The sequence below is a fragment of the Benincasa hispida genome, chromosome 11 (genome assembly GCF_027475165.1).
Source record: "Benincasa hispida cultivar pf3 chromosome 11, pf3_genome.v1.1, whole genome shotgun sequence".
Taxonomy (NCBI): Eukaryota; Viridiplantae; Streptophyta; class Magnoliopsida; order Cucurbitales; family Cucurbitaceae; genus Benincasa; species Benincasa hispida.
In genome coordinates, this window is record NC_143488.1 from 44,025,368 (window position 1) to 44,093,833 (window position 68,466).

Here is a 68,466-nt window from a genome sequence, read left to right on the forward strand (position 1 = left end):
ATTCATAGAGGGATCAGTGGTATTTAAAGAATTAAATATAACTACAGGGGTAAAACGACAATTTGACTCAACTGTAGTTACGAGCAATTTGTGAAGGGTCAACTTACTGTTGATTGGTTATATCCATGGACACGTGCGAATAGTGCAGTTTTCAATCTGTAGTGGAATGACCGACAATTAATAAATGTTGATTAATTTAATTAATTAGTTTTGTATCATTGAAACTTCTAATCTGTGGGTCCATAAGGTCCCATTGCTAGCTCACTAAGAATAAAACAAAGGATAATTATTTTTGGAATGATTTGAATTGTTCAAATTATTTGAAAGAATTAAAGGTGTTAATTATATTAATATGATCGGTATAAAGTATGTATGTTGATACATTATAGTATAAAGTTAATTATAAATATGATTTATAATTAAAACTATATAATATGTGAGAGATAAATATTTGAATAAGATTCAAATATTATTTATATGAATAAGATTTATACAAACACTATATGTTAAAATTAGGAGAGTTTCATTTTACTATGATTAATATGCATAATATATAGTTTATTTATTAATGGTTAATCTATCAACCATATGTTATATCATTAATATTATATTATCAATATAATATTAATTTAATAATATAACTCCCCACTACAGGGATTATATTCGGCACGTACGAGAGAGAGTTACAGAACTCCTCTCTCTGTTCTACTATTAGTCTGTTGTGAACAGAAAGAGAAAACACATCATGAAAATTCTCCAAAAATTCTCTCAAGAAAGTCTCTCACTCTCTCTCAATCCTTCTGCCTTTCCATTCTCCCAAAAACAAGTTCAAGGAGACCACACTTCCTTATTCTCTTGTACTGAGAATGACAGAGGCTCCAAGTGGTGGTTAAAGAAGTTGTTGTGTACGGCACTGTTGTGTTCGAACTTAAGAGATGATTTTCGTGAAGAAGGGTAATTCTACAAGGTTAAGTCTACTTTTTCCCTTCCTCTTTAGAGCAACATGCTTACAAGTTTTATAATGTTTATCCTCTGTAATTCTGTATGAATTTCTCTGAATTTCCATTGCTTCAACTTGAACTTCAATTACACAGTGTTCACGCGCTTCCTCAAAGAAATTCGATTCCTTTAGAGAGTATAGATTATGCTCAAGAAGAATATGAATAGTTGTATGCTATGGCCTTTTGCAAAAAGCTCAATAGAGTAAGGTCGTTTAACTTGAGGCATATCATGGTTGAATCAGATTGTCTGGAGATTATTAATATATTTAAGAAATTGGCTATCATTGGACCTTCAAGTATCATTCTTCATTGATGAGACTAAGCTTTGGATGCAAGATGTCACAATATTCTGGCGCACTCTATTCCATATAAGGTGTTCAAGAATAAGTTTCTTTTCTCTAATTTCACCTTATCCTAAGTGGTTTTCTTCTAATTTTTGATGTAATCCTTTAGTTTGGTCTTCTTGGGTGTCTTGTTAAAAAAAAAAAAAAGGATATGAATAGCATATTTGGGGACATATTTAATATATACATATTAATTGAAATTAGGGAAAAAAATATTAGAAAAGGTCAAAAAAAAAAAAAAAAAAAAAAAACCCTCCACGTACACATATAGACGCCATTTTTTAAAATGATACATGCCCAATTTGTCCCTTCGGCATAGGCTATAGCATAATTAAGCATGCGTTTTTGTCCTCTCTATTTTATTTTATTTATTTATTTATTTTTGTTTTACTATTTTAAATTCTTTTTTTCCCCTTTTTATTCGTTCCCAATTTTTTAAGAAATGTCATAAAATAATTCAACAACTTTGCTTGTTTGGTGATTTAAGCCAAACCCACGGGAATATGACGGAACTCTAAAATCATAATAAAATATAAATAGTATTTACTATATATCCAATTTGGTTTAAATATTGTTTTAGTTTCAATAATTTCCATTTTACTTAATTTCTGTTTCAATAATTTTGGTTTTTTCCCGACTTTTGTTCAATTTAGTTAGTGTATTTTCAAAACGTTTGGTTTTGATCTATATATTTGTAAAAAGTATGCATCGTAGTCTTTTTTTCGTTTGTTAGATATTATATTAAATTTGTCTTCCCCACTTTTAGATCTAAAAAATGGTATGAGAAGTATTGGTCTAAGAAGGTCATCCACTAAGGCAGCGTTTACTCACTAGTCAACGTAATAAATCACTAGTAATCTAAAAAATGGGTCTCCTTTGATTACGTAACCTGTATTTGAAATTTATGTAAAACTCACTATTCATTATAGTTATCATTACAACTATTACAGTATTAAAATTATAAATCTGTCATATTTATTTTACTATTATTGTTATCGTTAACGTTACCGTTACTGCTAAGGTCTAGTAGTAAATGTAACGATGATGATAATAGTAAACCTGACAGATTTATAATTTTAAGTAAATGCGATAAAAAACAATTCAATTACGCAATTGACCTATTAATGAAATTTCATTACGATTATACCACTTTTTATTATGGTTTGATAAACGTGGCCAAAATTTCTTAAATTATAGACATCAATTTGTATTAAAACGTTACATGGTATATTTGAAAATTATTCACCATACTACTTTTTTTCCCAATATATAAAATTTAAAAGTTTCACCATACTTTTACGAGAATCAAACCAATAAAAAATCATATTGTTGGTTGAAAGTTAGATCAGAGTTTTTGACTAAAGAAACGGATTGAAACATTCCAATCTAATAAGAAAGTGACGGGAGAGTTTTTACATTTTTTTTTGAGTATTTATATTTAATTGAATTCAAACCAAGTAACAGATTTTATAATTCTTAGGGTGGCTAGAAGCGCTGAACATAATTGGTAAAAATAAATGTGCATCAACTTAATATGGGAAAATTTTTAAAAATTTTGCAAATTGATATTCCAAAAGTTTCAATATTACTATTGTAGAAAAAAAGTGTTTGCACAATGGCAAATGCTCACTCGTGTCAAAATAGATATAATTCAACAATAATTGACATGTACATGTATTATTTCTTTTGAGATCATAGATTTAAACCTACATATTGTTGGAAAAAACGATATACATAAGAATTAAATAGTACTAGAAACCGATACAACCTTTATAATTGAATATTGTAATTACGTGTAAATGTATAAACACTGCATTTAATGATAATTTCAAACTCAAAAGTACGTTAAATGGAATAACAAGGTTTAAAATTTGGAGTAACAAACAAAAAAAACCTTCAAATTAAAATATCTTGTAGAAATTCAATAAGTAGATAGATAGTCGAGACATGCTTATAATGCATTGTCTTGAAAATAATTATTATTTTTTACATATTGCAAGCAATCTACTATAGTGATTATTTCAGTGGGATAAAACGACTAATTTCGATAAAATATCAACTTCAAATGAAGAAACAAATTGTTATTCATCACCCAATAATTTTGTAATCTTCAAAATATGAAACAAAAATCAAATAAATACAAAATTTAAACCTACATCAAATATAATTAATTGAATTATTGTTTGACCAAATTCAAACATAACTCAGGATAGGAATAACTAAACATTGACCAATTTAAATGTTTTAACAATGCAATTTTATCGCTACACATTAAATTCATATATTTTTCACTACTTTCATAATATATAAAATCCAACACATATCCCCACTTACTGCACAAAAAAAAAAAAAAAAAAGTATATTCCATAAATTCTATTTAAGCATATCAAGCCAACGAGTCACAATCGAACATGTGCACCACACCGAATCTCCAATACTTTTTAGTACATTGATTTATTGCTTAAATAACTTAAGTTACACATTGTTTTCATCATCATTCAATATATATCAGTTGACTATTGAATTAAATATATTTACATGCCTTCGTCAAATTAAGACAGACAATAGCTAATGGAATTTTATTTCCAATTATATGTCGTTGTTCTTAGTTTTATTTGATATATCAAGTCTTAAGTATCTAGATGATTCTATCCTTGAAACTATATTACATTCATAACAATTTTGATCTTCGATGTCACTTCTAAACTATAAATGCTAAATCCTAAATCAGTTCTAAATTGACATCATTGATATATGATGACAAATTACAAACTACCATCTTTTTTGTTCATTATAGTTTACCACTAGACTATGATGACAGTTTAAAATTGTCGTAAAAATTGTCATCATACTGTAATGATTTGCTATGATGTCAGTTCTGAATCGATATGATACCCATGTTGTCACATTTGTATGTTGACGAATTAAAATGATCAGTTGCTATTAATAGAATACCCTGGGAATATAACTTCATCAGATTTAGAGTCTCATTTTCTTTTGGCCTCCCTATCAATCAAAATATAGCATGTGCTACCGAATATATGAAAAAGATTTGACATTTGGTTCTCTCCCTCCATATTTCATAATTCGTGTCGGAGGAACCATGACGCAAAATGACACGATTGTGAATGTGACAAGTTGTGTTATAATTTAGCCCAAAAAATGAAGTGGCGGATGTTTAACATATAACATGGCTCTAGCCATCACTTGAAAAGTGCAACTTTTTCTTTCCACAACACCATTTTGTTGAGGAATAATGGGTGCAAAAAATTCATGATGAGTACTAGTTAAAATGCAAAATTTTGTGAATTGAGAATTATCAAATTTTCTGACTGTTCGGGTTGATATCCTAAATCTCGTGGGTTTCATAGTTTGTAAATTCTTTGTACACAAATTATTTATTTAATAAAATAAGATGTTATTTTATTTCACATTTAGTTTGCATTAATCAAATCCAATAAACTATGATCAAAGGTGATTTAATGTAATTTAAACATGTATATGGTTGATATACAAGTAGATTATGTTTAAGTAATAACCTAAATGGCATGTAGTACATGGATAAGGTTGGGTACTTTATCTTGGTGACACTACGAATAAGACCTACTTTGTAATTGTTACAATAGTTATAAAATGCTACAAATGATCTGATCCAGATCATTCATGTGGAGACATGTGAGTGGGAGTATCTTATACAAAGAGTTTGTATAAGACCGGACTGCGAAATGTTTAATCTCTCTTTATAACGTCGTTACTATTAAAGTTGACATTCAACATGCGGAAGATATTTGGATCTTAAGCACTCTAATTATATTAATTTTAGTAAATAAACATGCAAGATCATACATAGCAAATTAGGGTTAGAATGTACAACCTTTGCAGAACTCCAAAAATGATGCAATCTTTTTTTGTTTTCTAATCACGAACGGTTCGTAAAAAACCACAAGAGTCTTCCCTGCTATTCTCTGGCCTCGGAACGGATTGTTGTATCAAATACAAAGTGGGTCGCATCCATAGTGTCCCTAGGATAAGGTACCCAACCCCATCCTTATACTTATGGACCGTTTTGGCTATATACTGAAATTTAATCCACTTTTATGTCTTCACATAAAGTTCAAGTATTCATGTTATATCTAGGGGTTCGTTAGTTTATTGTATTTAGGCTTTAACATGTGCAATTTACATGTTCAATAATAACTTTACCGCATAAACCTCAATAACATCTTTATTGCGAATAGAATATGTTTAATGTTTACATCTGTGAGTTTTAGGACATACAACCCAATAAACTTCTACTTAGACTAAAACTCCAATGAGTTTACATATATATATATAATGTTAAGTATAAGAGAATAAAATATAAATTAGAACATCAGATACCCATGAATTCTCCCACTTTCCCTAGATTTATAAGTTTCGTAGTCCTAATCCGACTAGATGATCCTCGAACACTTTAACCGTGAGGGCCTTTGTAAACGGATTAACTAAATTGTCTTCTTAGGTGATCTGCATGACGATCACATCTCCTCAGTGTACTATCTTCCTAATGAAATGGTACTTGCACTCGATGTGCTTTCCACACCTATAGCTTCTCGGTTCTTTCGAATTACCAACTGCTCCACTGTTATCACAATAGAGTGTGATGCGCAGATACATATTTGGAACTACTTCCAAATCAGTTGAGAATTTCCTAAGCCATACCGCTTCTTTCGCTGCTTTACATGCAACTACATACTCCGCTTTCATGGTAGAGTTAGCAATACAATTTTGCTTTATACTCCTTGATACTATAGTTCCTCTATTTAGAGTGAACACTGATCCTGAAGTTGATTTTCTTGAATCAATATCGATTTAAAAAACAGAGTCAGTGTATCCTATAAGGATCAAATCCTTAGCACCATACACAAACATATAGTCTCTCGTTTTTCAAAGATATTTGAGGATGTTCTTAACGACAGTCTAATGATCATATCCAGGACTGAACTGAAACCTGCTGACTATTCCAACTGCATAGCATATGTCTAGGCGTGTACACAACATGGCATACATCAAACTCCCAACTGCTGATGCATAAGGAATTCGTTTCATAACCTCAACTTCTTGAGGTATCTTAGGAGACTGTTCCTTAGACAGATGAATTTCATTTCTGAAAGGTAACAGACTTTTCTTGGAATTTTGCATCTTATATCTAAACAACATCTTGCCCATATAAGATGCCTGAGATAAGGCTAGCATTCGTTCTTGCGATTCCAAACTATTTAGTGGAGTGACTAGAAGTTAATGAATATTGATTAATTTAATTAAAAAGTTTAACTAATTAATCTTGTATCATTGGAGCTTCTAATATGTAGGTCTATAAGGTCTTCATGCTAGCTCATTAAGGATAAAACAAGGGATAATTATTTTTGTAATAATTTGAATTGTTCAAATTATTTAAGGGAATTAAAGGTATTAATTATATTAATATAATTATTATAAAGTATAATGTATGTTGATACATTAAAGTATATAGTTAATCATAAACGTGACTTATAATTAAAATTATATAATATATAAGAGATAAATATTTGAATAAGATTCAAATATTATTAATATGAATAAGATTCATATAAATACTATATGTTAACATTAATGTGAATGAGATTCATATTAAAACTATAGGTTATAAGAGAGAATTGCATTTTAATATTATTAAGATGCATAATATATAGTTAACTAATTAAAGGTTAATTAATTATATTACTATATATTATATTTAATATAATATTAATTTCTGCGCAATACATGGGAGTTATTTACTTACTTTTAACATGGGGGAGTTAAATAATTCCCTCATCCTCTCCTTCATCTTTGTATTGTGAATATAGAAGTAATAGAAGAACACACAAGCGTGAAGTTATTCCAAGGTCTCTCTTAAGAAAATTTTTCTCATATTCTCTATAATATTCTCTCTTCTCCCAAAAACTCTAAGGAGGCCACACATCTCTATCCCTTGCCAGAGAATAACAAGGTTGCTAAGTGGTGGTATCTTATGTTGAAGAAAAGTACCAGTGTTCGGGCAGAGGCATTGTCCGTGGTTTGGAGAGGATTTACGTGAAGAGAAATAGTTCTACAAAGGTAAACATTTCTTTTTCTCTCTAACTCCCCGTAGAAAGCATGCTTATAGGTTTTAATTTAATGTTTATCCTGTCAATTTTTGTTTTTGTTCTTCTCTGCATTTTAATATTTTTCAAATTAATTGTCAATTGCACGACGTTCACATGCTTCCGCGAGGAATTTGATTCTTTCACTGCCATGGTCACTTGAATGCATATAACATTCATTTTTTTCTTTGGTCCTAAGCAGAGTGCTCGAAAATGCAGTAAAAGTCTTAGATTTGTCTCAAATAAATTGTACCCATGTGTACCTAAAAAAGTATCAATACACACTAGGACATACTTCCTAAGCTTTCAGATTGCATGGGGCCCATGAGATCTAGATGGAGAAGTTCTAAAATGCGATTTGAAGCAATATGAAGACTTTGTTTATATGATACATGCGTTTGTTTTCCTGTCTGACAATCACCATATATAGATTAGTTGACAACTCGTAATGGAGGAATACATATTATAGTATTCTTGGCAATGACCTTTTAAATATTCTTCATACTCATATGTCCTAGGCGTTTATGCTACAAACTTGTCTCATCTTGATGAGAGAGATTACACACCTGAGATAAAATCGTTAGGGGACCACAAATAACAATTACATGTCATAACAAGAGAACAAGAGCTCTATCATTGTCTTGGACAATACATTGGTCCTTAGTAAAATTGACATTCAGACCTTGATCACACAGTTGGTCGATGCTGATAAGATTGTGAGACCTTTAACTAACATAACATCACTGAGCGAAGGAAGGTCGGGGTAATTGAGTTTTCACTTCCCATTATTCTTTCTGTAGCACCATTCCCAAAAGCAACTCTACCTGAGCTTACTAATTTTAGCTCCAATATATAACTCTCTCACTAATCATGACTTGAACTTTCACTATCAGAAAACCCGTCTCATTTGGTAGAAGACTTGAAGGAAGTCAAGGTAACATTGCACATATTCTGCGCGCTTTTCACTCTTCACTCTTTTTTAAGCATGGTCTCCCTTTGAGAGTTATTTTTGAAATGGTGAGGAACCTTGGTTGTATCTGTAAATCTGTGAGGTAGCCCATGTAACTAAAAACATAAAGGTTGTCTATGACCCCATTTTCTACAATAATGACATATCCACTTCTGCATGAAAAGATCTGTTGACTTTCCAATTTAGATTACTTGAGGATGTTCTCAGTGAAATATATGAATCTGAGTTTTGTGCTCTAACATACTCTATCTTCTATTTTCCTTTGTATTGAGTCTAATTATCATTCATGTTTCCTCTTTTGGAGAAACGAAGACAGGAGTTGTCACCAACCGTCTTCCCTTTGGTCAATACTTTATTTAAAGTCTCAGTGCTAGATTTCAGCATTCTTTTTTATTTACACGCGAATTCTTTCTTTACCCTAACCTGATTTAGCTCACACTTTAAGTCAGCAATTGAAGACATAAGTCTATAATTGTCTGCCACCAGAGACTCAATCCTTTTTGAACATCAAGTACTTTCAAACCATCTTGCCATTTGTTGAATAAAAACCTGATAAGATGGATCAGAAGACGCAAGGTGCACTTCGCTATTATCACCTCCCACAAAGACATCATACTCAAGGTTCTCATATGATGAGGTGTTGGATTATATGTTACTGATAAGGGCCTTGACATCTTCCTCTGATCATTATTCTCATCAGATAGTGTCAGAACATAGTTTTTACTTTGTTTCATAAAAAAAATGTGGGCACTCGGCTTGAAAATCCCTATAGCCTTCACATTCTCTACACTTAAACGATTTTTCTTTGTGTTGATAGTTAGTAAAATCAGTCTTTTTCATCTTCCTTCTTTACACTCTGAGTCTTAAACTGTTTTGCAGAAAGGGTATCCCCAGATTTAGGATTCTGAGAGCTATAGTTTACTGAGCTCTTCTCAAATCGTTTAAGTACTCGATTGAATTATTTGAAGAGTAAAGATACAAAGTCAGCAAGAAATTCCCTAGTATCTTTGTTCAGTTCATCATGTTCTCATTCAAAGGAGAATTTCAGAGCAATTCCTTTATTCTTCTTCTCAAGTTTATTATCTAAAGACAACTCAAAGGTTAGTAGAGAGCCAAACAATTCGTCAACTTTCGTAGAAGTTAGGTCTTGTGCTTCTATAACAGTTATCTTCATGTCAAATATCTTAGGCAGTGCCTTAAGCACCTTTTTAACTAATTTTTCTTCATAGATTTTCTCCCCCAGTACAAAAGACTCATTAGTAATACCCAACAACCAAACATTGAAGTCAGCAACTGATTGATCATCATGCATTTTTAGATTTTCAAACTTTAAAGTCAACAGTTGCAATCTAGACATTTTGACCTTTGAAGGTCCCTCATGAGCAATAGATAAAATATCTCATGCTTCCTTTGTAGATACACAAGTGTTAACTAAATGGAATTTATTTCGATCACTCCATTAAATATGGCATTCAGTGCACGAGAGTTTCCTAGGAAGTTTCTTCTTCATTTTCTGACCACTAAATTTCAGGTTTCAACATTTTTTTGCCATCAACACCTTTAGTAGTTGGATGAGACCATCTAGTTACAATAACTTTCCAAGTTTTTTTGTCCATTGACTTCAAGAAAGCAGTCATCCTAGCTTTCTAGTAGGAGTATTTTGTTCCTTCTATAATGGGAAGACATGTGGTGGACCACCTTCCTTAATTCTATCCATGATCGACACACATGAGATAAAGGTGACTACTTTGATACCATGTAAAAAATTTTAAGAAGACACGTCAATTAGATCACAAATGTTAAATAGGATGTCCAAGCATTTACTGGGACAACAAAATAATAACAAACAATAAATCAAGGAAGAACACACAGAGATTGGTAACCCAGTTCGGTAATATACCACCAACATCCGGAGGGCAGTGTGCCCAGAAAAGAGAATTTCTTTTCACTAATATTAAAGAGTCGAGCATTTACAATGTAGTATTTATTTGTAAAGTAATGGTGTTTATAGTGACACATGTAGAGTTTAACTCACTAATCACTTAGGCTCCCTCTAAGTGTGTGAATATTAGCAACGAACACTTCGGTTTCCCTTAGTGTATGAAAATTCTTTTCTTTTGATGTTATCTTTCCTCTGTTCGTGAAGACACTTCACTGATATAACTTAGCTCCCCTTAAGGGTGTGAACTCCTTCTCGTGTAATGAAGTCTTAGACTCCCCGTAAGGCAGCGAATCCCTTCTCAAGTATCGAGTCTTAAGCTCCCCTAAGACCATGAAACCTTCAACAAAGATTTCACATGGTTGAATGTAGATCAACGACAACACAGTAGAGTATTGTATTAAATAGACAACATAAAAACACAAGAACTCCACATCAATAAACAGAAGTGACAACCCTAACAATGCAAAGACTTGCAAATAAATAGGCACAACAGATAAAAGAAACAATATCAAACGAGTTCTGTAGAGCATTAAGAAAGGAAAAAAATCCAGAAAAATAACTCTGCAGAATTTTCAAATAAGGAAAAAATAAATTGCAGGAATGACATCTTGTGTGACAACTTCTGTAACAACACCAGATCATCCACGAAACCAACAACTATCAACCTCAAACAGATATATAGCCAATAACAAAACTCTAACAATATGGAACCTTTGTTCCTTCACATATAAGAACAGAACTTTAAATGATGTTCATCGTTAATGGATTATGAATATTTAATTGATGATATAATGAATTTTGGACACAAACAACAATTGATGAGGAGGAAAAGGATGAACAATAAGGTTCAATGGAGGAGGGAAGAAATAGAAAGGAAGAAGAAGAAAAGAAGGAAGGAAAGATATTTATCGTAGCAAACAATGTGGTGAAGTCGATATATTTTCTCATATCCATAATTTACAATCAAGGATTGAATCTCCATTTCATTATACCATTAGTCAAGTAATAGTAAAAACAGCGTAACAAGGTAAAAAAAAAAAAAAAACTTGCGGAGTGAAAGAAAATATTTAAAAAAGTAAATTAATGAATGAAAATCGTGAGGGGGAAAAAAACGGTAGAATCAAACGAAGACAGATACTTACACGCTGTCGTCACGTCCCATGCCAGCTATGACACCGACGCGCTGCCATGAAATTACGTTTTTGTCATTTAAAAATAAAATAATTAAAAAATCCGAATTTTTTTAGTTGAGCCCTTCACGTTGCTCGCCTATAAAAGCCCCTCTCCACGCCGTGCCTAACCTTCTTTCGCCTTCCAATTCGCTCGCTGCCTTTCAGCTTCCGCTTCTCTAAGCTAAGTTTCCTTTTCTCCTTTTCCTCTCTTTTTCTTTTGGTCTTTTTTATCTCTTTCTTTCTTTCTTTCTTTCTTCCTTCTTTCCTTTTCTTCTTCTTGGGTTTCCTTCCCATTTCTCTCTCTTCTCTTCAATTTCGAATCTCTGTCCAATTCTTCCTTCCGCTCCTCGGTTGCCTCTTGATTTGTGGTTGTTCTTTCAATTTGCCCGTTCTTTGATTCATTTCTCCTGCTTCCGTGTTTGCCTCTCTTGTTCTGATTTCAAAATCCGTGTGTTAGCTGCTTCCTTCTAGGGTTTTGTTCATTTCCTCAATGATTTTAGGTTTTCTATGACGTTCTCTTTATTAAGGCGACGTATTCGTATCCTCCACTCCTTTTCGGTTGTGTTTCTCTACTGGTTCTATGTTTTCTCATGAACTAATCGTTTCCTTCGTCGCGGTAGAATTCGATTGATCTCTTCTTACACTAGGCTGAGTTGTAGATCGGAAGATTCGTTTTACTTTTATCAGATTAGAACCTGAAATAACTTTTGACTTGTGATTATTTGGCGGGAATTAATTGAAAGAGAGAATTATATGGCTTCTATCCCAAGACAAACCAGTTCCGGATCTAATGGAGGTTCGCCATCTGCTCTTCCTGATGAGAGGAAGAGGAAGCGGATGCAATCTAACCGAGAATCGGCTCGGAGGTCTCGGATGAGAAAGCAGAAGCAATTGGAGGACCTTGCTGGTGAGGTAAGTCGATTACAAATTGCGAATAATCAGCTTGTGCAGAGCATTGGTGCCAAGGAGCAAGCATTTGTACAAGTCGACAACATGAACAATGTTCTCAGGGCTCAAGCTATGGAACTCACTGATCGTTTGCGGTCCTTAAACTCTGTTCTTCATATTGTGGAGGAGGTTAGCGGGCTTGCTATGGATATCCCTGAAATACCCGATCCTCTCTTGAAGCCGTGGGAGCTCTCTCGGCCAGTTCTGCCCGTTGCTGACATGTTCCTGTGTTAGTCAGTCCCTCTTAGAGGGATTAGAGATGCCACATTTGCGAGTCTTTTTGTCCCTTGGAATCATAGTCGTCTGTGAATTTGTCGCAGGTCTTAGGATTCTGCTCTGTGTGTCTGTGTTTGTGTGTCATGTAATTGTGGTAATGTATCTGCAAATGTGGATTAGTCAAGATAATGTCTAGAACATGGTAATTTATGTGTTTTTGGTTATGGTAATGATATATTAATACTATCTGTATTCCGGGACTTCTATATTTGTGATTTCTCACCGAGTAATTGCTGAACGCAAGAAGTTCTTGTGTATCAATGACATGGAATTTGGTGTTATCTCTCGAGTATTGAATATTGTTGATGCAAAGATCTCTGGGTGTTAGCTCCTTTTGTTTGTTGCTGTTTTAGAATATGGGCTGTTGCATTTTGAACAAAGTCCATTATGTCTGTTACAAATTTGATTTAGATTATCAGGAATTTTGCCGCCTAACCTTTTGAATTGGCTCATTACAGTTGAATAAAAAAAGAAGTCCCGGGGCTGGATTTGATTCATGGCTATCCCAGATGGGAAAGGAATATGCCTCAGATTGTGTACTGGAGAAACCCCAGATGAGTACTGTTGCTTGTACTAATCCATTATGTAATGATAGGGTTGATATATATCTATATTTTTCTGTCTTTGAACTTCTTTGATTTTATCCTCTTGGATTGATTCTTCCTGGAATCTCCTTTCTGATCTTCTTTGGACCTTCTCTTTGGTTGCCCTTGTGTGCTGCAGGGTCTTTTGTAGGTGGAGTTGGTAGGTGGGGAATTTTTTAAAGGGAAAAAGGTAGAAAAATATACAATAAACAGGGTCTCCTTTAAGTGATAGTTTATTTTATTTCACAAAAAGGGAGTGTTTAGATATCATAATCAAGATTATAGATATAAGTCAAAGTAGTCCAAAAACTCAATATGCCCTAATTCTTCTATTGCTTGTCAATGAACAAATTTGACCTGTCTGCCCTTGGTTCCGTGGGCAATTTTAGCTTATCCAATGTGTTAAATAGTCTTATTCCTCTTCTTCAAGAATATGCCGATTCTTTTCTTTATAAACTAAATTTATTCTCTAAAAATAGCCTTCTCGCCACAAATTGCATAGATGTAAAAACCAAAGGTCACGTGTTGTAGCTTAATTTTCTGTGGTCTATCTTTCTTGCTGGCGTAGATTTATTTACTAATGAAAAGACTAGCAACTTCCACTTGTTTCTCGTATTCACCTTTAGTTTTAAACAGTAATCTAATTCACAGCTGTCTGATTCTGTAGCTGTTTTTAAAAACCGTTTTGGAACAAAAATCTAGTATGTTGTTAATTGCTTTTGAAAAGTTGTCCAAGGTTCTTTAGATATTTTTGTAGAAGTTTCCTGTGATGATTATTGAACTTTTTAGTTGATATCATTTCTGTTTTTTATAGTTTGGAATGTAGTCAACCTGAATTGTTGTTCTACTTCACACTATTAATCATTCTACAATTTTAAACTAGTTTTCTCCCTAGAGTTAATGGGGACATTATAGGACCCCTTCCTGTTTCTTTTTCTCAATTTTCAAGAACATTCATGAATGATAACCTTTCCTGTTTTTTGTTCATAAATTTTAGGAAACGTTCTTTAAAATTGGGCTAGATTTGAAAAACTATAAAAAAAAGTAGTTTGTTCCTATATCTTAAATTGGTGTAAATTATTCAACTACACTATTTAAAGTTTACACATTTATCGAATAACTTTATCTTCCCATCTTTTTCTATTTTTCACATTTATTGAAAAAAATTTATCTTCCTTTCTATCACATTTATGGAGTAACTCTATCTTTCTTTCTTAGTATATTTTTTACCATTATTGATAGAACATTATCTTGTAGCTTTGCATCCTAAACATAGACTTCTTAATTTCAATATATTAACTCCATACTTATTTAACTCCGTCTCCTAATAGTTAAGGTTTTGTTTTAACAAAGATTTCATTTCTAGGTTTAGGTTTTTGAAATTTGTGCCCTCTCTCTCAATTTTCTTTCAATGTTGTCTTTTCAAAAGAAATGTTTGAATTTTTCAGCCAAACAAGACCATTTAAAAGTGAATAACAAAATAAAGGAACTAGATATGAGGTATGTTTATAAGCCGAATTTTTAAAAAACAATAAAAAAAAAATGAGACCTTGATTGGTAATTATTTTATCTTTAGTTTTTTATTTTTAAAATTAAATCTATTTTCTCTTCATTTCTTGTAATGAGTTGAATCTTTCTTAAATACAATGGTTGAATAATTAGTTAAATTTTAAAAACAAAAACAACTTTCTAAAGGCTATTTTTTTTAGTTTTCAAATTTTGACTTGGTTTTTTAAACCATTAATAAAAGGTAGATAATAAATGAAGAAATTTGGAGGTGAAAATAGTGTCTATAGATTTAATTTAAAAAAAAAAATAATGATTATCAAATGAGATCTAAATAAGCAAATGGTTATCATAAGGGCTGAGGGTTTTTTTTTTTTTTTGACAATAACTTAGAAAATTATTTTGACTCTTAATATGCAAACCTTCTATATCATATAAATTAGGGATTTTGTTTTATTATAATTATATAAAGGAGGAAGTCAAATTGACTCAAAATAGTTTTGAGAAACAAATACCTCAAGAGTAGGTTAGTACATGACATGAATCCTACTCTCAATATGCAATTGCAAAGCTTCTACATCAAACAAAAAATCATTCCTTGGCCCGTCTTTAGAAAATACAAACAAATTGAAACCTTGAATAGTTCAAATTACTCTATGGTGAATGTTTGAACTCAAAAGCTTCAGAAAATCTTGGAGAGTATAGAATTCCTAAATTTATGTGTAGTAAAAATGAAGTGGGATGGTCTTTATTGATTTTTAGATTCATAAAATTTAATACATAATTGAAATGAATTAAAAATGGAATAATATTTTCCTTGTCTATCTATAGATAAACAAATAATTTATCTTTATAATTCCCTAGGTTCCCACTTTGAAAGGCAATTTACAAGCAAGAAATGGCCAAAATAAGGTAGACGAGAAAAACCTTTTCTCAAAGCTTAATCATAACGTGTGGATAATATCTAAAGCTCTTATCTAAGACGAGTTTATGGCCATATTCATGCAACTTTGTAAAATTAACAACTTTAAAAAGTTATACAACAACATGTCGTCCAATAACTTTAACCCAAATCAATATATAGATGAAATAAAATGCCTAAAATTTGATATCATTTCATTACTCAATTGTCATAGGTGCGACATTCCTCGGTCTCTGGATTGTCTTTGCAATAGTTCTCCAATGGATCCGACTCCTTCTTCCTGTCACGAGCATGGCTCGCCGCTGCGCTCAATTCCTCAACTTCGTCCCATGCTGCAGCGCACTCGCCACTCACAGGGTCGCCTGCACAAGCCTCCTCTGCATTTTTTATACTCTCTTCTACCTTATCTGATATCTTATCCGGAGCAGCGTGAACCGGTGGAACTCTCAATCGTACGGCTCCGAACCGGGTCGATTGCTTCCACGAGCAGCGGAGCGACCCGACATTGAGAGCCTGTACTTTAGGTGTCTTAGCTGCCTTGGGCAAGATCCTTGGACTTGAGAGGTTTACACCATAAATTGTTGCCATATCTATGTGTATGGAAGAAAGTAATGTTAAGTTCAGTTTGTGAGCTTCAAAGAGGATATAAATCATGGGATATGGCTTTAGGAACTATATATAATATATAAATTGGAATGGGAAGTGTGCCATTGACACATATTTCTTATCAAATGATAACCAATGGGTGAAGCCCACGTCATAAGAGTTCTGAAGATATTTCATCAAAGGTCCAAAAATTTGAAAAAAGAAAAAGAGTAGGAAATTGAAACTAAGTTAAAATGGACAAGTCTTGAAAATTTATGGCCATTTGATGGGCAGATGGCAGGAGGATTTTGTCTCATAGAGCATAAAAATATCAAGAGAAATGGCTAATATATCTTGCAGCTGCAATTGTCCTGATTTGCAAAGGGCTTTCATTGGTCACTAGAAGTTAAAAGAGGAATAAGAAAAAAAAATAAATAATAAAAATAGAGGAGAGACACATAAATTAAATATCAAGTTTATTTGGATGTTACAAAATTATCATATAATGTGAAACAAGTAAATTATACAATGGAAAATTTCTCAAGGTTTTGATTAATCAAGTTGAAGTAAGAAAGAGAGATGAGAATTTCTCATTTACAAAATCCAAAGCAATTATTGGGCATAGTTCAAGCTTAGGCTTAACCTAGTTTAGGCAAAGGAGAAAACTATAGAGCATGGCACTTTATATAAACTACTACTAATTATTGAACACAAGTTCGAAATATGTTTCATTATTTGTTTTTTTATATATTCTAGCTTTCTCCAATATTCGGGCGAGAGAGTTTGGGAAAATTTTGATCATAACAAATATTTATTTAGTGATGATTTTAGTATTTTAAAGTGTTCGTATATCGAGATTGACATGATGATTTCAACATAATTTGATTACTCAAATCAAAGTTCAAATGAAGCAGATAAGATCGAAACAAGTTTAACAGAAAAATACTCGTGATGGTAAATTTAGTGATATGACGCCTTAATCATCAAATTGGAATAATTAGAAAGCGTCACTTGAAATTATGAAGAAATGTCAAAACAAGAAAGGGGGATAAAAAGAAAGAAAAAAAATAGGATAATAAGAGAAAAGATTAGTGTCGTCCAGTCTTTCGTTACCCGATCTTTCATTCAATAATTAAAAAAAAAAAAAAAACTAACACAATCGAATAAAATGAAACAAAATGAGACTAAAATGGTTACAAATACAACATAATAATCCAAACTACAAGGACAAAAGTGCAATTTTCCTATTAATAAAATTATTTCCCACCCCCAATTCTAGAAGTAGAAGATTGGGTTTTTCTACACGGCAATTTAATATTACATTTTGTTTCAAAGTCTACCTAATTAAACTAGCAAGAGTTTCATTTATTTATTTTATTCCACACAAAACATGTGCAAGAATAAAACAATATCAAACGAGATATATGAAAAATCTTAAACCTTAGTTTATTGCAAGGATAATGAGCTACACCTAATCGTATATATTCCCTTTTCTTATACAATAAAATATATATTTTTAAAAAAAATTATTTATCCCGTGTCAAAATTTTATTAGACAATCTTTTGAGATGCAGCAAGATAAGTGTCACCAAGAGAGCATCCAAGTTCTTTTCTTATGAAAATATACTATTGGAGTTAACTGTCCGATCAAACTATTAAGGAATAAGGACTCCCATGTATATGTTTCTCCATTTTTTTTCATGACTTGATATCGAAGCTCACCCGATCATACCTGTGCCAAGGCCTGTATTAAGACGTTTTCATATTAAACTCACTTGAATGTTCAAATGGTAAGACCAAAGGTAGATCATTGTTATTGTGCCATGAAAAATCCACTGCCTTAAAAGTAATATACGGCACTACTTTGATGCTAAATCATTGTAAATCGATTGCTCTTTCTTAAATAACCAATTGACCAAAAAACTTTCGTGGATAAAGGCAAATTTAATTATATATCACTAACACTCTCCCTAATTTGTGAACTTGAAATATAAAGAAAAGCTAAACAAGCACAAATCGATATTAAATAGGGAGAAAATAACATTGCACGAGTTTGAGCATAGGATATCATGAACCAATCTGCTATGATACCATTTAAAATTATCGATTGACCTAAATTTAAACATTTAGATTAATTGATGATTTAAGACTCCTCAACATTAACTTCACCCTATTTTGACGTGCAGTCGTCGGAGAATGGTTGAAGTGAAAAGGAAAATTGCTGAGAAATTGAAGTTTAAATTCAGAGAGGAAAAGAAAGAAGCCTATTCTGTATTGTGTATTTTTCAAAATGGTATAGCACTGTATATACGGAAGAAGGAAATTAGAATGGTTTTAGATTGAAATTAATTTTAGATACACATAATCAGTTTTAAAACGGTAATAAAATGTTTCTGTCACATTAATAAAACAATAACCTTTAACTTATTGCTCTCCCTGTCCAACAACCAATAGCAATGAAAATGTACACATATCGAGAAAGTTTCTACCTCCACCACGATAATAATTTAAAAATTCTTACACAAGTCTTTATTCAATAAATCAAAATCTTTCAATGTAGAACAATGTACTATTTTTTTGACATGTCTTTTGCTTTTTGTTTTTCGTAATAGACCAAAAGCTCAAGTCATTCCCCACACAAATATGTAACCTCTTATTAGATATTATTGAGAAATGAAAATTAGTTAAAAAGCAGATGATTTGGTTGAGTTAGTGAATTTTTTGGAAAACTAGGCTTTGCTCTTATTAATAAACGGTTCAAAATTCAAAACTAACAAATTTTAGATTAAAAAACAAGGGCATTGATGCAACGGGTTGAGATATTTAGGTCAAATTCATGGACAAACAAGAAAAATTTATCCCTAATTGAGATAAACTCTCCAAAACACAAGTTCTATATTAAAATAGATGATCAAAAGCTTCTAATTACCATCCTAAAAGTGGCGATATATAGTCTTACATAAAAATAAGATAATTAACTAATTAATTCTAAAATACTAATTAATCAATACTTAATCTATAGTAACAACTAATCTAAATATTAACTAAAACATACCAATTGTGTTCTAATTATTCTTCTATAAAAAAAAAAATATTAATTCTTCTTACCTCCTAAAAAAATAAATGCAAACAATTAGGAGCATATTTATTATGGATGAATAGATAATAAGTTCAACAAAACTGGAAAAAAAGAAAGAAATTTACCACACCGATCATCAGGGAAAAACTCGAGGAATTCTAACACTAAATCAATAGATAATTATACCAAAGTCTATTAAATGGAAGTGAATATCTAGATAATTTCGAATTAGAGTGTATATGTGGTTGGAACCACACTGATATGAATTCTTTTGCAGGTCGGCTCGAACACACTCACAAAGATGTGAAGTGACCTGTGAGGATTTATGCATCAATAAAATGAAATTTTTTAGCTTTACTTAATATATTAAATAAATGCATAGAATATTGGTTATGTAAATTATCGGTTTAGTACTTTGACTTTTGAATTTATCTTCATTTAGGGTTTGTTTGATATGTTTCTGTTTCCAGTTTTATGTTTTCCGTTCCTTGTTTCTTGTTTCTTGTTTCCCGTTTCTTCTTTTTTTAGAACAAGAAACAGGAATATGTTTGATAATTATTCATGTTTCCTGTTTCTTGAAAAAAAAAAGAAATAAGAACAAAATCTTGTTTGATAACTATTTCTTGCTTTTCGTTTCTTTTATTTTTTTCCTTATAATTTTTTTTCATATTTTATAGTTCAAATAAATATAATTTAATTATATAAAATAAAAATATATAGTATGCATTAAAATATAAAAAAAATAATTATCAAATATTTAAACTATTGAATACACGTAAGTCCCGATGTAAAATTAATATAAATAATACAATTGTTTCTATCATTCTTATGTTGCTAAAATTTTATTTACAATATTATTTCTCACTCAAGTCATTTGTTTTAAATTTTAAATAATGAAGACTCAAATCTAACTCAATTATACTATTGTAAATGTGTTGAGGTTGTAAAAATATTGAAATGAACCTAAATGAATATTTTAGTAAACAAAATTTATATTATTGTAAAATTATAATTGGTTTCGTATGTAATAAAAAAAATAAATAAATATGCATATTGAAAAATTCAAAATTCAAAATTAATATATATATATATATACATATTGAAAAGGAAAATTATTTTAAATGAAAAATTGTTGAAAATATTTACAAATAATAGAAAAATATCACAGTCTATTTGCAATAGACAGTAAAATTTTGTTATAGTTCATTTTCCTATATTTGAAAATAACCCTATTGAAAATTTGAAATTTGAAAATCAAAAAAATATATAAATCTAAATATTTGAAAATTCAAAATTCAAAATTAAATTAACATATAGATATAAAAAAGGACAATAAATATAAATAAAAGAAAGAAATATAAAAAATATAGGGAGAAAATAAATATATATAAAAAAAGAAGAAAATAAATATAAATAAAAGGAAGAAATAATTATGAAAGAAATATTAAGAGAAAAGGGAAATATAAAAGAGAGAAAGAAGAAAATAAATACAAATAAAAGAAATAAATAATTCTGAAATAAATATAAAAAAATAGAGAAAAAAGAAATATAAAAGAAAGAATGAAAAATAAAATAAAATAAGTTTCAAATGAGATTTGATCTTAAGACGATGAATATGAAGAGTAATTTAGGCATTTTTCTTCACCAATTAACCAAGTCTCTCTAGTATAAAATATTCTGAAAACAACCTTAAATAAAATAGAAATGAAACAAAAGAATACCTTTTATAATTCCTCATTTTTTGTCTCATTTTTAGGAACGTTTCTCAAATTTTAAGAACAAGAAACATAAATAGTTATCAAACAGGTCAATTTCTTAAAAAATAAGAAACAGAAACAGAAAACATAAAACAGGAACGTTATCGGACGGGCCCTTAGTTTCTAAGTTTTAAAATGTGTATAATAAGATTATGAATTTTAAAAGTGGTATCCTAAAAATTCTTGAACTTATAAAATTGCCTAACAGATTCTCAATAGTTCGATTTTTGTTTTTTTTTCAAGTCTTAGATCTTCGAATTTATATTTCATATAGATTGTTGATATGTTCTACATTTTTCTTTAAAAAATTACAAAATTAATTTTTAGAGTTCAAAAATATTTTTGACATAAACTTAAATGGTCGAGAAACTAAGTTTGCAATTCAATTTAGAAGCTATCATAATGCTCTTTTGGAATGAATAGAGGTTTTTTTTTTCTCCTTTTTTGAAAAAAGATATTACTTTTTTATGGTAGGCTACAAAGTTGGCATCTATATAATGTGTGCGTTGTCTTCTTAATACACCGCTACATGCATTGGTGGAAACTTAGAAGCTCCAACCTTGATATTGTGTTAATTTACGGGATAAACATCATTTTTTATCAAAATTATTAGCTAACTTTTGAGTATAGTACAATCTAAAATAATTTATAGATATAACAAAATTTAGATTTTGTTAGAAGTAATAGATCATATCATCGGTAGAGGTCTATCAGTCATAGATGGAAATTTTCAGAAATAACTTTTTCAAATTTTTATCTTTCAAAACTAACACATTTTTTAAAAACTTGTTACAATAATTTTTTCGATCTATTTCGTGTGAGATAGTCCATCAAAATTTACATAAAAATTTAACTTTTCTAACTTTTATTGATTGTTTTGGGCTTTCTCGATGAAATCCCAGACAGTAGAATGAGATTCTATCGATTTTTCTAAATATTATGTAATTTTTTCAAATTTTATATCAAATCTTACTTAATTTTTCAAATCTTTTAGTCCAAAGATCAAATATTGCCACAGGCAAAATTACTATATATTTAGGCTTTCGTGATGAAATTTATTACAGATTAACATCGAGATTCTTTATATTTTTCCTATTTGCAAAATTTGATCTTTTATAAAAAAAATTGGGAACTTAGAAATTCATATAATATGGAAATAGAAATTAGGGTGAAGATTTGAAAAACTATGTGAAAATTTGATATAAGATTTGGTAAAAATAATCAAATTTGGAGAAATTTTGAAAAAAATATAAGATTTAGTATAAAATTTGAAAAATTTTATAATTATTTTATTTATTTTATATTTTTTTAATTAGGTTTATTTACTCACAATCTTTTTAACAATTCATATTCTTGACTTTAGAAAAAAAATAATTTGCTTTGTCCAATACCATCCTAATAGAATAGAGGTCTGCCCACTGCCAGCCTTAAAAACTACCATGACACCCTTCAAATTTGTTAGGATTTAATGCACATCTTAATGGATTTTTTATAGGCTACTGTTTGGTAATCCACACAGATAGGAGATCCATTGAAGTAACCAACATCTACAAAACCAATCTCTAAGCCACTAGGGATGTTTAAAAAACTAGATGATCCGAAAAAACCAATCAATCCAACCCAATTCGTACGGTTTGGATTAGATTATCAACTCATTTGGATTAGGTTGGATTCAAATAAATGAAAATTTTATGGGTTGGGTTGGTTCATAGGTTCACCTAATATAATCAAAACCAACCCAGATTTATTATTAATTTTAAAATATATATATATTTTTTTTGTTACTTATAACACAATTATTTATGCATATACTGATTTTAATTTTATTTAATTACAATATTTTTTGAATATTTTATTCTTCAACAACTCTTAAAATAGTTTATTTACACTTTAGAAAGAAAATTTTTACTAAATAAATTGAAATTGAGTAGTTAATCTTAATTCAATATATGAAAATAATTAAATTAGATTTTTATGTATTTATGTTTTGTTTTTTTTAGAACAAAATTTTAAATAAATTACCCGATTAACCCCAACCAATCCAACTCAAATATTTCATAATTGGGTTAGGTTCATTTTTTAATAAAGATTATTTGGATTGGAGAAATTTACAATCCGAATAATTGAATTGAGTCTAAAAAGTCTTTCAATCCAATTCAATCCATGAACACTTCTAAAAATCATAGACTAGCGGAAGGTTGTGCAAAGAGATGTAGCTTCAAATTTTCTACAAAAAGCTAGACTTATGAGCCGATAAGCTCTAACTTGCTTTTTTAAGTAAAAGTAAAAAAAAAAAAAACTAATTTTGAAATGAAGAACTATAGGGCTAAAGTTAACAACTTTTGACCTTTACAACCAATAGTAATTTAATAGTATTTGGCGTTTAAATTTAGTGGGCTTAAGATTTGTATGTAAGAAAAAGTAATAATATATATATATATATAGGCATATAGTTTGGGTAATTTTCATTAAGAACATGAATCAGAATCTAGGATAAGGTAAAGTTCATTTATGAGCCCAAACTATAGTTTGACCCACACGACTCTTTTAAATAAGTTGGGTTTTTTTTTTCTTCTTTATTTTTTTTAATATGTAGGACGAGACAATCGAACAAAACATTCAAGTTTAAGATTAGATGGTATCTAACCGTTTGATTGGTTTTACAAATCTTTTCCATCGGTATTTAATATTTTTTAGAAAGTTTAATTATTTGTTCTTGTTTCACTAAGAGATTTAAAATTTATCTCAAATAAATTTTTTAATACCTTCACATAATTGAGATTTTCTATAACATAATTAATTAAGTATTAAATATAAATATAATTTTTAGACTTAATAAATTTTGATTATTACATTTACAATTAACATTTTATATTTACTTAACTTTTTATTATAGAATTTTCTTATTAATTAATAATATTATAATTAATTTATATTTATTTAATTATATTAGTAATATATATATATATTGCTTTTAATTAACGTTTAATATTAAAATATTTATTTATCTCTATTTCTGCGAGAATATATTAAATATTATTAAATTTGATTCATGATTATATAACAAATACATATGTTTAATTCCCATACATTAGTTATCTCGCATATTTTGATAAGGAGCTAACAATGAGATGACAATGATAGGAGAACATGAAGTTTTATAAGAGAAAAATGAAGTTCAACAAGCTCAATTCAGCTCAATCGAAGCTCATGCTAAAAATCCATGGGAGAGCTTTATAAGTCAATCTAATCATGATGCAATCATTATGTCCCAAAAACCAATGATAAGCTAGAGCTAAAAGACTTCTAGAAGGATTAAATACTTGCTTTGAAGATAAGTTTCCAGTCAAAGGTGAAGAGTTGCAACCATTAAAGCTCCAAGAGTCATTTGGTCATCCAAAAGCCATCATGAATCTAAAAATTCAGATTCATTTACACTATTAACATCCCATGTATTTAATTATGAATTTACATTAATTAGAGTAGTTGAAAGGGTATTAGATGAATGTACCCAATATAAGTGAAAGGTTGCACCTTTTCATGGTGTCTATTAAATTAGTTTAAATAGGGTTGTAATCTCCACATTTAGAACAACACTTTGTGTAACGACCGGATCCTTACATATTATGTTCCGACCGTTATGAGATGAGTTTTGGCAATAATCTCAAAAGAACATATCTAAGATTTTATTAATTAGGTAGAAAACTATATAAAAAAAAAATTTATTTTACAAAACATCAGGATCCATAAAACATCAGCGTAGTGATACAAAAATGCATATGTCTATAATAGTGAGTTTGATGGTTGGCCATTTGAGCGACGTCCAGTTCTGCCACCTGCGCTGTGTCCTTACCTACAAAGTCTGTAAAAATAGGATGAGTATATAATATACCCAGTAAGTAGTTCTCACATAGGGTAGTGACCAAATGCACAATCACATGCAACATGTCTTGAAAACATAAGATTGGGACCGAAAACATATAATAACATGTGGTGGTCGGTTATGCTTCTAATGTAAATTTCTCCGTCCTGATAGGAAGATGAGGACTTAGGCAGAAACTAACCCATCTGATGATTAGCGGGTTATGCAGTCAGTAGGGCCAGAGTTGCATCAAACATCAACCATTAACATAAACGTAAGATTGGACTAGAGGGGTGCAACCATACATACCCCGTTAGTCCCTAGCATAATCTTGACATAGAATTGGGTCTAGAGGGGTGCAACCATACATGCCCTGCTAACCCTAGAAGCATAACCTTTATCTAATTAAAATTTAATCTTATGAATAAACATAATGCATGGAGTCCCTTGTCGATAAACGTATTTTAAACATGTAATGTAACATAACAATAACATAATTATGCAACATATTAAAGGTACACTACCATGAAACACTTAAAGAGAGGGTGAGATAAACTACTTACCTTGACTACGATCCTAGTTATTCCTTATTATTCCTTATGGTTTAATAGCTTTCCCTCTTAAACCAGAAGGAAATTTGGGCAGCACTTCCCTTGCGTTTCCTCCTTTTAACTAACAGAATTACTTCACCCTTTTCACACGATTTTTACTACTGAGTTTTGTTTGAGAATCAGTTTAACTTCTAACCTAAAGCCTCCTATTTATAGCCGTTTCCAGCTCTTCTCTGTGTGACAACTCATCCTACAAATGGCTTTTTTAAAATTACTTAGGTTTAAGAATTTCTCTTAATAAGGCATCTAATTTTGGCTAACGTTTGCCCTTACGTCATCAACCTTTGTTTTTATTCTATTTTAGGGTTCTCCATGTATAATCTATAAGATCGTGGCCAAATTCAACGCATAATCCACGCTTCTGTCCAAATCTCGATCTTTCTGTTCTCAGAATCTCGCTCTCTCCAGTTTTTTCGCTGGTTTGGCTCTTGTGACTCTCGCTCTCGTTGGTTTGGCTCTCGTGGCTCTCGCTCTCGCTCTCGCTGGTTTTACTCTCATGGCTCTCGCTCTCTCTAATTTTCTCTCCAATTATCGTTGTGGGGTTCATCTAAAATAAAGAGGGATTCTCATACGTGATTGAGGTAGTTCTCTTTATCATATTTAAACGCAACTTTAATTATTTTAGACATTTAAATTATATATATATAATATTCATATCCATAGAATAACATGGACAAATCTAAACCGACTCTAAATACTGAAATTTTTGAACCCAAAAAAAAAATTTACCAAAGAGTTTTCCAATGAGTAGAAAGATTAGTTCGACCATAACTAAAAAGAACCAATCTATGTATAATATTTAAACTTTTTTTTTAGAACTAAATTGGTAGCTTGCTAGAAATCCATTCCTTTATTATGTTCAAGCCTATTCTTAAGGAGGCATTTGGGGACTGGAGTTGGTTATCATAGTCTTAGATTATTATAGTTGAGTTATAATAGTTTGTGTTTGGGATGTAGATTATTTTAATTTGAGTTATAATAGTATGTATTTGAAGGGTAAACCATTTTAGTTTGAGAAGAAAATAGTAAATACTATAGCAAAGAATAAAAAATGATGAATGTAAAATAATAAAGACTATAGCAAATAATATATACCGTAGCAAATGTGAATTTTAAAATAGTGTTGCTGTAGCTAATTGAGAAATATAAAATAGTATTTACTATAACAAGAGATTGTTATTATAGTTTTAGGATAGTCCTTGCCCCAAACACATCCTGATAATTTCTAGAGAGACATCATCCCATATAAAAGCACCTTCGGTGGATAATATTTCAAAGTATGAAATTAAGAATGGACATCATGACCTTATTAGTTGTTAGGTTGAAGTAACTTTATTTCTTGGTTGGTCAAGAAATTAAGTTCACGAGTCTATGACTACAAACATCAATTTTATATGTTATCAATTCGTTATACTATAAAAAATGAGCATAGTTCAACTCGTATAGTACTTGTACTATCAATCTAGAAGTTAGAGGTTTGATTTTTCCTCTCTACATATTCTCAAAAAAAAAAAAAAAAAAAGTCAAACTATAGACCCCACAACTGCTGTTTGAGTTTTAAGGTCTTATGTCTTTAATAAAAATATTAGGGTTTCAAATTTTCACACGCCATATGTTTTTTAACTAAAAAAAAACTAGAAATTTGAACCCAAGGCCTTAAAAGAAACTTTTAGTACTCTTAAGGGTCATTTGGATCCCATATATTGTTTCATGGGTATAAATACTAAATATCTGAGATTTGAATGACTGAGTTTTAAATGTCTGGGATGATTATTGTTTGTGCTTGGATATGCAAGATAAATAATGTTTGAAAGTTAAATTTTTGTGTTTAATTTACCAATCTTATATATGTAAACCAAAATTAAATCATTACTTAATTAAATACAAGAGAGCAGTTAATATAATCATTAACTAAATTTAGCATTATTTAATGGTTAATTATTTTAAATAAAAAAACTATTGAAAATATTTTCAAATATAGCAAAATATGTCTATTCGTGATAGACAATGACATTTTGCTATATTTATAAATAAGTTAGTTCATTTTCATACATTTGAAAATAATCCTTATTTAATTTATAGTTATATTGATTAATGATTTAATCAATTAAAATAGAAATGAATAAATACTTTTATTTAAACACAGTTAAACTATTTAATTAATTACTAAAAATAATTAAATTAATTAGAATAGTGATCATTAATATTAATAATTTACATTAAATAGTTGAGATAGCATGAATATTACTTTTAAAAGTATTATTTAAAATTTATTAAGTCTAGAAAAAATATCTATATTTAATAAATAGTTACAATCAATAACAATAAATCATTTATTTTAATTTATTAGTAAATTAGACTATATTTTTATTATTCATCTCCCCGACATAAAAATTCCACAATTATGTAGAGTATAAAAAGTCACCATGTCAATTGGGTTTTAAAGTTCTCTGGATAATAATCTCCCAATTTTTAAAAAGTGAAATCCTGTAAAACAAATAAGGATATTAAATATTTGTATAAAATCACATTGAAAAACTTCTGAAACAAACGGGGCTTTAGTATATATTTTATTTGCCCACATTATAAATTGTTCTTCATAAATAATATTTTAGTACAGTTAGATTTGAATGGTGTTAGCATATTTGATAATAAGTGAAAGTAGTACTTATACGAGTATAAGATTTCCTTTTCTATGAATGAGCAAACATGAACAATGATATGCGATTTTCACCTCCAAAACATTGAGGCACATCTATGTGGGAAGATCCCACTTAAAACTAATTTCCAAATCTAAAAAACCCATATTTTCTTCCACAAATTCACTCAAATCTGAGTTCTACCACTCAAATTCAAAGTTGAGAATAGTAGAAAAGATCTTTTGGTGGTTCACTTTTGAATTGGAGTTGGAATCACGAGAAAAGCAACTTGGAATCACGAGAAGAGCATGCTTTTAGAACTCAAATTAAATGTAATTAGAGTGTTTATTAATTTGTTTGTTCCGTTGCATGCTAGTAATCCTAATAATCTCAACTTTCAAGTTTGTTTTATTGGTCCATAAAGTTTTAAATGTCTATTTTAGTCTTTGAACTTTCACATTTATTTTTATTTTTTGTTTTGAACTTTTAAAATGTCTATTTTAATCCTTTGAATATGTCGGTATCTTCATTTTTTTTAATAAACTAATGACAATTTTGAGTATGCGTATTAAAATGTGAATCCTAGAGATGGTTTCAAACTACCTAGATAAAAGGCAGGCACTTTTGTTTTGTTGTTTTTTTTTTTTTTTTTGGTTTTGTTTTGTCTTGTTTTTTTGTTTTGTCTTGGTTTTTTTTTTTTTTTTTGAATTCTAAAGACAAGCACTTGACAAGCAAATGGATATAAGTTGAAAAAATAAGATAGCAACAGATATTTTGAAAGTTTAAGATCTGATATAGAAAGAAAGTCAAAGACTATAACATGAACCTTTTAAAAGTTCATGAACTAAAATGTAGCAAAATTAAAAAGTATAGAGACAAAAATGAAAATTTTTAGTCAATTAAATTTCTTGTGACGAACATCAACATTATTCATAAACAATGGATTCCTCGACCAATCGATCAAAATCCCTAGAAATGCATTTTCGCACAAATCCTCATTGTCAATCACTCCAACTTCCTCCAAAACCGTCTCCAGCAAGTGGTTGTGACAACAATTTGCCTGACGCAAGCCTCCATGAATGCGAGAAAGAATCGTTGGCGGACATCATCCCATTTCGCCATTTCACTAAAGAAGTTGTTGTGGTAAATAGTAAAAGCAAGATAATTAATTAAAGGCCTGTTTGGATTGACTTGAGAAAAAAATGTTTTTCAAAAAACTCATTTTTTTAAACACTTTTGATAAAATCTTATTAAAATATTTTGAGTGGTTGCCAAACACTTCAATTCTTCCAAAATGATTTATTTTTTAAATTAAATACTTGAAAATATATTCTAAACACACCTTAAGTTTCATTATTTTTCATCACTATTAAAATTAAATGTAAAATTTTACTTCATAATTATTTTAAATTAATTAATAGACATTAACTCCAAAGACTAAAAGCGAGTATTTAGTAAAAAATTAAGGTTAAAAATATAAATCCTGAAACTTAGGAATCAAATTGAAGAAAAAAACACAAATCTCAAAGATAAAATTATAAAATTTTGAAATTCTAAATCTACGTTGAAATCAAACTCAAAATTTAGGGGTGTTTGGTGCGCAATAAAAGCAGAGAGTTGAATTGAGTTGACAGTTATTATCTGGGAAGTTAAATTATGTGGAGAGTTAAATTGTCTGTGTTTTGGGTATTGAGTTGAATTGAGTTGAATTGAGTAAGTTTGTGTTTGGGGTATAGAGTGAGTTGAATTAAGTTGGGATATTTGGTGCAGTTTTTATAAAGACAATTGTTTTTTTTTTTCTCGGTTGTTGTTGATTAATTTTCAATTCTATACTAAAATACATGTCATATTGCAAAAAAATGAACATTTTTCCTTCTATCTGACAATAACTTTTAACCTTCAATTACTTATAAATTGGTTATATATATATATATATATATATATATATATATTAAATCTTACTAACTTCACATTATTATATAAAAAAAAAAAATTAACATGTTGTACACATAAACGTTGAAGCACTCGATAATTTGATATTTTATGTTTATATAACATGGATCGTCTATGTCAAAATGAAATTGTGCATAGAATATTTACCTTTCATTTCATAATGATGTTTACAGTGTGTTAATATAGTAAAGTTACATTCTTTTGAACATCACAAAAGTAATATCGAACAGCAAAATATGTGCCCGTTTCAAAAATCAAATTCACAAAATATACATTTTTGGGTTGAAATATTAGGTGGTCAATCTAAAGGGTCTGAGCAAGTAGGCAGATGCAATACCATTTCTATGCCTCTTCTGGTACAACGAGGAAGATGTCCGCCTTTTGTATGTCTGTACCAATGATATCAACTAGGTCGTGTCTATCATCCTCAATCAACCCCTCAATACTAAATATGACATTAACTACCTCCTTCCGACATCCAAATTCCAGCTTGTACTTCTCCGTTTGCCACACAACGAGTCTGGCCAATCTTATGCTGGTTGTTGTTCTATCATCCGATTATGGTTTTTTAAAGGCTTATAGGTATTAATAAATTCTAGTCTATTAACATTATGAGTTTTATTTATGAGTTTTTAATAAATTGTTGACCCAATCAAAACTCCTAACATTATACCATAGTCTATCTTTTTTTCACGTTATGTGTAATCAAATTTATATTTCAAAATTTTACACATTATAGTATGTGCAATCATTATACCATAGTCTATGTGCAATCATTATACCATAGTCTATCTTATTTTCAAAATATAAATTTATATTATGTGCCATCATTATACCACAGTCTATCTTCTTTTCAATGTTTTTCAATATCCAATTTTTGATGGAAAAGCAAAGAAAAGGACAAGTGAAGGACACATGGTTTATTATTGAAGCGGAAAAAGGAGATTTGGAAAAAAAAGTAGGAAAGATAGAGATGAATCAGAACAAATATCAACAGGGGAAGAAAGAACGAAGATGAAGAAGTAAACATAATAGAAATGGAAACAAAATGACAGAGACTTGGTTGTAATAACATAACAGAAGCGAAAGAACGAAGAATAAACACATATAGTGATCGAAAGAGGTAGCACACACAAAGAAGAAGAAGATATCAATAGGAGAAAAATAATAGGGTAAACATAATACAAGTGGGAAAAAGTTACCTTTGAGACGAGGAAAAAAACGCAATAGAAGTGAAAACAAAAAATATTAGAGACGAATAAGAAAAACATATAACGACTGAAAAAAGAAGCAGACACGAAGAAGAACCATAAATCCTAGTCATAAAATAGAAACAAAAAAATTCGAATGAAAAAAACTCACACAATAGATCTGCCATGCGAACCATTTCCATGAAATCGAGCCCATATCATTGAAAAGAATGAAAAATTAACCTGCAAGGACGAATAAAACATCAGGAAATCGGGACGAGAACGTACAAATTCAAACCCATAAACAAAATATTTCAAAAGATTTTAGATCTAAACAAAAAGACAAAGTAGAACAACAGAAAATAGCTAGATCTACTAAAAAATCATTCATATCTACTAGATCTAAAAAAAATAGCCATACAAAGAAAATCAAAGAAGAGAAACGCAAGAAAATGCAAATATAGAATGAAACCTATGGAGAATACAATACATACGAGCCAAAGGGAGAGAGGAGAGATGAGATGAAGGAAGATGAACCGAACTGCGAAAAAGTAGAATAGAAAATAGCTAGATCTCCTAAAAAATTGTTCATATCTACTAGATCTAAAAAAAATAGCCATACAAAGAAAATCGAAGAAGAGAAACGCAAGAAAATGCAAATATAAAATGAAGCCTATGGAGAATACAACACATATGAGCCAAAGGGAGAAAGGAGGGACCAGATGAAGGAAGACGAACTGAACTGCGAAAGAAGAAAAAGATGAGAAGAGAGAGAAAGAGAAATGGGTGAGTAAAGGGGATAGTAATGAAACGCATCATAATACTAGGGAGTTGAGGATGGTAAAATGGTGGGTTACCAAAAACCCATCATTTAATGCTTATTGGTAATCCAAACGGTAGTTGGGTAATTTAAACCAACCGAGTTGGGTTGGGTTACCAAATACCCTTTAAAAACTAAAAAGTATAACTTTTTGAAACATATGGACGAAACAAAAAACTAGACCAAACTTTAGGGACTAAAAAAATGTTCTCCAAAAATAGAAAATTCTAGAAAATATTTAAATTAATAAATAAATATTTTATACTTTTCAAACAAGTTAATCCGTCTATTATTTATGTTAATAATATTTTGTTGTTTATTTTTATATTTCGTTGTTTTTTTAAGTGATATGATGAAAATGTCTACTGTTATATTGATATCAAAACTTGTGAAAATATAAAAAATATCAATGAAAATATGAAGAAGAACAAGAACAAACAACAATCAATATAGGGAAAAGAAAGAAGGAAAGCAATAGAATGAATTGAGAAAAACTTTTTCCTGCTCAACCTCTTACTTTCAATAGTTAGATCAGTAGGTTATCGAATCTGTTAGGAATTAGTTGAGCTGATTAATTATTTCTTAATCATCTCCAGAATTCAATATTGAAATTGATTTTTTTAGTACAAACAAATTTAGGTAAAAAATTTTTGAGCATTCATCACTATTACTGCTTTTGTCAACTTTGCTGATTGAGACTTGAAGGCATGTGATCAGCCTTGTAAGGGAATTTTCAACATATGAAACACATTTTTTAATACACCATCTTTGCCTATCAGGTGCTTAGAATTTGTGCACTGATGATTAGTGATAGGTTTTGTCGTTGATAGACTCTTATTAGTGATATGATTTATCACTGATAAGCTCTGAGATCTATCTGGATCTAAATTTTGCTATATTTATAAATTTTTTTGCATTTTGTTATATTTACAAATACTTTGGGTTTGATTATTATATTTGCAATTGTTCTTTTAATCAAAGTCCAATAATTGGTGTAATATTGAGAATTATTTTACTACAATGGTTACAATGAGTACGTGCCTCACTTTTTTTTTTTTTTTTTTTGCACTACTATTCTCATTTGTGATAACAATAATGATGTGTTTCATGAACAAACGAAATATATAGAAATTTTAATTAGATTGGATGTACTATTTACTTGTAGCTTCAGGTCACAAATATTCTTGAAGTAACAACTCTTTTCTGATTAAACCTTTTTTTATGCTTTATAATAAAAGTTTATTACTTCTCTTCATTTCAAAATTCTATAGCAATGTTACAAATGAATTTAAATATAACATGTGTGAAGGTGAATAGACTTTTAATGGTAGATATATATTATGCATGACTAGTTGAGCTATACTTCCATTAATTTTTTTTTTTTAAAAAAAAAACTAATAAAAAAGGTCAAACTATAATTTATGTTTGATTTCAATTTCTTTTATTTGAGTATAATAATAATACATGAAGGTAAAGAGATCCAAACCTTAAACTTTTATATTGAGAACCCTATATCATAACCAGTTGAGTGGTGCTTGAAAATAATATGGAAGTACCTACCGCACGTTAAAAGATGTTATGAACTATGTCTCAACAATTCACAGAATATTCAACAAACAAAAATACCAAACAGAAATCACACAAAAATTGTTAACCTAGTTTGGTGATCAACACCTACGTCTGGGGAATAATGTGCCCATGGAAAGATAATTTCACTAATATAAATGATAAGTGATTATAACGTGGTACTTATCTATATTGACAACTCATTTAGAGTGACCTTTGTATAGCTTAACAACTCGACCATTTTCACTAGCACCCTCTTAAACAATGATATCAGTGAAGAATGTCTTAGGCTCTCCCTAAGACTAAGACTCATCCTCTTGAGTCGTGAGACTCCTTCTCACTAGCACTCTATCTTTTCCTTACGAGCACAAACTACATCACTTGTTTAGCTTAGGCTCCCCCAAAGCTTGAGAATCCCTTCTCAAATGGTATACTGATGAAGCACGCAAATAGCTTGGAATAAGTGTCCAAAGACTAACACAAAGACTAAGAGTCTTTAAATACGCATAGCAGATACAGAGAAACCCAATCCTAACTTCAAAAAATACTTGAGCACGAAAAAGGAAAATATTTGCAACAACATGGAAGACAGGATTTTCTATATAAAGAAAGTATTTTGCAGGATCAACACTTTCCGAAAGCAACCCTTAATCAGATAAGCCGAATATAGAGACAATCAAATAATGTTTGAGTACCTTAAACAAATATTGGCAATATTCAAAGTATCACAATGCTTAAAGTCGATATGTTTGATCTCAATTTGATGTAGCTTTAAAATTTTTAATTCAATTAACAATAAGTTTGCCAAATATCTCAAAATATTTTTGTCCTTACGAAAAGTTAACTACGGTCTAACACATTTTATTCTCGCACTTTTTTATTACCTACTCACTAAATTTACACTATAAATTTTTTATATGATTGAATGCTATTAATTCTCATATTATTCTTAAATGTTGCTCATTTGGGTGACGTTAAATGTAAATATTGATGCTCTGTTGGTATAGATGTTCAAATCTCTCTCAATAGCCACAGGGCAGGTCAGGGATGGGAAATTTCCCATTTAATTTTGCTTGATTGAGGCTAGGATTTCAAGTGAGGAATTTGAAGGGTAAGATTTCCAGTAGAGAATTATTCTCTATTTAATTTTTTTAGAAAAAAAAATCAATGAAATAATTTTGAAGCAAAATTTTCAATTAAATAGTTTATTTTCTAAGCCGCCCTCACTTAAATAGTTAATTTCTTATGAATCCTCCTTTAAATGGTTAATTGGTTAGGAAGGATTCTTTAACTCTCTTAAATTAAATATAATTTCATATTAAGTTATTTAATTATCCATAAATTTGAAGTATACTTACCTCCTACTTTCATTTATATCTTGATACATGATTAGATGATATATTAATTTATTATTAATGTATTTTGTGTGCCCACATTATTCTTGAACGCTAATATGGCTATATATATAAATATATTAGTATTTATAGTTCATAATGGCTGGTTATGTCTTTTTTGAAGTCTCTATTATGAAATTGTTTTTTTTAAATAGTAATAATAATAATAATAACTATAAATGAACGTTCATCGCACGCACTCTCAGTTAAAAGAAATTCCAAACAAGAATTCCATCCCCAAAACCTCGTTTCTGCCTTCAGAGCTTTGGAAAGGCTTTGACCCACAAACCCATAAAGTTTCTTCCTTCTCCATTGCACGAAGAAGGAGACAGCCACAGCACAGCATAGCACAGACATGGCCCTTTGCTCCACCAGATTTCTCTTCATTCTCTTCATACTTTCAGCCATACCCATCGCATTTCTCATCTCCCTCGAGCTCTCTAACCCCCCTTCCCATGTCTATTACTACCACAGCACTGGCTACTTGAGGGAATGCGCCAAATGGGACGATCTCGGCCGCCGGTTCTTGGTCGGTTTCATGGGCGGCGGCGTCGGCCAGGTTTCTGTCCCTGATGATCACTCCCCGGAGGCCGTTCTTGAGGAAGTTCCCGTCATCAAAGATGCTGAGTTGCAGGGGAATGCTTCTCTTGGGATTGTTGTTGACCGTCCCAGAAATCGGCTGCTTGTGGTTGTCGCCGATTTGCTTGGCAACAAGTACAGCGGACTTGCTGCGTACGATCTCTCATTGTGGAAGCGGCAATTTCTGACTCGTCTTAGTGGTCCGAGTGAGTAATTGATCTTCAATTTCATTTTTCGTCTGTGAATTTTGAGGTTCATCCGTAACTCCGCTGCAAGAATTTCGCCCTTGCGTTTAGTCCTTTCCGGATAATTAGATCTCGATTCTCTTTCTTTTTTCTTTGTTTTCATCGCTTCCATGCTTGATATTAGCTAATCGGTTTGGATATAACATGCAAATAAATCGAGCTTAATTAAGAGGATGATGAAAGGGGAAAAAAAGTCAAATTATGGATGGTTGGAAGCCATTAAAACCCTTAGTCAAAATCTAACACGAAATGTACTTAGTTCCATTTCATAATACATAGTTAGCAATTCAAGTCTTGTTAGTGGAAGTTTAGTTTAAAGCCACTTTGTTAGGCAGAATATCATGCATCACAGGGTAACTGGTAAAAGAGAACAGAAGGACTTCAGAAGTTCAGCTTCAGTGGTTGTTGACAATATAACAGAAGCAGGAGGAAACTGAATTCTGATATATGCTTTTAGCTTTTTGAGATTCTTAGTTGGGAGGATTAAAATGGAAAAGTGGAAATTATGGAATTTTTGGAAGGTGTTTACTGTTCAACCATTTCATCAAAATCTATTTTGTTGAATTGCTGCTTGGCTCTATTTTAGCATTTACTTGGTGATACTGATAATAATGATTTTCTCTGAGGGAAATTTTTAATACATATTCTGTTCTCCTATCTGGATAGTTGGTCGTAAGTTGTAAGTTGTAACTCGTCTTGATCGAAATTGATTAGAATTTCAGTAGTGTTAAATCATCATTGATCCTAAGTTTAAGTTCTATTCTCCACATTATGATGTGCTTGGTGTTGTCATTTTAATGAATGTAAGTTTGACTGACCCATATGATTTAGAGTTCTATATAGGACAGATAAGTTTCAGCTTTTGTAATTGTCGATTATTTTCAGTCAAAACATTATACATTATACTAAGCCATGACATCCTGAGTTCCTGCAAAATTCTTGGAGACATTCTTTTCACTTTGATGTTGTGTGTGTATTATGTATTCAAGATGATCTGTTTTAAGCCTATGCAGATGATGAGAAATCCTTTGCGGATGATGTTGCTGTAGACTCCGAAGGCAATGCATATGTCACCGATGCCAAAAACAGCAAAATATGGAAGGTTGGAGTTGATGGCAAATTCATATCTATCATCAAAAGTTCTCTATTCATTCCAAAGGAGTGGTACAAAAACTTGGTTGGTTTAAATGGCATAGTTTATCACCCAGATGGTTTTTTGTTAGTTATTCATACATTTAGTGGAAATTTGTACAAAATAGATTTGGTGAAGGGGGAGGAAGTTAAGTTGATCAATGTAACTGGAGGCAGTCTTATGCTTGGAGATGGTCTAGATCTACTTTCTCCAACCAAACTTGTAGTTGCAGGAAACCCAGCAGGAAGGTTGGTGGAGAGCACGGACGGGTGGGAAACCGCTACTTTGGTGTCGACATGTTTGGGGCTCAAGCATCGGTTGGCCACGTCTGCAACCGTGAAGAATGGTAGGGTGTACCTCAGTCACATGATCGGTATCGGCTACCCAAAGAAGAAGCATGCTCTTGTAGAGGCAGTTTTTACTGCATAGGATGATTTTCTAGGACAGAATATTTGATGTAGGTTGAGAATACAGAAGAAAATTAACTTATTTCTGTTTGGGTTTGTGTTATTTTCAATTTGGAGATTGTGGAGAGATGGAAGGTACTTTAAATTTGAAACCATTGTTCATGGAACATGCTTTGTTTTCATTTTTCAAGGTGGAGATTTCTTATGAAAGACTTGCGTTAAAAATTCCTAGAAAGAAAAGGTGAAATGGATTCGATTCGGATTTCAGTGACATTGAATAAGTATTATTTAAAAAAAAAAAAAAAAAAAAGAAGTCTATTCGGCTAACCGATTTTATGTTTTTGGTCTTTGAAAATTAAGCTATATAAATGCAACTTTCACTCCTTTTTCATTATCTACTTTCTACTCATATTTTAAAATCCAATCACAAACTTTGAAAAGTAAAAAATAGGAATTAAAGTGTTTGTTTAATAAAGGTCAAAATATAATTAAAAAATGAGATTTTCAAAAATAGAAAAATAAGAAAAATTATTTATACAAAGTAGTAAAATTTAATTTCTTTATAGAGGTTGATAAAGATTCATAGAAGTCTATTAATGTCTATAATAGAAATGAATAGAAGTCTATAGTTGATATTATAGGATAAACGTGAATAGAATCTATCAATATCTATCAATGGTTTTTTTGTTATTTATGTAAATAGTTCGACATTTTTTCTATTTATAAAATTTTTTCTTAAAACAATTAGAAGAAGACGAGCATATTGAAAATTAAAAGCAAAGTTATTATCAGACAAGACATGAAAAAAGGACTAATTATCAAACCAAGAAAACAGTTAATTTTGTACGGAGAAAGTATAAATGTGATAGGACAATTTAAATTTTAGATAGGTTAAGATAAATAAATTAGTCCATCAAAGTGAGTATGTGTATGACTCAAGAAGTATATAGTATTTCATTCTAATTGTAATAGATAAATTAATAAGTCAATCCAAACAAAACCCAAAAAAGTTATTTTTATTTTAACCAAAAAAATATTTGTATTTTATTTCAAGAGGCATTTTATTATTATAATGGTTCCTCAGAGTTCTGAATAATTTATTGTAAGTAATAAGATGAGACAATTTGTGTACCTACCTACGTATCCATCCAGAAATATTAAATAAAAGAAAAAAAAAAATTAGGTATGCTAATTTGTTCTTTCTATTACTTGTTTATTTATAATGTAAATAAGTAAATGATTTTATTTATTTCCCAGCAATTATTTTCTGGTGTGCTGATTTGTTCTTTCTATATTTTGCTTTTTTATGTGCACTTGAAGTTAATATATTGGGTCAAATTTAAATGAAAGAGAATTATTTGAATATATAGATATACTAAAATTGAATTATTAATTTAGTTCTCAACCTTTTCAGGTTGTGTCCACCCTAAGTGTTAAGAAATTTCTAAAAGCATTTAATTGGTCCTCAATTTGAGGTCTGTTTGAATACATTTTCAAGTGTTTAATTTAAAAAATAAATCATTTTAAAAGAAATTAGAGTATTTGTCAACCATTCAAAATAGTTTTTGAAATGTATTTTAATGAGTTTTTATCAAGAGTATTTAAACAAAAATTAATTTTTCAGAAAACATTTTTTCTCAAATTAATCCAAATGGGCTCTTAATTTTGTAACTATACATTTTAAAAGTGTTTTCAAAATTCAAGCCTACATCTTGAGAAAAAAATGTTTTCATGTTTAGGATTTGGCTAAAGAATTCAAATGTTTATCGAGTAAAAATGAAAACCATGATTAAGGAATTGTGAAAAATTAGTATAATTTTAAAAAACCAATGGTAATGAAACAAGATTTTAACTTTCCATTTTGTGGCCAAACTAAGCATAGCACAATTGGCATCTAAAGTGTGTTGATAACCATGAGGTCTGCGGTTTTGAATCCCTCTCCTCCAGTATTCAAAAAAGTTCATTTTGTGTCTTTTTTATGGGAGAATTCAAATCTTCGATCAATTGGTAGATGATATATGACTTAATTGGTTTTTTAAAATAATATATAGCTTAATTAGTTGAGCTATATCAGGTTGAGGTTATGATATCAAGTTTTAAGTCCATTAATTTTTAACTTTGTATCTAGTAAGTCTCTAAACTTTAAACTATTTTTAATTTCTCTAAACTTTTAATTTTGTATTTTATTGGCCACTAAACTAATTTAAAGTATTTAATAAATTCCTAAATTTCGACTTTGTATATATATAGGTCATTGATCTTTCGATTATGTTCTAATAGGTTATTGACATAATCTATAGTTTGAAAAATTAATGTACTTATTGCACACAAAATAGAAAGTTTAGGCCTCAGTTAGTAATCATTTTGTTTTTTGTCTTTGTTTTTAAAAATTAAGCTTATGAACACTACTTCTATCTCCAAATTTCTTTATTTGTTATCTATTTTTCACCAATGGTTTAAAAAACCCAAGCCAATTTTTTAGAACTAAAAAAGTAGCTTCCAAAAAGTAGTTTTTGAAATTTGGAATTTGACTAAGCATTTGGTTATTGTAATTAAGAAATATGTAAATTATTGTAAAAAAGTGGATAAAATAGAGACTTAATTGTCCAAAACAAAAATAAAAAACCAAAGACTAAATGATTATCAAACAGACACTTAGTGATTTGTTATATACCAAATTCAATTTTATGTATAATAGGTTTACTAATTTTAAAAAATGAAAATGATCAAATATGCTATGGATATGTTAGACATAAAATTAAAAATTTAGGGATATTTTTTATGGTTTTAAAATTAAAGGGCTTTGAACCAAAATTAAAAATTAGGGACCTTATTTGACATGTGTAAAATTGAAGGACTTCTTAGATACAAAATACAAAATTCAGTATCATATAAGATATAAACATAAAAGTTCAAGGATGGAATATGTAATTTAATTTAATTTTTTTTTTTAATCATTGACATGAAATTGTGTCAGATAAACTCTCAATTTTCCAAATTTGTATTTAGTAAGTTCATAAAATTTGAAAAGTTTATAATTAGTCAATAATCTATAAAGATATAATTGAAATATCAAACATACTCTTAAAGTTTAAGAATTAAATAAAACATTGCAAGCTTACAAATCTATGTTAAAATATAACTTAATCTTTATACTCTCAAATTTTTTATTTTAGTTTATATATTTTTGATAAATTTCAAAATCAATTTTAACTGTCAATTTATTATTGATTCATTCAAAAATATATTTGGTCAATTTTAACTTTCATGCTTTAAGTTTTGAAAACATAAGTACATATATCTTTCTTGAAGGGTAATTATTATTATTTTATCCAATACGATAAAAATTAACTTTAAATTAATAATAAAAATTTATTCTAAGATTTATTGAAAATACATGAATTACACTTATATATATATGTTAAAAGTAAATAAATTAAAATAAAATGAATCAAGTCAAAGATTTATTACAAACATTTTAAATTTTAAAAGATCTCTATAAGTTTATGGGTTAAATTAATTGATTGTAAGATAAAAAAACCAAATAAAAGGACAATATAATAAATGAGTGTTTCACATGTGATTCCTATCATGGACAAATATGTGATGGAGATCCAAACTTTAGATTTTGAGAATTGAATTAGGGCTATTTTATAGGTACCCATCACCTGTTTTTAGTACAATAAGGATTAGAAAATTCGAACTACATATCTCACCTTTTTGTCGTTAATATCCATTTAAACTAAGCTCACGTAATCATTCTTTTCATTCTTTTAAATAAATAATGAACTTGTCAAAAATTTTAAGTTATAAGTCCGAATTGAAATCAAATTCATAACGGTCATTTGTTTAAGACGCTTATGAAATAATCAATTTATCCTATTGACTTTGAGCATATAGCTTTAATTGTATAGTATATCAAAATGTGGGAACAAATCGAAAACTACAAGCTACCACTAATAATGTAGTAAAGTTGGAAAGTTTGATTGAAATATAGCTATAATTATATAGTATGCACATACAAATAGCAAAAAAGAAGGGGGGAAAAAGGCAGCATATGGACTTTAAAACTACTATCCCAAACACATATTATTAAAATCTACAGATTAATTTAATTAACCCTTAGACTAAACAACTTTTTGATAAATTAATTCAACATCCAAAACACTTATTGAATATGATAAGGACGATTAAAGTGCATAATTTAAGAAATTAATTATTATCATAAGTTGATATTTTGATCTCTCATTTCATAGCTAGTGAACTATAAAAATATAAAAAAGAAAACTAGTATACTCTCGTACTTTAGTTAAGATCTCTTCAAATTCGTTAGATACGTACATCAATAAAAGAAAAAAAGATAAAGTGTGTGAAAAATCAATATGAGTAGAACTCAAATGACATAAACTTGTACTATCAACTTTAAAGTTTGAAGTTTGATCCTTCACTTTATATATTATCAAATAAATAAATAAATAAGATGTATAAAAAGATTAGCATGTTCCTTCATGTACAAACTTATAGATAAATATAATACACACAAAATTTTGAAGGATTCAAATTTAAATAGACTAAATAAAACAATTTAGGCTTCTTAAAAAATACATAATGTTTGATAATCATTTAATCTATGATTTTTTATTTTTGAAAAATTAAGCATATAAACACTCATTTCATCTATGAACTTTGTTATTTTATTATCTATTTTAAGGAATTGCAAAAATCAAGATAGGTTTTGAAATTAAAAAATAATTTTTAAAAACTTGCATTTATTTTTAAAATTTAGAGAATTCAAACGTTTAGTTAGAAAGAATGAAAAACATAATAATTTAGAGTGTGTTTAAGACAAGAACTATTTTAGGATTATAATAACCAAATTTTGATATAGAAATACTATTTTGTATTTTCCAATTAACTATAGTCAACACGGTTTAAAAATCTTTATTTACTACGGTATTTACTATTTGTTACCGTTTTTACTATTTTACTTTCATCATTTTTTTTATTCTTTAATATACTGTTTACTATTTCATTCTCAAACTAAAATAGTTTACACCTCAAACATATGCTATTATAACCCAAACTAAAATAATCTACACCCAAACACAAACTATAATAATTTAGGACTAAAATAACCAACTTTTTGCCCCAAATATCTCCTTAGTAAATAAGTTATAAAAAAAGTAGTAAAGTTTAAAAAAAATCTAATGATTATCAAATAAGCCTTAAATATTGAGATTGGATGTACGTACTTTATAATATATATCTTCTTCCCACAATTGCGGAATACTTATTTCTAAAAAGATTTTTTTTTATTGAGAATTTTCATTTAAAAAGACTTCTTTAAACTAATCTTTATATTTATATACACACAGACAAAAATATTTTAATGTGTTTTTTTAAGATACAAAGAAAATCAATTTAAACTATGCTCACTTGTTGAGATATATATTTAATTAAATATAACTAGTTGAAATATATATCTTTGGCAAAATTTGTAATCTAAAAAAGAAAATCATATCTATAATTTAAAAAAATATAATATAAAATCTTAGTAAAATCCACATGAACCGTTGTCATTTGATAATCAATTTAAAGGTAACAGTACATAATCAAATTCAGTTTCAACTTACAGCAATCACTATTCAAAATACCAATTCATTCCCATTTGACAATTTAGTTCACAAATCTTCCTAAAACAACAAAATTTCATCTCTGTTATTCATTCTCATAGCTTCTTCTTCTAAAGAACAATTCTCAGTAGCGCTTTTTCATGGGCTGTTGTTATTATCCCAAACTTATCTCCGAAGAAAATTAACATTTTTCTAATTGCTCCATGTTAGTGATTGATGGAGTGGAGCAGTTGAGCCCTCAGAGAACTTCCCCACTAACAAACCCCATTTTTTCAAATCGCTTTGCTCGTCTTCATCGTCTTTATTCGCTGTCGCTCTGTTTTTGCCTCGATCTTTGGTGTGACACAGCTATAGTTTCTTGAGCTCCAACAAACCCTTTTTGCAAGTGAGAATCGATGGAGCGTCAAAGAAGCTTCGTCGTTAAACCCACTAGATTCTTGGTCTTCACTTTCATAATCTCATCGTTTATCATCTTCATCTCATTTATTTCCCTTTGGATCGTTAATAATTCCCCTGCTCGCCCTGAGAATTTTTTGTTCTTCAACAGAACTACCCCAGTTACAGTGAGCTTTTTCAGACCTGTGAATCTCCAAACGGTTAATAGTTTCGGGAGGAATTTCTCAAGAACTGACGCGATTACTACTCATTTGGTGGATGCCCATTTGAGGAAATCTGAAAATCTTTCAACCCATTTGAAGAAACCTGATAATGTTACTGGGTATGGTGGGATTCCGGTTCCCGACGAGCAGAGGAAGGAGGACGCCGCGGAAGAAGGGAGGAATGATGGCGGCGGTGATGGAAATACCACCGAGGTCCGGCCAAGCGGCGGCGAGAGTTTGGTTAAGAAAGTGGAAGTGCGATTGCCCATTAGCGAGAGGATTGAGAAGAAAGATGTGAAAATTTCATTGGAGAAATTAAAATCCCCAAACAAGATAGTGAGAACAGAATCTCATCAGTGCGATTTAACAAAAGGGAAGTGGGTTTATGATGAGAGTAACCCAATTTACTCGAATAGTTCGTGTCCTTTTATTGATGAAGGTTTTGATTGTGAGGGCAATGGAAGAATGGATTTAAACTACAAGAAATTGAAATGGCAACCCCAAGATTGTGGTGCTTACAGGTATGTTCATCTTCACTTTTTAATTGCTTAATTTTGGCAAAGAAATCCTTCAAAGAAAATGGTTTCTGGATTTATGAATGTGACCTTTTAATGAAAGGTTTAATGCAACAAAAATGCTGGAACTGATTAGAGGGAAGAGGCTGGTTTTTGTGGGAGATTCAATTAACAGAAACCAATGGGAATCTATGCTTTGTATGTTGTTTGTTGCCATTAAAGATCCAAGGAAGGTCTATGAAACTCATGGCCGAAGAATCACTAAGAAGAAAGGGAATTATAGCTTTAAGTTTGTGGTAATTCATTATAACTTGAAGAGTTCTTTCTTCGTTGTAGTTTTTCAGTTGTTGATGTCTGATGTTTCTCTTTGAAGGATTACAAATGTACTGTTGAGTTCTATGTGTCACATTTTCTTGTTCACGAGGACAAGGCAAGGTTGGGACGGAGACGAATACAGACACTGCGAATCGATACCATTGATCGAGGATCGTCGAGATGGCGGGGAGCTGATGTTTTGGTATTCAACTCTGCCCATTGGTGGTCCCATTACAAGACAAAATCAGGGTTGGTTTCTTTTTCCATCAATGTTCTATTAGAAGCAATGTCCTATTCATTTTGACTGGTTCCATGTTATTTGCATTCTTAGGCGATTCCTATACATTTACAGCTCTTTCAGCCATGTCAATGCTTACTTAGAGACAGCACACTATGAGCCCATTTCATTGATAAGAAAATAGGAAGAAAATGAGAAGCATTTCTTATTAGCTCTTCTAGACTTGGTGAAAGTCACACTCTCACTATTCTTATGGCACAAAATGTTGTGTGGTCTCTTTCAATGTCTTCTTTCCTATAATGACATCGATCATCGAACAAATTGCGATCCCAATTGTCTAAAACTCTATTATGATGGTGTGGTTTTATTATAGGATCAATTACTACCAAGAAAGAGACCAAGTTCTTCCTCGACTCGATGTAGATATCGCTTTTAGAAGAGCTCTGACAACTTGGGCAACATGGGTCGACAAGTACATCGATACAAAGAAAACCCGAGTTTTCTTTCGAAGTTCAGCACCATCCCATTTCAGGTATTTACACTTTCAGTAGCTCCAAAGACGATCTACTCAGTTGCTGAGTGTTACATGTGATGCATTTGAATAGGGGAGGGCAGTGGAATTCAGGTGGGCATTGCAGAGAAGCAACAGAGCCTCTAAATGAAACATCAAGCTTGCATCCTGAAAAGAATGTGATTGTAGAAGATGTCATAAGTCAGATGAAAACTCCAGTTACTTTGTTGAACATAACTGGTTTATCAGATTTCCGGATCGATGGCCATCCGTCTGTGTACGGGAAATCGTTTTTAAATAGGAAGTTGTCTTCAAGAGGAGGTGAAGATTGCAGCCATTGGTGCCTGCCTGGTGTTCCTGATACATGGAATGAGTTGTTGTATTTCCATCTGAAATATAAAGACATGGTGAAATGAATTATTTTTGACAATGTGTACAGAATCATTCTGTTTGTAGACGAACGAGCGTTCGAGCAGAGCGAGTGAAATCTCCATCGGTCTCATCAATTGGCAAAGGTGTTGACATATTCTTCATTCGTTGCTCATTGATTCATGGTTGAAGCTGAAGAATTATAGGCTTCAAGTAAAAAAGTGATTTGATACTTCAAATTCTTTTCTCCATTGTAAGTTTAAAAGAATGTGAATAAAGCCTTGTTCAAGAAACCATTCTTACAACTAAAGAGCCTAACGACCTTCAACTTCAATATTCTCGATTTTGAGGATCTTTGGAGCATAATCTTTCAGTTTTGAGTTGGAAGTGGACCATAATAATTACTTAAAAATATTATCTATTATCTATGATAAATAATTAATTATCAAGAGGTAGCAACAAAAAGAAAGTTAACAAAATATTCTCTATTTTTTTATACCAAAATTATAAAATAAAAAATATAATAAATTTCCGATCGTACTTTCTCGAATTGAAATCTCAATTTTCTTTCTTTTTCTTTACAAACATGTGAAATGGCTTGATTTGCCAACTAATGATGAATTCTACGCATATTCTATGCATTAAAGAGATGAAGGATTGAATCTCTAATCCTAAGAGATAAACTGTATGCCAATTTTTTCATAAAAAAAAAATTATGTTTCTAAAAATTTGTATACTTGTATCTTATAAATCTCAAATTTTCAAATTTGTATCCAACTAGTTTATAAACTTTCAAATTTTTAGTCTAAGAGATTCTAAACCTTTTTTATGTTATTCAAATTTCAAAGTTAACCAACTTAGCAAACACATCCAAAAGTTAGTCTCTATTGAAAACAAATTTACAAAATGCATTTAATAATTTATTAGACATTTTTAATGTTTAGATATGACTTCCATACGTGAATCCAAAAATGATCAACTAAATTTGTAATTTAATATATATTTTCCTTTGCCAATTAAGGAAAAAATGAACTAAATTCTATAAGAAAAATTCCTAATATCTAAGTAGTTGTGGCTAAAGTAAAAGATTTGATCAAACTTTGGAGATCAAAATATTTGATATTCATATTTCCAGTCATTTTTTAGGCATCATCAAAATAATATTAATTCAGCTGGATTAAATTATTAATTTTTATTAATTTAGTTTCACTGCACTAAAAGATTCATAAACTTTTAAAATTATTTAACAAAGTCCAAGTCTCTGATATTTAAACATGTTAAATATGTTATTAAACTTTCAATTTAGACAACAAATCTAATAAAACATGAAAAAAATTTAATCGTATCCAATAAGTTACACCTTTTAAAATTCAAAAATCTATTTGACACAAACTTAAAAGTAACAAATTTATAATTTAACTCAATATATATAATCCGATGACACACGCAAACTTCCCTCATAAACAAACGTCATAAAGAGTGTTGATGTGCAAATCAGATTTCCTGACTTGCATAAAATGATTCTGAATTTGGTACACAATTACATAATGTTATACATTATTTCCCACTATTTATTAGGGCTTTGTATCATTACCCCTCAAATAATACTATGCATATTAACATGTATGATTATTTCTATAACAACTTAAAAGCAACCCCATTATTTGACACACTGTTTGTTCTCCTAATAAGCAAGCAAGGATATGGTTTATGCATCCAAACCTTTTCAATGGAAAATCAATGAGATTGGTGTTTCTTGGCTCTCCCTTGGGAAATTGACGCATCATCTCTCTTGGAACCCTCGGGTCTTCGAGCCCATGCAGGCGCTTGATCGGGTCCATAGCGGTAATCGTAGAAAAGCTCCTCACTAGCTTCAATATGCTCCTTGGCAAAAATGCCTACCCTATGATCTCCTGCCACCAATATTACCTGTACAAGCCAACAAAAGACCAACTCTTTCCTTCCTTTCTTTTTTGGATAAAACCATAACATGAAGAGATCTCTATGAATTTCAGATTTGATGGGGGCGTTCCTGAAATTAGCTTACCTTTGCATAGCAGTTGGGGTTCGATGAATGATTTGCAAACTTTAGCTTATCTCCTTTACGATAGGCATCAAGAACATACTGTGGAAATAGAAAGCTGCTGATATTTAAAACATGTTGTAATAGAGTTTAAAGGGCAGCGATCAGAAAAAGCTTCAATCACTAATTGATCCAAAAGTTTAAGCTAATGGGTGAACGTGAATTTAATATTATACTATTTAACACTCTTCCTCACTTGTAGGCTTCAAATATGTAAGACCCAACATGTGGAAATCAATATTAATTGGAGAGAAAATAACATTGTACCAAAAACATAATCTGATGAATGAAGAAAACTTTAATATTACATTATCTACCAGAGTTTGTGGTCTATCCAGGGTTCCCAAAGTAACCTTATTAAGATATAGAAGGTATAAAATATGCATATATAATAACTGTGAGAGAAGCCGATTTACCTGATCATTCAAGTCAAAAAGGAAAGAAGAGTTTGCACGATCGTAAATTTTTCCTCGCTTATCTGCTTCCCGGTGTGAGATTAATTCTCCGGTATATTCTCCCAGATAATCATTCTTGTTGACAGAGTTCTGAAAGCACGTTTTCCCCTGGTTCAGAATATTATTTAAACACAAGAATGGAAAACAAAAACTAGTGTCCAACCTTCAAAAACGCTCCCCATCCAGCAACATCAGACTTACCCAGGAGAATCTGGAAATTTAGAAAATAATATATATTAAATGTCATAATCATAGTTCTTAAATAACTTCCGAGAGATTGCAGTCATGAAGTCTTTGTATTTCTCACTCTCTGCTGTTGCCTTAGGAGGAGTCTCATGTTACCACACTGGCCATCTCCCTGTCTAGGTGGCTCTCCCAATGATCCGTCACCACAACTAGTACATTCAACATATAAGCAGGCATCGTTAGGGAGCAGAAAAGTTTATATATATAAGAGCGCTAAAAATCCTATCATATAACAAGTTCCAACGACCAATTTTGGACTGCAAATTAACAATGCGTGAGTTTATGAATACTCATGCTTCCTAAAGAGTAAAGTAAGACAGGTTGATCATAGTGGATTTAAAAAATGTATGAACTTCCCATGGCATCAATGTTCTAAGTAATCTGTGCACCATTCCGTCCCTGGGAAATTATCCAAGGAAATCTCTACAAATAATAAATAATACATCTAAAGGTGCAGGTGCAATCTTTTGTGTGAAGATTGTGGCTCCAAAATAAATCCGAGTAAACCAAGATGGACCAAAAATGTTCTAATCTTCAGTGAAGTTGCTAACAAACTTCTGCATAAGCATTCACCAATATATATGAATATCCATCAGAAGTACAAGTGTTTGACGCTCAATACCTGACCCAGCAATTTCGGCATACATCAGGGTCACATTCACGTCCAGCAGCAAAGCATGGGCACTGCCTGCTTCTGCATTGACTCTTGGCACAGTGACATCCCCTGAACCTATTTTTGCAACTTTTTGAGCACCTGATATGAAATTTAAATGCAGGTTTAGCTGATGAGGTCTTTCCAGAAAGAAAAGTCTCGTAACTTTCAGGAAACAAAGAAACCTTTTAACTAGAAATAAACGATTGAAATATTGTTGAACCAACCAAGAATTAGAAAAATCATACCCACAATATTTTTCACAGCAGGTCCCATTGTGAAGACAAGGGCATTGCTTTCCACAAGAAGACAAGCATCCACATGGTGTATATTGCTTACAAGATTGATTTTTTCCATCAACAATCCTTTTCCAAAAAGACGGATGACCAGCAGATTTCCAAGAATATTTGAGCTTCCGTGCTTTTCCTCTTTTACGAAGTAGCCGTGATCTAATTCGCATATCCTGTTCCTAACACAAGGGAGACGAGGTGACTGGAAACATTAGGATTAAATTTTGTCTTCATAGTGCAATTATAAATTATTGCAGAAATAAAAAATTATTTCATTCATATGTAGTTTACCGTATAGTCAATATCAGCTTTTCCATTGTCATCTGCATTTGAACTTGGCATGCTGCTTGATCTGTTCGATGTTGAAGCTCCACCATTGTGCATGTAATTGAACACCTCCATGCAAGTCTTCAATCCAGAGAGTAAGTTTCTTGATATAAGGCAACTACAACAAAAAATTTAAATATAGAAATGAAAAAGGTCTTAAGGAAAATAGTCAGATTAATCTACAACTAATCGACAAAATAGAATTGAGTTCCATTTAGAGAAACAAATATGAATACGACTCTATTATGCATGACAATCCCAAAATTTCAGGTATTTTTTCATGTGAAATTCACAAAGAATAGATAATAGCTGACTAATTAGTTGACCATACCCATACAGACAAATTAACTTATAAAATATATAGCACATTAAGTAATCCAAAGTTTATGAAGGAAGATTCGCATCTCAAAGATCTTCATAGCCTTAAAACCAACATCAAATTTTACTGCATAGCTGCATCCCCTTTCCTTTACAAAAGAATTATGCTTTTTCTAATTCGAGGGAACTCCATCCTCACATTTTGATTCACACTGCTTGATCTTCTTTCCACTCTTTCCACTCTTTCCTCCTCTATGTTTACTACACAGAATCTGAATAATATGGTAGATAATAGTAGAATTCATCTTTCAGCAAATACATTTCTTTTTATAGGAAACTTATGAACATAAACATCTTTCAGCAAATACAATAACGGGAGATCAATGCTCGAAAAAGTATCAGATGCAGTAAGTGACTATTTCCAGGATCAAATGACACCTCTACTAACAACTGAAATGGTAACTTCTCAAAACTAAAACAACACAAAATTATAATACTATCTTAACTACTGACTTTATATGCAGAAATTGTAAGGACCTACTTGTTTATTTCTGTTACTGAAGGTATTTACTACCATCTAGTATACATAAGCATCTTTACTAAGTATAAGGACCCACCTGTTTCTTCCAAATATCTCTATTCCCTTCATGTACAATTCCTTTTCCATGAGCTTCCACTCGGAACTTCCACTCATTCCTTCAACAGGTTCTCTGACAGTTTCAGCTGACTGCTTCGAGGTTGATAAACCTCTGACTTCTACAGTGTCAGATCTGCCAGTATCCTGCAAATTATTGCATGAAGTAATATCGGAGGGAGAAGTTTTCTCCTTAGCCTGTTCACTGGCTTCACCCAAAGTTATTGCATTTCTTTGAAGTTCATCTTTTTGAAGTCCATGAATATCCTCATGACTACAATTGATGCTGGTAATTCTAGAGATGGTTTCAGTAGAGGCATTCGCAACATCCATGGCTGACAACATCTTTTGTTTCTTGCAATCTTGAAATTTATCGGAAATTAACTCAGGGTCATTTGATACTGAATCCTTAATTTGGTTCTCCACGGCCTTCTGCTTTGCCCCAGTTTCAGGATGGGTTGTAGTCCCTATAGATGTATCTGAATTCATGCCTACGGTCACCTCAGACACAGAAATGCCTTTAGATGTACTGGACGACAGTTTTCCAGTAACAGATCTTTCATCTTGTATGATGTCAGCATCCACATGAGCACTTGACTCTTCAGGTTTGGATGATCTTGGCCTCTTGCTTCTTCGTTCTGGATTTTTGCTCTGTGTTTGCTGCAAGTAATGAATATATGAATGTAAAAAGTGAGGGTTTGGCAAGTATTTTACAGCAAAGAAACAGACTTGGACATCAAACCTGAAAGCAACTTTGCAAGAACACAGCGTTATTACAGGAATTAGCAAGTTGTAGATAAATATAAGCAAGAGATCCAGCAAAATAACAGTATAGAAGTAGATGCTAAATAACAGTATAGAAGACAAGTGCTCAGGAAATTCAGCATGCCATCAACTAGTGGTCTTATCATGTATCTTACACTAATTAAGCATATCTGACTCCAACATGATGCAGAACACTCCTTCCTTCGTTGAACTATTAGAGATAGTTTCTGAAACAACTGAGTTGTTTGAAGGGTATGAGTTGGACAGAAAAGTTACGAGCACAAAAGTGGTTCATGGTATAGGACATTTAGATAAAAGACGAAATTTTACCTCAAGGAAACATCTGTTACTGCAAGGTTTTCTTTCTTCCTCATGATCAGGCCAATAGAGCTGCTTCTCATTCTGTCAGACATGATTCCCAGTGAACTCGTGGAAAGAGAAACAATTACATAAGCTACAACAGCCAAGAAGAAATGTACAATGAAATTGCTTACCGGATAGATTAACGACTGAGAACATCCATGTAGATGGCAATCAAACAGCTGTCAGTGCGATGCAATACAACAGATGAGCAAGAGCATTATCAGAAACCTTTGAATGTAGCAAATGGCTACATAATATTAGTTATTATTGATTGAACAAAACTTTTTAGTTCCTAAAGTATGACTCACTTTCAGTTTATTCTTGTCTTCTAACCCTTTGATTTTGTCTCCAAGTTTTTAGTTGATATTAAATTGGTATTTAATTTTTACTATCAGGAGAATTAAGATAACTAACACTGGTTTTCTTTACAGGAAAATTCTAGATGATATGGATTTAAAATTTTCAAGGATCAAAATAGAGCGTAAAAAACACAAGGGACCAACATGAAAAATAAGGGGCAAAAACTACTATAACCAGTATTGCTTAAACAAATGATGTCTGAACCAAGAGATTAAAAAATCCCTTACCATACAGCGACGACAAAAGAGATTGTCAAAAGAATCTAATGTTGAACTGAGGCTCTTGTATAAAGATATTCCTTTGTCAGACTTAAATTCTTCCAAAACTTTAGAACTCAAATCTGTTTCGTTATTTCTTTCCTTAAGTACATTATACCGCTCCTGAAAATCACAGAAAAGGTTTGATTCAAGCAATAGAAAGGATGAAGGCTCCAATTAAGTTCTTTGACAGCTAAATAACCTCGTGCATGCATAAATACACGCGCGCACACACACATATATCATGCAAATATATATAATACATATGTATGCATGTATATTCAGCACTTCAATAGACAGTGTGTTTCACCATTTTTATCCAGATTACCTGGATTTCTGATGTGGTACAGCCAATAGAATGACTTAAAATTTGAAGTACATTCTCGCCTACTCCATGTTCCTGAATAATGATCCTGGAAATACAAAAAAGGAAAAAGAATTTGAGCTTAATGCTCTATGCGGGTTCTAATTTAAAATATATATATATAAGCAGGCATAGCCACATCAATTCATTTTCCCACATATTTGGGTCATGCATTGCCTCCTCAGCATAGAAAACAGCAAACAGGTCAAGTACTCAAGTTCATCTGATCTCCTAAATAGAAATGTACCAACAATCTAGGAATACAATAAACAAACAGGAAGAAATGTATGAATAGTTGCAGATATGGGATCCTGAAATGACGACCAGCACAGGGGGAAAAAACCAGCTAAAAATCACCTCTGAATAATTAAGCAATTGTATGAAGAACCAGGAAATACAGTTCATATCAACTCATACATTGCAAGGAATATATAATTCAGCTCACCATAACACACGGTCTTCACCTTCAGAAAACTCATGTTTTTCATCCTCTGGTTCTGCAAGTTCTTCCTCACTGTCACTACAAATCAAGGCTTCACTGCCATGCTGATCATAATAAATGCGTCTTCTACCAACTACTGACTGGTCTTCAGCCATTCTCTGATTCCTGTGCTGCGAGAGACAAATTTGAGATAGATATGATAGATATACAACAACAAAGTACTTATTCTTAGTAGCTGCAGGCATAAATCTGTGTTATTCAACAAAAATAAAAAATATATATATATATAATTTCTTATTCAGAAACAAAGACAACTACATGAATATCCATCACCAGACAGCTACAGCCCATTTTAAAGGGAAAAATGACCAAAGTATCTCAAACAATAGTATACCTGTCCAAAAATATCCACGTTGTGTAAGGAGGCAACTTCTCAATGTATGGAAGTTTAATACTGATGGAGAATACAACATCCTGATTGCTAATGTAGTCCTTATCTCCAACACCATAAGCAATCCCGGATAACTTACACAGAGGAAGCTCCATCCTCGAGAGAAGCATTTTCCCCCTCCTATTTTCTTCTACAAATGATAGGGCATCTCTAGAAGTTCTAGATATCGCCTGAGCAACGTTACTTGCAAGCCTCTGTGCATTGTTCTCAAGCTTTTCCTGCACAACCATAATACGATTTTGTTTTTTGTTTCACTCTTTTTCTTGGATGTCGAAGGTTTGCAGTAGTAGTAAAATATCAAATAGAATTCCCTGCAACATACCTTTACTGAAACAAATCTCTCCGCTTGAATTTGCGTTTTGAGCATATTTACCCGGTCTGTTAAAGACCCAATAACAGTAGATTGGTCTCCCAGTGCAATCTGTAATCAGGTGGGGGAATATACATAGACATACGATCATATATTCAGGAACAAAATGAAACAATTAAACTCTCAAATCAAAAAGCTTAGATCATCATCACTTTACGATTGTGCAACATAGAAATTAAGAAGAAGATAACATCCACCAGCAAAAAAAAAAAAAAAAAGAAAAAAAAAAGAAAAGAAAAGAAAAAGAAAACATCCGCCGTGTTATCTGTAGAACCTCTAATTCCGAAATTTCAAACCATGGAGGCCAAGCAATTTCATATGGATGTCAAATAAAAGGATGATCGATTGCTAGCTTAAACGACCATCAACTTAGAAGAAGGAAAAAGTGCAACGATGGAGAAGTAGAGGGGAAGGGGAAAGACTGACAGTGAGTTCGGCGTCGGAGTCGATTGGGTTGGACACCATGGTTGGCGCATTGAGTGTGGTCTGCAACTCGGAAGAAGGAAGAAGGGAGGTTAAGGAAGTTTAGGTAATTCTAAAACCGACACGTAAGGAAGAAAGTGACGTGGCTCCACTTAGAAATGGGAATCCAGGACGATTGGGAGCACTGAAATTGGAGAAATATTTTACCCCAACCTCCCATAAAGTCCATAAACTATTTGCGGTAATTGTGCTACATGCCCCTCAAATATTATATTTGTCAAAATGACCCAAATCTAAGCAAACTTATGTACCCTTTTTTGTTTGGGTAATGATGCTTGGTTTTGTCGAACCAATGTGGAACAAAGTGTGAACGATAGAATTGGAATAAAGAGGAAGAAAAAGGAAGAAATGAGACTTTTTAGGTCCAAATACAATTTTACATTCAACTTTTTAACAAAAGTAACCTTTTTGGCTTTGTTTGGTAACGGTTTTGGTCTCGTTTGATAACAGTTTCATTTTTTTTATTTTTTTTAGAAACTTAGCCTATTTTCTATTGAATTCTTACTATTATTTACATATTTCTTAAGTACAAAAGTTGAGTTTTTAGCCATACTCTAAATTTTTAAAACTATATATTTTTTTTTTTGTTTTTAAAATTTGACTTGGTTTTTGAAAATATTGATAAAAACGTAGGTAATAAAACAAGAAATTTAGGGATGAAATGAGTGTTTATAGGCTTAATTCTCAAAAACTAAAAACAGAAAACCAAAAGGTTACCAAAACAAGGCCTTCGTTTCTAGTTTTCTGTTTTTGAAATTTATCATATTTTTCTATTTTTTAATTATAGTTTTCATCTTTGTTAAGAAAATACTTGAATTCCTAGTCAATTTCTAGAAACAAAAACAAGTATTTGAAAATTACTTATTGAAACATTAGTAGAGAGTGGTTTCTTTTTTAGTACAACAATTTAGGGTTGAGGGATTTAAATTACATACCTCGTGATTACTAGCACACTTCGATGCCAATTGAGTTATGCTCGCTTTGGTTAGTAGAGAGTGGTTAATAAAACATAGAAATTTATGAGTGAAAATAGTGTTTGTAACTTAATCTTAAAAAAAACAAAAGAAATTAAAAACCAAATAGTTATGAACGGGTCTTACTATATTGTTGTGGGTAATTCAACATCAAGCAAGGATGGAAACAACTAAATCAAAACGACAACAAGATTCGGGTTGATTGAAAGTGACATCCTAAGACCAAAATATGCCTAGAGAAGGGGGATGGTCTGGGCTTAGGTCTAAGCCATCGTGTTCGGTCTCGACCAAGGCCAAACTTGACAAAATACCTAATGGGGCATGCCTCATGCATGCCTCGACCCTAGGAATCGTCATAGGCCCAAAATAGGACTAAAGATCGACCTTGACCAACCCTAGCAAAAGGCCAAACGGGATGTGCCCTTCACACACATTCAACCTAGTGAGTTAAAGGATAACCCTACAGCAATTGTAAAACTCTATTGGCAAGGACCTAGGTCAACTACACCTATAAATACATCATGATATCTCCAAGGAGATAAAAGTCCATTCTAATACTCATACTCTCTACTTACTACACATATATACTTTATGACTTAAGCATTAGAACCTATGTGACAAACACCACATTGGTGCAGATCTTTTCTTCTTGTAGGTGACACCACACAAATGCAAACAAGCGGAAATGTCGAACTAATAAAATCCCAAATAATGGGTGTTGTCCTCAAGGATTCATGTTAAAATTCTTGCTTAGCTATTGCTATTGACCTACCAATTTTATCTAGCCAAATGACAAATTGATTCAATATTGAAATCGAAATAAACAATAAAACAATTCTAACAATTCAATTGGATATTGATTCCAGGGTGTTGCTTCATTATAAATTTCCAAACAGTCATTAACATACATATCAGTGATTTAGATTGAATGAGTTTAGAATTCTGAATCTCTTCCAAATGATTATATTAGTGCAACATTACAAACCTTCAATTGCAGCCCTTTCTTGTTTTCCAATCATTTACATGCATTGTTAAATAACAATCTAATCTATCATGTCTAACTAGAATTTCTCTCTCACAAGTAGAAAATTCAGCTTAAGAACATTTGATTAAAGGCTAGTTAAATAAAAGAAATTACGCATAGAGATTAGAATTCATTCATATTAATAAATGACCCACCTGTTAAAAACCTATTCAATTGCAATTCATAATTTAACAAAAAACCCCTAGAATTTAAATATTTATCTATACATGATCATAAAATTAATAATTCCAATACAAAAACTAATCATGACAGCATAAAAGGGATGAAGAGATAAATAAAACAAGTAATTCAATCTTCCTTCACCGTCATCGTGTCACGATCTTGAGCTCTAAATCCTTATCGTTGAGTTCTGGATAGATCTTCAGCAGCAATTCTCTTTTTCAGATAACTCCCCTCTACTTTAGGTTAGAATGCTCTGAATCATTGATGCCTTACAAGTACTTCTCTGGTCGCAGCACCGCAACGCTCTAAGATAGTACCACGACGCTACCTCAATGTCTTGCTCTCAGATTTCAACGTTGAACCCAATGCCTTTAGAGTGTAGTTGCTTGACCTCTCCTTGATTTCTGGCTTCATTTTTCCCTCTTAATTGCATGGTTGGCCGTAAAGTCTCCCATATTTAGACTTTTACACCATCTTTTGTCCACTTAAACTCAAATTACTCCTATAACTTGGTTTTCTAAAACTTACTAAATAAACCACATTAAATAAAACCAACTAGTAATAATGACTCTAAATTTAAAGGCAACTAAAGCACTTTTCAAGTGCTTCCCTAAATTAAAAATTTATCATCGTTTTCACGTGAAGGACATGTGTGCATTCTTCTGCCCAAATTTTGTGTTTATATACTTTATGACTTACGCATAAAAACCTGTGTATCACACCAGTGTGTAGATCTTTCTTTCTTACTAGTCACATCATTTCCTAAATTACAAATTCATTGTCGTTGTCACGTGAAGGACATGTGTTTATTCCCTTGCCTAAATTTTGGCATCAATTGTGTTTTTTTTTTTTTAATTTGTAATGATTTAATATATGTACTTTCAATTTTGTAATAATTTAGTTCTTAAAATTTATGGATCAAGAAGAGAAATTGCTATATTTAAATAATAGTATTTGAAAAGTAACTAAAACATTTTCTTGTAAAAAAGACTAAATGTATATTTTAGTAGAATTTAATAGTTTTACAGTACGAAAAATATCGATTAAGATTTTGCAATTTTTTCAATAGGAGAATTTTTAACTTTCCTCTTTTGCCTCTAAATCTTTTGACCATGCCTTGTATGTTTCATGCCCATTCTCCCTTTTTTCTCTTCATTATAATTTTACATTCTCTTCTTTCTTTAGATTTTTCAACCATTCTTATTTTATCCTCATATTCTATAGTACGTTTTTACCTACTATATATTTTCTTGTTTTTTTTTTTTATGGAGCCCTTTATTTTTATTTTTTTTATTAATAAAGAATTATTAAATTGAAAATTGAAATCCTATCAACACATCCTAAATTAAAGATTTGTTTGTTTTTCTTTCGTCCATCTTCATTTTATTAGGGCGAAGTCTTCCACAAAGAACGAAAATTGAATATCTTTGTAGTTCATAAGAGAAACATTGAAATGCGACCAATAACTTATTTAATAATATTTTATGAACATCCACTTTTTTCCAACAAAAATAAAATTCTATAAATAATTATATTTGTTTTACTTTTAGATTTTAAAAAGATACAATTGTTTACTAATAACTTATTTAAAAGCACATATAAATATAACATGTAGTACATATATATACTATCCATGTATATGCTTATGTATACATCCATATATCTCTATAGATATACATATATATATATATATCAAGTGTCTATTATCAATGAAGTTTTAGATAATCTATTTTTACTCAAAACCATTTTAAAATGCTAGGCAGGGACAAGTATGATGTTTATGACATAATTTTTATGGTAAACTTTATATTTTGATTGAGAATTTATTTTAAGTTCAATTAGTAAATAATTGTCATCAAATAAAGTAAAAAAGAAAGTACCTAAAACTATATATTTATTGTTTATTGTACAATATATTTATAAAATTTATATCATGTAATTCTGGATTTTTAAATTTTTTTATTGAAACTTAGAAATGAAATAATTTTGAATAATTGATTTGATCATGATTATACTTTTTAAACACAAATATTAAAATTGTCAAATATTAAAATTAAATATATCTATTTCTTCTTCATTCAAATCATAATATAAATAACAAATTCGTAGTGGTAAATTTTGAGACATAATTTTTAATATAAAAATAAGATTATTTAATGAAAGATTTGTAATTGAGTTTAAATTTTAAATATTTGACATGAGTAAAAGTAAAGAAAAAGAAAAATATTTTAAAGTAGATGAGATGAATAAAATTAAAATACATGTGATATAATATTAATAAAAATTGAAAAATAAAATAGATTAACCAAAATAATCTTATTATATCCTTAGGATAATTGTTTGGGGCATTTCTTGAAATAGGGTGATTTCTAGAGACTGGGGAAAGAAGATATTGTAAAAAAGTGTTCACGGGTTTACAATGAAATTTACTAATCTTGAAAAAAAAATATAAAATTTTACTATGTTTACTAGAAAGGTCTAAAATTGAAAGAAAAAAAAGGAACAACCTAAAAAATAAATAAGAAAATGAGAGGGGCATTCTTCTACAAAACAAAAAAGGCATGAAAACAGTTGTTTTTAATTATAAGTGAGTATGATTGTACCTGATTTTTTCCCTCTTCTTTCTTTATTACCCAAAGATGCCCATTTCATTTTTTTCTTCTTAAGAGAAGACGTGAAACCCGAACCCTACGTTCCCTACTTAAATATGTTTATTATTGAGATTAGTAAAAATGAGAGATTTAATATTTAAGATATTGTGCAATTGTAGGAAAATAGGTAAAGGATAAGGAAATGAAGAAGGAAAATGTTTAAGTAGGAAACTTGACTCTTGGGTGTTTATAAGTTAGCCTAATAAGAAGAAATTTTGGCTAAGTGTTGGCTGTGAAAAGAGTGGCCAAGCATCGAGTAAGCATTAGGTACGCATCGAGTAAAAACCATGCATGATCGAGGAAAGGATTGTGCATCAAGTATGCATGATCGAAGAAAGGATCGGGCATCGAGTATGCGTGAGCAAGGAAAAGATTGGGCATCGAGTTTGCCATAGAGTATCATCGAGTAAAGGCCAGATTGTGCATCGAGTAAAGGCTATGCGTGATCGAGTAAAGGCCACCGTGCATCAAGAGAAACCCATTGTGCATCGAGTAAGGGTCTTCGTGCATCGAGTAAAGACCATCGTGCATTGAGTAAAGACCATTGTGCATTGAGTAAGGGCCATGCACGAGCGAAGAAGCGCTCGATTGCGCTCAAGGATGGGTGCAAGACGTTGAATGTAGAGCAATGAGCATGCGATTGATGAGTTATGCGATAAGGCTTGAGCTGTGCGATGAAACTAGGAAGCTGTGCGACGAGACTAGGTTGATGCATGCAGCAAGAGGCCTTAGGCAAAAAGCTTGTGCAAGCATTGACACACATAAGGTAAGCATTGAATTATGCATGCATTGAAGAAATATCCGTTAACCATGAGGCTAGGCGTTGAAAGAAGAAGGTGGCCATTGGACTATGCGTTAGTCTTGAGTTGTTAGTTGGACGCAAGGTGTTGGTCAAGACTATCAAGGTTGTGTGAGGTGGCAAAGCTGTTAGGCGTTGATGAGCCTTGCTATGCATTGATGTAAGGGTTGAAGGGTGAAGGGCATGCGTTGAGAAGCTTGTCAAAGAGCCAAGGTTATTTTGAGGTTAGTTAATCGCATTAGGAGGGCAAGACAGGGCCTATGTAATGAAGCCATGCGATCAAGTGGGCATGCGACCATTTGGTAGGGCTATGCATTGACAAGAGGAACCTTGGAGATTGAGCATTTTGGGATGTTAAGGAACAAAAATATAGCAAGATAAGCTAGGTGGCTCAACCAAGTGAAATCTTAGCCAAACCAAATAAGAGGTGGACGCATACATGTATAGAACAGATAGAGAAGACACCTCAAAGTAGGAGGTGGAGGGAAGTAGGTGGTGGCAAAGTAAAGAGAAGATACTCCAAAAGTTTAGAAGAAGGAGATGTCATACATTGAGAGCCTTAAGGGATGATGATGATGGCTTCTTAAAGGCCTATAAATAGCACCCTAAGACTTCACTTCGACCCATAACACAAATTTCCTTCAATAAGACATTAGGAAAAGTGATCGAGGGCAAGTTTGGAGAAAGCCTTGCATTGATCATGAAGAACATGCGTCGATAGCTAGACCATATGTTGATCAAGAAGGCAGAAGGTGCAGGTGTTGTCCGGCATTGAGGGCAGACTGTAACCCAAGTTCAAATGAGAAGTTCTCCCAAATTACTCGTGAAAATCAGGTAATTCTTAAGCTAAAATCTCAAAAGTTGAGTGTAGTTTATGTATAAAGGCTGATGTGAAGAAATTTTAAGTTAAGGGCTGTCAAAATTGAAGGAAACCAAGAGGTGTTCACATAATCGAGGACAGCTGGTTAAGGTGGAGGATTTTGAGATTCTGAGCTCTTGAGTTGGAATTTGAAGCTCGAGGTAAGTAAGGTAAGAAATTTCTAAACATATTTGTAGAAGAAAGTGTCTCAAAATAAGGTTTGGAATAATGAGTATTCTAAGCTTCAAAATGAATCTAGAAATTAGGATTCAGAGGAAACTAGAGAACTTGAAAAGAGAGAAAGGTTCCAACAAAACAAAGTGGGTGGTTTATATTTTTGAATGTTTGGATGTATTATATATTGGTACCAGTTTGATAAATTTGGCATGATCTGAAAATATGTTTTCTTGTATTATAATTATTGTTCTTTTGTTTGGATGACTGTTTTCTCTGTGAGTCTTAGTTTGGATGTTTGCTCCTATTGGTTTGATTGGAAACTTGAAATTATACCTAGGATATTATTAGCATACTTCATGGACGTTTGACTGGAATTGTTAATATATTAGGTTGGGGTTATCCACAAGCCCGAGTATGTCTAGTAGGAATTGTCGACATGTGCACATTCGACGGGTTGTTTGGGATATTGGAAATTGTTTCCTCAAATCTATTTATGGTGATTTTCTATGTAATTGGAGGATTATGTGATCATGCCAACTTCATCTCATTTATTAGATTGAATGTATATATTCGATGGTCATATATGATGTGATATTACTTTCCCAAAAATGTTTTGAAAGCAAATAATATTTTAGTTCGAACTTACCACTCACTGAGCACTCTCACTCACATTTTCTAAATCCCCCCTCCTCCCAGGTATCAGAAAGAGGGCGATGATTTTGATTAGAACCAGTCGATGAAGTGATTGCAGAAATCATCCCGTCTCAACAGCTATATTAGGAGGGTTCAAACACATGGTAGTAGTGTAACCTTATAATTGATAAACGATAATGTATTGTATAAAACACTTCTAACTGAAATAACTCAATTATGATTTGTAATAGGAAAAGGAAAAAAAATCCTAGACAGTAGAAGTTCCTAATGTTTGTAGTTCTCACACCCTTTTTCGGGTTAGAGTGGTGAGCTTGGGAGGGGTGTGACAGCAGACATGTAAAAAAAAATGTAAAATAGCCCACAAAAATAAGAAAAAAAGGTATAAACAATTAAAATTGAGGATATAGTAGATATTTATTTAAAAATGAATGACAAAATAGGAAGATAAAGATTCCCTTCTCTCATAATCCCTGATCGACTATGTGTATGGGTGGATTATGGAACCAGGGATAGAATGGTCAACACACAACAAATGAAGAGGAGAAGAATAAGAACAAAAGAAAGATGGGCCTTGGTCGAGGTCGAGCCCATCGAGAATGCCCCCAGGTTGTCTGGCCTAGCATAAGCTTGGCCAAAAAGGGATGATACCCTAAAAGTGGCAGGTATGAATGTTATATTGATTGGCCTCGGCCCAAAGGGAATTCCTGAATAAGCATCTTAGTCATAAACCCTAATCGGATAAGGGATTGGAGGAGGGGCAAAACTTATAAATAAGACATAGAAGAATGTAAACGACAAGTAAGTTCTAAAACCAATATCAAATTCTTTCTTCTCCTTCCAACCTTCTGACTTAAGCATCGGAGTGGTTGTGGCTTACACCACACCAGAGTCCAAGTTTCTCTTTGCCTGTAGGCGAGCGCTTTATCCCTAAAGTAACAAATTTACCATTGTTGCCTAGTGGAGATTAGGTACGCTCGCTTAGTCAAAATTCAACATCAACAGTTGGTGTCGTCTATGGGGAAGAATACTCGAAAGCAAGCCTAGAAAATCTTTTTAAAATCAGTTAGAGGTTCGCGAACATAAATTTTGGCGAAGATGAGTCAGACTAAGAAGGCCACTACCGACAAGTCCAGAAGGAAAAGACCCCTCAACCCCGGCCAGAAGACTAGCCTACGAAGGACAAATTGTTGGATTTAGTGTCTTAAATCTTGTGGATATTGTAGTTTATAAAATGTAAATATAAATTATTTATTTAATAAAATAAGATGTATTTTATTTGACATTTGAATTGCATTAACTTAATCCAATAAACTAAAATCCAATGATGTTTAATGTAACTTGAATAGTATGTGGTAGACATACAAGTGGATCATGTTCAAGTAATAATCTAAAAGGTCTATAGTACATTGTTCAGATTGGGTGCCTTATCCTGATAACACTGTGGATACGACCCGCTTTGTAATTGTTACATGAGTTGTAAGTGTTACAGGCGATATGATCCATATTGTTCATGTGAAAACATATGAGTGGGGGTATCTTGTATAAAGAGTTTATATAAGACTGGACCACAAAATGATCACTTTCTTTGAATTGTACTGTTGCTCGTAGAAACTAACATTTCACTAGGATAACCATAGATGACTTGACCTTAATCCTGAGTGAGTTGTGAACTCCTATCTACGAGGATAATCCTTTGATCTGTATGGGTAAGAGTGGACAGTTTTGCTGATTCAATATGGCTACCATTTTGGAGATTTGTTCGAGTAGGGAATTGGGAACACAACTATACAAGATGAAATTCTCTCCTTCTCGTAGTTAAGAAAAATAGATAAAGTGCTATTTTAATAGCTGATTCTGGGTCTTAAATAATGAGGTCTCACTCTTTCATTGGCCTGAAAGGGGTCAGTTTATAGTTAACTATAGATTAGTTGTTCATTAAAGGAATTAGTGACATTTAAGAAGTTAGATGTAACTACAGGGGTAAAATGGTAATTTGTTCCAGCTTTAGTTATGAGCAATTTATGAAAGGTCAACTTATTATTGATCGATTGTATCCGTGGACACAAAAATATATCTACAGTACGAAGAGCGTAGCTGTCAATCTTTAATAGAGTGACCGACAGTTAATGAATATTGATTAATCTAATTAAAAAGTTTAATTGATTAATTTCGTTCCATTGAAGCTTCTAATCTGTAGGTCCATAAGGTCATCTTGTTAACTCACTAAGGATAAAAATAAGAAATAATTGTTTTTGGAATCATTTGAATTGTTCAAATTATTTATGGGAATTTAAGTAATTATTTATATTAATATCATTAATATTGATACATTATATTATATTGTTAATTATAAATAAGATTTATAACTAAAACTATATAATATGTGAGGGAGAAATATTTGAAGAGATTCAAATATTATTTATATAGATAAAATTTGTATAAAAAATATAGGTTAAAATTTAATGTGAATATGATTCATAAAACTATAGGTTATGCAAAAGAGTTGCATTATAATATGATTATAATGCATATTATATGGTTTGTTAATTAAATAACCAACCATATAATTGAAAGGTTTGAAATACCTCGAAGCGGAAGCAAACGAATGCGTAGTGTCTCGTTTTTGTTTTATAGAACATGAAATTACAGAGTAACAAAAACATGACAAACATTTTACACTAAGCATGCTTTTCTACTGTGAATTTCAGAGAGGAATTAGGTAATTCGAAACTCACCCTTGAAGAACCTTCTTCTTTGTTATTCCTCTTCATAACAAGAATAATCACGAGTAATGCTTTCCTCGTTATTCTCAATGATGAGCGATCAATAGAAAGGTGTGGGCTTCTATTGACTAATTTTGGTGAGGGAAGAATTTTCTTTTTGCTTGAAAGATTAGCACACAAAGATCCAAGGAAGAAGATGAAGATTATCAAACAGTTGTTCTTTCTCTATGTAGTTTACGTATATGAGAGAGTTGAGGGGATAGAGGGAGTTATCAAATAACTCTCTCCCCTTTTTTAATTTAAAATAAATTCAAAATTCAAAATTTTGAATTTTAATATATATATATATATAATAACTAATTTAATATATATAAATATTCAACTATATATTATATTACCGTTTTACCCTTGTAGTTACATCTAACTTCTTAAGTACCACTGATCCCTTTAATGAACAATTAGTCATAGTCCAACTATAATTAAACCCCTTTCGAGCCAGGAGAGGGTGTGACACCACATTGTTCAAGACTTGAAACCAGTCTTTAAGGTGACAATTTATCTACTAACCTTAACAATAGTGAAGGAGTGGATTTCTTCTTATGTAGCTATGTTCCCAACTCCTAAATTAGATGAATCCCCAAAATGGTAGATATATTGAATCGGCAAAACTGGCCACTCTCACCCATGCAGATCATAGAACCGCCCTTATAGGCAGGAGTTCACAACTCACTTAGGATTAAAGTCAAGTCACTTATGGTCATCTTAGTGAAATGTAAGTCTCTTCTAGCAACGGTGTTATAAAGTGAGACTATTCATTTCGTGGTCCGGTCTTATACAAACTCTTTGTATAGGATATCCCCACTCATGAAGGAGTCGAATTCCCAAAGAAGCGTGTGAATGCCTTGCATTTAGATATCCAATTTTTATAGAAACAAAAATAGTAAAATAAAACATGCATTTGTAGGATAAATATTCAAACAAAACTATAAGCTTCCTAGAAAAGAGGAAGAAAAAAAGAAATCAAAATTCATCTTTGTTGATTCTTCTAGCTTTCCTCTTCCACCGTTATTAATGATTTCGAACTGCTCCAATGAAGAAGGACACCACCAACAAAGTTACCTTGCTATTCTCTAAGATTCTAAAGAACTTGGAAGACTGGTCTCTAAGAACTTTTGAGGAGGAAAATGGTAGAGAATTTGTAGAAAAAAGGTGGAGGCTATAAAAAAATAACCTTTTTTCCTAAATGAGCTATAAGGATATATTTATATGGAAAATGGTTAACCCTTCTTCAAGTATTTCTCTTTATACCCTTAGTGCTAATTAATTATATAACCTTGATTTAATTAATTGGCACATTAATTAAATGACCATACATTAAATCCTATTTAATTAATTATCGTAAAAATCATATATTTATACTAACCTCCAATCTCCATTATTTCTTAATCAATTAATTAACCATTAATTAATCAATTAAATCATATTTAATATGAAGTTAATTAACATATAAATATCACATATTTATATGTATACATCTCTTTGTGAATCCAATTCATATAAGTCTAATATTTGAATCTTATTCAAATATATATCTCTTACATAATTTGGATTATAGATCATATCTATAATGAACCATTATATATTAATCTCATTAATATAAAATTCCCTCATTTGATTTGAACAATTTAAAACATTCCTCATTACTATCCTTTAGTGAACTAACAAGGGGACCTTATGAACCTATAGATTAGAAACTCCAATGATATTAGATCAATTGACTAAACTCCTTTAATCCAATTAATCAATATTCAGTAACTACCGATCACTTCACTAAAGACTGATAACTGCACTATTCACACTGTAGATACATTTTTATATCCATGGATATAACCAATCAAAAGAGCGATGATCTTTCATAAATGCTCATAACTACAGCTGGGTCAACATACCGTTTTACCCTTGCAGTTACATCTAATTTTTTAAGTACTAATGATTCCTCTAATAAACAAACAGTTTATATTCCAACTATAACACCTCTCGGGCCAGTGAGAGGTTGAGACCTCATTGTTCAAACCTCGAAACCAACTATTAAGGGAGCAATTTATCTATTTTTCCAAGGAATGGGAAGAAGTGAATTCCATCTTGTGTAGTGTGTTCCTAGCTCTCTAATCAGACAAATCCCCAAAATGATAGGCTTATTGAGTCGGCTATCATGGTTAATCTCACCCATACAAATCAAAAGATTGCCATCATAAACAGGAGTTCACAACTCACGTAGGATTTGTTGGTGTTGATGCCCTGCCCTAAATCTCGTAGGGTTCTGTAGCTTGTATACACCTGTATGAACAAACGCTTGTGATGTAATAATATGAGATATTTTCTTCACTATTGGCTATGAAATATGAAATATTTTAGTTGCATTAACCACAAACCAATAAACTAAGATCACTGGTTATTGTTGTAACTTAAACATGTATGTGGAGACATACTAGTAGATCATGCCTTAAGTGATAATCTAAATGGTCTGTAGTATATGGATAAAGAAGGAAAACCTTATCCTGATGACACTACGGATATGGCCCGCTTTGTAGATGTTACAAGTGTTGTAAAGTGCTACAGATGGTCTAATCCTGATCATTCATGTGGAGACATGCGAGCGGGGTGTCCTATACAAAGGAGTTTGTATAAGACCGGACCATGACATGTTTAGTCTCGTTATATAACGCCGTTCATGAAAGAGACTTTCATTTCACTAGGATGTCCATAGGTAACATGACCTTAATCCTGAGTAAGTTGGGAACTCCTACCTATGAGGGTGATCCTTTGATTTGTAAGGGTGCGAGTGGCCAAATTGCTGGTTCAAACCTATCACTTTGGGGATTCGTCTAATTGGGGAGTTGGGAACTCAACTACACAAGATGGAATTCACTCCTTCCCCGAAATAGGGGTAGGTAGATAGATTGCTCCCTTAAGGGTTGATTTGAGGGCTTGAACGATGTGGCGCCACATACTTTCTCATGGCCTGAGAGGTATTCACTCATAGCAGGGCTATGATGTATTGTTCATTAGAGGAATCAATGGTACTTAAGAAGTTAGATGTAACTATAGGGGCAAAGCGATAAATTTGCACAACTGTACTTACGAGCGATCTGTGAAGGTTTATCGTACTGTTGATTGGTTATATCCAATGGACATAGAAATATATCTGTAGTGAGAATAGTGTAGCTGTCGATCTTTAGTGGAGTACCCGACAGTTAACGGATGGTGGATTTCGTGATTAAAGAGTTTAGTCAGTTATTCACATACCACTGGAGCTTCAAGCTACCGGTCCATAAGGTTCCCTTGGTAGCTCAATGAATTCAAGTTGAGGATTAGTTTGAAATATTCAAATTAACAAGAGGAAATTTGATTATATATGATATATAATTAAATTGGTTCAATTATATATGATTTAATTGATTTAATGTATTAGATACATTGATTGGAGGAATTGATATAAATATGATTTATATTAAATAAAGGAGAAAAGAACTATGGTTTAAATATTACATATCATGTGATATTAAAACTATAGGTTATATATATAATATGATAAGTTAGTTATTATATTAAAAACACTTATGAGATAATTATTTAGTTGATTATTTATTTTCTCCATTAATCGTACAAGTGGGAGGTTAATTTCAGTTTTGAATAACTGAAGGATAAAATGAAAAGAGTTTTCATTTTACAAATGATCGCTTTATTAATTACTT

The 68,466-nt window shown here is 31.3% G+C and overlaps 5 protein-coding genes and 1 long non-coding RNA gene across 17 annotated transcripts; 3 read left to right on the forward strand and 3 right to left on the reverse strand.

Annotated features, from left to right (window-relative positions):
* Window positions 1-10,360: 10,360 nt before the first annotated feature.
* On the forward strand, window positions 10,361-16,455 carry BZIP53 (basic region/leucine zipper motif 53). Its single transcript, XM_039049091.2, has one exon. The coding sequence runs from the start codon at window positions 12,326-12,328 to the stop codon at window positions 12,752-12,754; it is 429 nt and encodes a 142-aa protein (XP_038905019.1). The 5' UTR covers window positions 10,361-12,325; the 3' UTR covers window positions 12,755-16,455.
* Window positions 15,874-16,462, reverse strand: LOC120089931 (calvin cycle protein CP12-1, chloroplastic-like). Its single transcript, XM_039047375.2, has one exon. The coding sequence runs from the start codon at window positions 16,460-16,462 to the stop codon at window positions 16,010-16,012; it is 453 nt and encodes a 150-aa protein (XP_038903303.1). The 3' UTR covers window positions 15,874-16,009.
* A 13,947-nt stretch (window positions 16,463-30,409) lies between these two features.
* LOC120091385 (uncharacterized) lies at window positions 30,410-32,335 on the reverse strand. Its single transcript, XR_005485706.2, has 2 exons — window positions 32,204-32,335; window positions 30,410-31,727 (listed from the first exon to the last, which is right to left on the reverse strand). It is a non-coding gene; the product is annotated as an uncharacterized LOC120091385 (long non-coding RNA).
* A 3,086-nt stretch (window positions 32,336-35,421) lies between these two features.
* On the forward strand, window positions 35,422-37,837 carry LOC120089778 (Calcium-dependent phosphotriesterase superfamily protein). The gene is made up of 2 exons (XM_039047172.2): window positions 35,422-36,049; window positions 37,102-37,837. Exons 1-2 carry the CDS (start codon window positions 35,620-35,622, stop codon window positions 37,647-37,649), a joined length of 978 nt encoding a protein of 325 aa, XP_038903100.1. The 5' UTR covers window positions 35,422-35,619; the 3' UTR covers window positions 37,650-37,837.
* Window positions 37,838-43,202: 5,365 nt separating this feature from the next.
* On the forward strand, window positions 43,203-46,100 carry TBL6 (TRICHOME BIREFRINGENCE-LIKE 6). The gene is made up of 5 exons (XM_039047077.2): window positions 43,203-44,380; window positions 44,478-44,670; window positions 44,748-44,938; window positions 45,301-45,459; window positions 45,533-46,100. Exons 1-5 carry the CDS (start codon window positions 43,656-43,658, stop codon window positions 45,852-45,854), a joined length of 1,590 nt encoding a protein of 529 aa, XP_038903005.1. The 5' UTR covers window positions 43,203-43,655; the 3' UTR covers window positions 45,855-46,100.
* A 1,189-nt stretch (window positions 46,101-47,289) lies between these two features.
* Window positions 47,290-54,806, reverse strand: SWN (SET domain-containing protein). 12 transcript variants are annotated; one of them, XR_016524577.1, is made up of 18 exons: window positions 54,611-54,771; window positions 54,137-54,235; window positions 53,758-54,032; window positions 53,367-53,528; window positions 52,886-52,970; window positions 52,528-52,680; window positions 52,072-52,119; window positions 51,908-51,979; window positions 51,733-51,813; window positions 50,796-51,472; window positions 49,825-49,978; window positions 49,496-49,706; window positions 49,214-49,345; window positions 48,653-48,740; window positions 48,509-48,556; window positions 48,307-48,435; window positions 47,855-47,932; window positions 47,290-47,736 (listed from the first exon to the last, which is right to left on the reverse strand). XR_016524577.1 is itself a non-coding variant. In XM_039048749.2 (18 exons), the coding sequence occupies exons 1-18, from the start codon at window positions 54,647-54,649 to the stop codon at window positions 47,545-47,547; spliced, it is 2,733 nt and encodes a 910-aa protein (XP_038904677.1). In that variant the 5' UTR covers window positions 54,650-54,794; the 3' UTR covers window positions 47,290-47,544. The 12 variants fall into 12 exon arrangements, 8 of the variants coding, with proteins under 8 accessions (XP_038904677.1, XP_038904678.1, XP_090163344.1 ...); XR_016524576.1 differs by having other exon boundaries at window positions 49,496-49,712; XM_039048749.2 differs by having other exon boundaries at window positions 49,492-49,712; window positions 54,611-54,794.
* Between the last annotated feature and the right edge of the window lie 13,660 nt (window positions 54,807-68,466).

Coding starts and splice junctions, on each gene's coding strand:
- TBL6 (XM_039047077.2), top strand. CDS start 43,656: ATGGAGCGTCAAAGAAGCTTCGTCGTTAAACCCACTAGATTCTTGGTC. Junction 44,381..44,477: donor CAAGATTGTGGTGCTTACAG/GTATGTTCATCT, acceptor TTTTAATGAAAG/GTTTAATGCAACAAAAATGC. Junction 44,671..44,747: donor ATTATAGCTTTAAGTTTGTG/GTAATTCATTAT, acceptor TTCTCTTTGAAG/GATTACAAATGTACTGTTGA.
- LOC120089778 (XM_039047172.2), top strand. CDS start 35,620: ATGGCCCTTTGCTCCACCAGATTTCTCTTCATTCTCTTCATACTTTCA. Junction 36,050..37,101: donor GACTCGTCTTAGTGGTCCGA/GTGAGTAATTGA, acceptor AAGCCTATGCAG/ATGATGAGAAATCCTTTGCG.
- BZIP53 (XM_039049091.2), top strand. CDS start 12,326: ATGGCTTCTATCCCAAGACAAACCAGTTCCGGATCTAATGGAGGTTCG.
- SWN (XM_039048749.2), bottom strand. CDS start 54,649: ATGGTGTCCAACCCAATCGACTCCGACGCCGAACTCACT. Junction 54,236..54,610: donor ACTCCGACGCCGAACTCACT/GTCAGTCTTTCC, acceptor ACCTGATTACAG/ATTGCACTGGGAGACCAATC. Junction 48,557..48,652: donor TCCTAAGGCAACAGCAGAGA/GTGAGAAATACA, acceptor CTAAATTTCCAG/ATTCTCCTGGGTAAGTCTGA.
- LOC120089931 (XM_039047375.2), bottom strand. CDS start 16,462: ATGATTTATATCCTCTTTGAAGCTCACAAACTGAACTTAACATTACTT.